Source organism: Salmo salar, chromosome ssa05, assembly GCF_905237065.1.
Source record: "Salmo salar chromosome ssa05, Ssal_v3.1, whole genome shotgun sequence".
Taxonomy (NCBI): domain Eukaryota; kingdom Metazoa; phylum Chordata; class Actinopteri; order Salmoniformes; family Salmonidae; genus Salmo; species Salmo salar.
Window position 1 is genome coordinate 62657881 of NC_059446.1, and position 60948 is coordinate 62718828.

General features: G+C 44.4%; 2 protein-coding genes across 2 annotated transcripts; one reads left to right on the forward strand and one right to left on the reverse strand.

The window, feature by feature from the left end:
- Window positions 1-26299: 26299 nt before the first annotated feature.
- LOC106605424 (Golgi-associated plant pathogenesis-related protein 1) lies at window positions 26300-30805 on the forward strand. Its single transcript, XM_014201066.2, has 5 exons — window positions 26300-26603; window positions 27589-27697; window positions 27892-27995; window positions 28626-28703; window positions 29230-30805. Exons 1-5 carry the CDS (start codon window positions 26591-26593, stop codon window positions 29388-29390), a joined length of 465 nt encoding a protein of 154 aa, XP_014056541.1. The 5' UTR covers window positions 26300-26590; the 3' UTR covers window positions 29391-30805.
- Window positions 30806-35701: 4896 nt separating this feature from the next.
- nacad (NAC alpha domain containing) lies at window positions 35702-60477 on the reverse strand. The gene is made up of 10 exons (XM_014201065.2): window positions 60206-60477; window positions 46326-46615; window positions 39045-46236; window positions 38707-38931; window positions 37863-37951; window positions 37514-37582; window positions 37243-37389; window positions 36958-37086; window positions 36007-36129; window positions 35702-35812 (listed from the first exon to the last, which is right to left on the reverse strand). The coding sequence occupies exons 1-10, from the start codon at window positions 60288-60290 to the stop codon at window positions 35798-35800; spliced, it is 8364 nt and encodes a 2787-aa protein (XP_014056540.2). The 5' UTR covers window positions 60291-60477; the 3' UTR covers window positions 35702-35797.
- Window positions 60478-60948: the final 471 nt, after the last annotated feature.

Genomic DNA, 60948 nt, shown 5'->3' on the forward strand with positions numbered 1-60948 from the left:
ACTGTTACCTGATTAACTTGTAACATGTAACAATTAACTCATTAGGATCTGGGTCACCACAAGAGCGGTTCTTTAAAGAGTTACCATCTCCCGAATTAAACTCTAAACCGTCTTTACCTATCACGTCTATAAACAGTCAACTTATTAACCATAACCTCGTATCATATCATCATTCTGAACAGTCGTAACTTCCTTGCAAACGTCAAAAACCCGAACCTTACTTATGATTCAGTACTACACAAACTGGATATTTATTTATTTACTAGCTAATTAAATGGGAACACAGGATAAACATACACACTTTGCACCGGTTACTGACTGGAGAATTAATACGCTGAAAACAGGTCCATAGCAGAATGACAACAACATGGCTGCTTGTTAAAGAAGAGATGGAGAGGGAGACAGAGAGGGACAGAGACACTTAACATTGGTACATTCAGAAACTACTCTCACTTGCGTTAACCATATACTTTGCACACGAACCGCCGCCCGCTTTGAGTAAGAAATCATGAATTTATTTACATGAAATGCCTGGGCCGCCGGGGATCTCTTGGTGGACAGGGCAGCCTTGGAAAGGGGGTTGGGCCTTTTCGCGGCAAGCTTGTAAGGCTCTGATTGTTCAAAATGGTTCCACCAAGTCCTCTACTGTTGTCCTTCTTTGTAGTTCATTTTATATCCATTCGCTCTTGAAGATGCTTCTTTGAAGTTAGGCTAACCAGCCGTATCGATGGTTCCCCAGAGGGGTGATGCATAATATAATGGTTTGAGCAGAGTAACCGATGGTCCTCCTTAAATTCACTTTCAAAGATACTTAACTTAGGACAGCTAATCAGCCGTACCATTGATTGTCCAGGAGTTGAGTTTATCGTCTCCACCTCGTGTTGAGATTCAAAGTTCAAACTACTTTAAACGTACAGCCGCAGCTTCACATTTTTCTTGTCTGATATGTTAATTTCTTAACCCATCATTTATACAGTTGGCAGGAAAGGGTGGTTCTGGCAGGCTGACACGCTCTCTGACCTCACTCAGGGGCAGTTAATACTCACTGTACAAAGTTATAAAATACAATTATCTCTTATAGCTTCTCAAAACACAACCCTCTCTTAACAAAAACACTTTCATCATTTTTCATATTACATGCATAACGCATAGTATTGAAACTTCGTACATGTAGTGGGTATACTTTCCAAGTTACAGTATTTCCTTTATAACATGTTTAATGACATCACAAAATAACCAACAAATGATATTAGTGTTCTATAGATCGCCTCTGACCATTCACTGCGTTCTATGTTAGAAATATTGTTCCAGTATTCGCTTTTGGACGCATTACATGATGTCCAGACCGCACATGCGCATGCTTCTGTGTGCACCATTGTGCGCATGTTGATTTTGTTCCCCCACACCAGATGCGATCAGGACATGCAGGTTGAAATATCAAACACTAACTCTGAACCAATTATATTAATTTGGGGACAGTTTGAAAAGCATTCAACATTTATGGCAATTTAGCTAGCTAGCTTGCTGTTGCTAGCTAATTTGTCCTGGGATATAAATATGGGTTGTTATTTTACCTGAAATGCCACAACCCACCGGAGTGTGGACCTCAGTTCATCTTTCAATCACCCAAGTGAGTAAATGCTCCTAAAAACCATTGAGGAGATGGGAAAGGCAGGACTTGCAGAGCGTTGAGCGTCACAAATAGAACCAAGTTCTATTTTAGAACCTGGCCATGCAGATGATCGCTGAAGTGCGCGAGCAGTGTGGGTGCAATGATTGAATAACACGTATGTGTAAATGTATTTTGCAACACTCGCAGATAGGTCACGTCCAGTCTGGTCAGCATGTTAGAGTTTCCGCGGGAAAAAGTCTGTTAACACAAACAGCATTCCTTTGGAGAATCTTGGAGAGGGAGATCTTCTCCCTTGATTTACAACAGGACGTGAGTTGTTAATCCCCACTAGTTCTTTACTTCCACCCTCTACAGTTGAGAGGGGGTCTGATTTAAGTTATTTATTGCAAACCTTATCTGATCTATTTGGATTCTCGTGGACAGTCATGACAGTAGGCTACTCAATGCATCATTACTTAATGCATCAACCATTGTTTGAGGAGCATGCAGCCTCTCGCTGGGCAACAGGTGATATTACGCCCAACTCTGTATGCCATGGGCTCTCCAACCCTGTTCCTGCAGCTACCCACTGCTTCATTTGGGAAACCAAGTGAAATCTGTTCGAGAACATTGATAGTATCATGTTTTCACAAATACAAATTCCCTATAATCGTAGGCTAACTGTAAGCCGCCCTGCACAATCAATGAAACAGTGTCGCCCAGGCCTATATGTTCTTGCCAAGAATCATGTATAGAAAGTTTCGAGCATAGCATAAGGTAACCAGTCCACCCACTATGTATAATAATAAAGTCAACACTCAAAGGCAATTACTAGAATTCTTTTAATTTTGGAGTATAGGCTAGACCAATTCTTTACCAAAGACATCTTAAATCCGTTTTTTTTAAATGTTTTTCTGACATGCGTAATATGCAATAGGCTATGTATTGTATAAAGGCACAATCATTATTTTAATTCAAGATAGATTTTTGGGGGACTCATACAATGCATTTGGAAAGTATTCAGACCTGTTGAATTATTAAACATTTTGTTATGCTACAGCCTTATTACAAAATTGATTAAATCATTTTTTCCCCTCATCAATCTACACACAATACCCCATAATGACAAAGCAAAAACAGGAAATATTACATTTACATAAGTATTCAGACCCTTTACTCAGTTGGTAGAGCATGGTGTTTGCAACGCCAGGGTTGTGGGTTCGATTCCCACGGGGGGCCAGCACAGAAAAAAAAAATGTATGAAATTGTATGAAATGTATGCATTCAATACTGTAAGTCGCTCTGGATAAGAGCATCTGCTAAATGACTAAAATGTAAAATGTAAAAATGTACTTTGTTGAAACACCTTTGGCAGTGATTACAGCCGAGTCTTCTTGGGTATGATGCTACAAGCTTGGTACACCCGTACATGGGGAGTTTCTCCCATTCTTCTCTGCTGATCCTCTCAAGCTCTGTCAGGTTGGATGGGGAGCGTCGCTACACAGCTATTTTCAGATCACTCCAGAGATGTTCGATCGGGTTCATGTCCGGGCTCTGGCTGGCCCACTCAAGGATATTCAGAGACTTGTCCCGAAGCCACTCTTGCGTTGTCTTGGCTGTGTGCATAGTGTTGTTGTCCTGTTAGAAGGTGAACCTTCACCCCTGTCTGAGGTCCTGAGCGCTCTGGAACAGGTTTTAATCAAGGTTCTCTTTGTACTTTGCTCCGTTCATCTTTGCCTCAATCCTGACTGGACTCCCAGTCCATGCCACTGAAAAACATCCACACAGCATGACGCTGCCACCACCATGCTTCACCGTAGGGATGGTGCCTGGTTTCCTCCAGATGTGACACTTGGAATTTAGGCCAAAGAGTTCTATCTTGGTTTCGTCAGACCAGAGAATCTTGTTCTCATGGTCTGAGAGTCCTTTAGGTGCCTTTTGGTAAACTTCAAGCGGGCTGTCATGTGCCTTTTACTGAGGAGTGGCTTCCATGTGGCCACTCTACCAGAAAGGCCTGATTGGTGGAGTGCTCTAGATATGTTTGCACTTCTAGAAAGTTCTCCCATTTCCACAGAGGAACTCTGGAGCTCTGTCAGAGTGACCATCGGGTTCTTGGTCACCTCCCTGATCAAGGCCCTTCTCCCCCAATTGCTCAGTTTGGCTGGGCAGCCAACTCTAGGAAGAGTCTTGGTGCTTCCAAACTTCTTCCATTTAAGAATGATGGAGGCCACTTTGTTCTTGGGGACCTTCAATGCTGCAGGCATTTTTTTGGTACCCTTCCCCAGATCTGTGCATTGACACAATCCTGTCTCGGAGCTCTACGGACAATTCCTTTGACCTCGTGGCTTGGTTTTTGCTCTGACATGCACTGCAAACCGTGGGACCATATATATAGACAGGTGTGTGCCTTTCCAAATCATGTCCAATCAACTGAATGAACCACAGGTGGACTCCAATCAAGTTGTAGAAACATCTCAAGGATGATCAATGGAAACAGGATGCACCTGATCTCAATTGCGAGTCTCAAAGCAAAGGGTCTGAATACTTATGTAAATTAAAAACCTGTTTTTAGTTTGGATTCTGGGGTATTGCTTGTAAATTGATGAGAAAAAAATACAATTTAATCAGTTTTAGAGTAAGGCTGTAATGTAACAAAATGTGGAAAAACTCAAGGGGTCTGAATACTTTTTGAATGCACTGTATATAGGCCTATGCATATGTATAAGCTCTTAGATGCGTATGGGAGTTTTGAATTAATCATCACCTCTGAAAGTGCTGTCCATTTCGTTGTTAGGCTTTGAAACAACATCCACAACAACCATAGTTTTACCCTATTGTTGAACTTCTTTCTTCAATTTGACCATTCAAAGTGAGGTGAGTTTTAAAAGCATGACGCTGTTTTTATGATGTGATTGATGTTATTTTTTTAATAGCATTTTCATTGATGTCAAAGTGGTTAGAGGGACAATAGAGCCCTGAGTACCAGGCCATTAGCTACCTAATGATTGTTAGTGAGTTGGGTAGAACCAACGCATGTCCAGAGCGCATGAAAGGAAATTACCGTGACTCACCGGTCATGTGGAATTTTAATGCGGTCATGACTTTCAGTCATGACTTTCAGTAACATGGTCACCACAACAGCCCTGCATTGCACTTACTTCCTTTTTCAAAGGAGCACTCTACTGAAGCTCAACATTTAAAGTGGAACTGACAGCGTTTTAGCAACATGAAATCTTATTCAAATCTGTTCATATACACACCCAGGAAGGGTGACAGTCGAGCGACTTTAGATCATTAGAACGCATTCGCCAAAAGCCTCAAAATACACCTGAAAAGATTTCTGCAAATATGTGAATACCACGGGAGTCCTCTTACATTTGGGAACTTTACAGTCCTGCAAAATAGTTAAGACGCTGTCCGTTCCACTTTAATTGTGTACATTACATGTAACAATGAGTAAAGTTTCTCCATGTAAAGTCGCACAGTAAAGTTTCAGTGATGTTTCTAACAGTCTCATGGGGAGCCCTTGGCTTTCTATACAATCTGTTTGTCTGCTTTTTTCCCTGATTCGTTTTCTGTTTGTGGGCCCTTGTCATTTCTTCAGGGTTACCGGCATCCCTCCCTCCTTCAGATGGATTTTCTTCACACCCCATCACTTTTTCCCCAAATATAAGAGCCACTTTCATTTTGGGAAAGAAAGCGCACTATCCATTTTACCAATCTCATTTTGTCTCAGTCCCTCTCTCCCCATCACACACACATACACACACACACCTGCTGTTTCTCACTCCCTAAAGGCTGTGGTCCTGCATTCTCCTTCTATATTAGACTATGTTTTGTCTCCCTGGCCTCCCATGATCCATGACTGCAGGAGAAGAGAGGGAGAATGCAGAAAAAAAGTAATTCTTCATTAAGTCATTCTCTGTGTGTGTGTGTGTGTGTGTGTGTGTGTGTGTGTGTGTGTGTGTGTGTGTGTGTGTGTGTGTGTGTGTGTGTGTGTGTGTGTGTGTGTGTGTGTGTGTGTCTCTCTGGTATGTGTATAAGCCTATGTGAGTGAGTGCGTGTATGTGTGTCTATTTGAATGTGTTTGTGTATGTGCATGAGTGAGTGTGTGCATGTGTGTGTTTTCTTTGTGTACGTTTCTATTTGCGTGTGTGTGAGTATGCGCATAAGTGAGCATGTGCAAGTGTGTGTGTGTATTTGTTTGTGTGTGATGATTAAGTTTCAGCATTGAGCTGCCCAATGGACCCTAGGAAACAATGAGTGCCATTTTCTCAAGGAGAAAACACAGACTCCCATTTCTCCTCTTTTTCCATCTGCTCTCCAGACCTTTCTATTATTACTGTAAACTATAAACTTTGTCTCTGTTCTGAGTTTAAGCCATAATGTGTTAGAGAACGTGGTACAGTGCCGTGAAAAAGTATTTGCCCCCTTTCTGATTTTCTCTATTTTTGCATATTTTTGATACTGAATGTTATCAGATCTTCAACCAAAACCTAATAGTAGATAAAGGGAACCTGAGTTTACACATAACAAAAAATGATACTTATTTGATTTATTTAACAAATCTATGCAACACCCAATTCCCCTGTGTGAAAAAGTAATTGCCCCCTTACACTCAATAACGGTTTGTGCCACCGTTAGCTGCAATGACTGCAACCAAATGCTTCCAGTAGTTGTTGATCAGTCTTTCACATCACTGTGGATGAATTTTGGCCCACTCTTGCATGCAGAACTGCTTTAGCTCAGCGACATTAGTGGGTTTTCAAGCATGAACTGCTCATTTCAAGTACTGCCACGTCTCAATTGGGATTAGGTCTGGACTTTGACTAGGCCTTTCCAAAACTTCAAATTTGTTGCTTTTTAACAACTTTCATGGAGACTTGATTGTGTGTTTTGGATCATTGTCTTGCTGTATTACCCAGCTGCTCTTCAGTTTCAGCTCACAGATGGATGGCCTAACATTCTCCTGTAGAATTCTCTGATACAGAGCAGAATTCATGGTTCCTTCTATTAAGGTAAGTCGTCCAGGTCCTGAGGCAGCAAAGCATCCCCAAACCATAACACTACCACCACCATGCTTGACCGTTGGTATGAGGTTCTTACTGAGGAATGTAGTGTTTGGTTTTCGTCAGACATAATGGGACCCATCTCGTCCAATATTAGGTTTTGGTTGAAGATCTGATAACATTCAGTATAAAAATATGCAAAAGTAGAGAAAATTAGAAAGGGGGAAAATAACATCACTGTATATCATGGATAATACAGTGAGTGTAATACACTCATATAATACAGTGATAATACAGTGATAATACATCATGCACCCACAAAATCTGAGGGGGTACAAAGTATGTGAAGATGGCTGGAGGGTGGTCTGGAGGGGTGCTATGCTCCCCCGTCTGGTAGTTGGAGAATTTAGTATTTTTCAAACACTTAAGACAGCTTTTTCCTGCATCTAGTCATAATCATTATGCTTCATTCCATGTAAAAAAAATAAAAAATTCAAGTATATTTTTCTGCTTATCTATGCAAACCTCTTGAGCTGTCTGTATCCTCCTGACTGGTGTTTTTAAGAAACATAATATGCTTCTTTGCATCTCTGCTAAAATCTGGGTAAAAGATTGAAAGGAATGTGAGTCTTATCCAGTACGTTTAGTAATTGTTTGCTTTTCTAAAGTCTACCAACCTAGCCAGCAGCCATGCCAGCTAAGATAGTTAGACAAGCTAGCTACTCTAACTTAATTGATAGCCTGAAATGGCTTCTTGGTAGCTAGTTACGAGGTTGGGAACCTATCTAGATTAGCTAAACCCAACTTCATAAAATTGTTAGGTGGCTAGTAGTATTACAAAGGGACAACATTTACAATAACAATTTATCAACCCACCAAAAAATGTACAGGAAAAATTGGAGGGGGCATGTGCCCCCTACGGGCATGACGCCTCTGATTATAAGGCAAGGTGTTAGGCAGGAGCTGACCCTTTAGCTGTGACTACATTCATGATACACCATGGTCTTATCACACTCTCACTTTTATAAAACAGATCAGTCAATGTTTCTCACAAAGAAAGACAATAAGATGTATAGCTGTCTGTCTGTGGTAGAGCTTCCTACACAGAGGAGTGGGTGGTATGAACAAAAACCAACAAACACAAGCACGCACGCACATACCCACACACTAACTCCTTATCTCTGTGAGGTGGATCTGACACTGCCACTGACAGCTTAATACAGGAGGACAAAGAAAGAGGGCTAGCTCGAATAGGACATGGGATGGACTCATAAGTAATATGTGTGTGTGTGTTGAATGGGAGTTATCTGGCCCTGTCTCTCCATTTGTCAGCGCTTGACAGCTGCATTGTGTGTTTGTTTGTGTGTTTGGTTGTGTGTTTGTGTGTGTGCGTGTGTGCATGTGTGTGTGACAGCTGCTGATGTGCTGCTAACGTCTCTCCCCAGTCCAGCATTCTCCCAGACAGTCTCCTGTCTCGGCATAAGAGTGCTCCTCAGCATGGCAAACAAACACACACCCTCTGTTGAATACGGTAGCCTGAATTGACCTCAGGAGATTCAAAGAAAGAGAGTCTAGACAGATGTCCCAATTTATTCAGGTAATGGAAACTGCACTGTGGGTTCAAATGTGTCCACTATATTTTAGGGACAGGAGTGGTTTCGTGTCAATATCCAATTACAATGTCTGCAAGAGAAACAGCTTCACACCTCTGATACAGTGTTGGACACAAACAACACCTGTCCATAAAATATAGCGTAAACATTCTGAGCGGTTTCCTTCTTCTGCAATTGATTGAATTCATCCTATTCAATTGTTACCATGCACCTGCAACAAAGATAGCTCAGATGTGTGAGTGCCTTTTGAATATTGAGGTTAAAAAAGAAAGAAACAAAGAAGACAAGAAAGCCCCACAGATGGGTGACATATTCCATTAAAAAGCCAATCTCTACAAAGAAAATATAAACTCGGGATTCATATTGAGGCGTACAGTGACCAATGAGAGATTGTGCTCTGAAACAGGCTATCAAAACATAATACATAAATCCATAAGAAACAGTCAAGGTCAATAAATATAGAAATCTATAAACCACTAGCACAGACGCCTGCTGTCATCATCTGACTTATCTCTCTTATCTTACTAATTTCATCCCCCTTTTGAAGAGTTTGTCCCAGTCTGTGTGTGTGTGTGTGTGTGTGTGTGTGTGTGTGTGTGTGTGTGTGTGTGTGTGTGTGTGTGTGTGTGTGTGTGTGTGTGTGTGTGTGTGTGTGTGTGTGTGTGTGTGTGTGTGTGTGTGTGTGTGTGTGTGTGTGTGTGTGTGTGTGTGTGCGCGAGGGTAATTTAATTAGAGCGTTGATAGAGCAGGTTACTGCCTGGGGTTAATATCCTACATGCACTCTGCTCCTCTCTAAAGGCTTAATTTCTTAAAGCACATTAGGAACTTTATTGACTGCTACGGCCTTTTAAAACTGTGCCCGGGTGTGTGTGTGTGTGTGTGTGTGTAACTGCAATGGCCTATTAAGACATTACATTTCTGCTGATTAGAGTCAGCCAGCTCCCACCAGACAAACCATCATCATTGTCTTGCTTTCTCCCTCTCCCTGTTTCTTCCTCTCTCACACTCTCTGCCTCACAATCTCACTCTCGCTTTCTCTGACCATCACTTCCCTCCCTACCTATCTCACCTTTAGATACAGATGTAGGATCTTAATTTGTGCCAGTTTGCTACAGCAGGAAAATAATCCTACAGCAACAGGAAATGTGAATTGTTATGTGGATTATAATTCATGGACATTATTGTGTGTGGTTTATACATTTTTCATAAGGGAAAATCAGGTCTGAAATTTCTAAGTGGAAATGACAAAGTTCAGAAACCTTTTACATTTCCTGCAATGCATGAAAGTTCTTCTGCAACAGGGTGATCAGATTTATGGCATTTGGGTAAACGACGTCTCTTATTATGAGAATTCTATTTAATTTGATTGACAGGTGCTAGACTCCTATTAAACATGCTATATGTACTGACTGAATACTTCCATCCTCTGTGGAATATTCTATGTGGTTCTATTTGATGACATCACAAAGGCCAGCTAATTCATACTGAGCAGTAGAGTTCTGATACAGAACACTGGGAATTTATTGGGCGAAAATAAACTCCCTCCACCTCCTCCTGCTGATAATATAATTCCTGGTAATAAGGTCCCTTTAATACCGTCTCAGTCTCCCCACACACACAAGACTTTCTAATGAGGATGAGATTGAAAAGATTAAAAAGTCCTCAACCTCCTCTTCCGACTGCTGGAAAATAATTCTAGCAACTTATAGGTACTTATATGCACTTAAGCACACTTGCAGGCACTTTCCAAGCTATTTCATATTTTGAACACTTTTGATATCTCCGCAGTTAACTCCATAATGTGCCATCAATGATAACGGCCTGAGAAACACATGACAGGAAAACAGAGTGGAGAGGACAACGTAGTGAAGGATTGATGGGAGGGGGTCGTTATCGAATCGTTAAAGCAAGGAAACGCTTCTCATCACAGATAGCAAATTATCTCCTGAGGGAGAGATAGAGAGAAACTGCTGAGAGATAGAGTGAGGAGGGAATGATAGAGGGAGCTAGAGAGTGAACGATAGAGAAGGGGAAGACAGAGACTGTGAGAGAGAAAAAGAGAGGAAAGATAGATCGATAGAGAGGGGGGAGAAAGATATATATAGAGATGAGGGATATAAATGGTTGGAACAGACACAGAGAGACCGAGAGAGAGAGACTGCCGCAATTCACAGGTAGCAGTGCCTTTTTGACAGCAGAGATATTATATCTGCATGGATCAATGTCTCCACTGCCCTCCGAAAGAGATTCTCTCTATAAATCAGATCACTTACACACCCATCCTCTTCCTACACACACACACACACACACGCACACACACACACACACACACACACACACACACACACACACACACACACACACACACACACACACACACACACACACACACACACACACACACAAACAGAAATCAGCAGGGAGCACAAAGTATGCGAGGATGGTCCTGGGGGTGGTCCGGAGGATGGTTTTTCATTCTTCAAACACCTGAAACATCTTTTCCCTGCAATCTAGAGACATAATTATTATTCTAATTCTATGTATTTTTCTGCATATCTAAGCATACCATTTGAGCTGCCTGTATTCTCCTGACTTGTGGTTCTTTCTTTAAAAGAAACTAAATATGCTAGCTACTCTAACTTGATTGATAGCCTGAAATGGGCTAGCTAAAGCCAACTTCATAAAATTGTCTAGCATTATTGCAGAATAATAATATACTGTGTGTATATATATATGTGTATATTACACAAACACACTACCGTTGAAAAGTTTGGGGTCACTTAGAAATGTCCTTGTTTTTGAAAGAAAAGCACATGTTTTGTCCATTAAAATAACATCAAATTGATCAGAAATAAAGTGTAGACATTGTTAATGTTGTAAATGACAATTGTAGCTGGAAACGGCAGATTTTTAATGGAATATCTACATAGGCATACAGAGGCCCATTATCAGCAATCATCACTCCTGTGTTCCAATGGCACGTTGTGTTAGCTAATCCAAGTTTGTCATTTTAAAAGGCTAATTGATCATTAGAAAACCCTTTTGCAATTACGTTAGCACAGCTGAAACTGTTGTTCTGATTAAAGAAGCAATAAAACTGGCCTTCTTTAGACTAGTTGAGTATCTGGAGCATCAGCATTTGTGGGTTCGATTACAGGCTCAAAATGGCCAGAAACAAAGCACTTTCTTCTGAAACTCGTCAGTCTATTCTTGTTCTGAGAAATGAAGGATAGTCCATGCGAGAAATTGCCAAGAAACTGAAGATCTCGTACAATGCTGTGTAATACCCCCTTCACAGAACAGCGCAACCTGGCTCTAACCAGAATAGAAAGAGGAGTGGGAAGTCCTCAACTGAGCACAACTGAGCAAGATGACAAATACATTAGAGTGTCTAGTTTGAGAAACAGACGCCTCACAAGTCCTCAACTGGCAGCTTCATTAAATAGTACCCGCAAAACACCAGTCTCAACGTCAACAGTGAAGAGGCGACTCCGGGATGTTGGCCTTCTAGGCAGAGTTGCAAAGAAAAAGCCATATCTCAAACTGGCCAATAAAAAGAAAAGATTAACATGGGCAAAAGAACACAGACACTGGACAGAGGAACGGTTATAGACCTACAGTCAGTGCCAAATTTCACTTTTCATTTAAGCCATCTGAAGAGTAGGCTACCGTTTCCTTGACGTGACATAGGCCTATCTTGTTGCTGTCAAATTAGTGTAGCGCCTCACAGTCATCACACATAGGCACTGCTATCATCCTCTTTTACCACCTACCCAAATCTTTCCCAATCATTACTTTTCTGGCCCTCCCTTCTCTTTATTTTAAACTCTCCATTTTGCAGATTTACTCTTATGCAATAAAATTTTGAAATGTTTATTTTTGCCTCATTGGAATTGTTCTGGCAGTTCACAAAAGCGTTTGGCGTGAAGGCTATTTGGCACGTGTAAAGTTAGGCCTTAAAGCTAAGGCTTGTGCACTAATGCCAGATAGCCTAAAAAATAATGAAAGACAAATCTCAATGCAGCCTATATAATATAAATTGCACAAGAAAGATTTTTTATGTATTGTTTTAACCCGACTCATTTCCTTCATGAGTACACACAGAATAGGTCACCAGTGCAGTTTCACATTAGTGCATAAGAATGCTGGAGAAGAGGAGATGCAGCCCATCTAAGTGTTGGTTTGAGATGTGGTCTAACTCTTATGACTTAAACCCAGCATCAGTCCACAATCCTCATGTACCTCCTTCTTCAGATTAGGTTCCATGTTCCACTCTTCATGTCTGTGTCAACACTGCCATCTAGTGGGGAAGCCATAAAAAACAAGTGTCAACCTTTTTTTACACAAATTACTGTGCTACTATTATTACTATAGTAACACATTTTGTTGAATGCGGTATGAGCCATGTCAGTTATTTTTTATACAGTCTATGAGTGTAGCTGCAGCCTGCTTTTATTTGTGGCCTATGGCTTTAATATCAGAGTCCAGAATGTTCCCAGAGATCCAAGTTTCAGTCAATACCAGAATATCCGGATTCATCTGCATAGCCCAGAACTTGATGTAATCCAGTTAAGGAAGTAAGCTCCTTATGTTCAGATGCATCAACCCAAGTCCTTTACGATTTTTGGAGTCACATGGAAATTCCAATTCAAACAAGCTACGTTCAATAGGCGGTTGCAGGGCCTATCTGATGGTTGATGTTGATATAGTTGGTATGGCTATAAGATTTCATAAAACTGCACCATTTGGTCTCACCCTATTAGTAATAGAGGAAAAATAAGAAATTGGAATGACTTTGCCAAGGTTAGCACCATAGGGCCTGAGGCTGCAGCCAATGTCAATATGAGGAACTCTCAGAGTAACCAATGATGGTGCCTAACCCAAGCCCTCTACGTGATTTGAAAACCAGGGGGTATTCAGGTTTATGGAATTTACACTTGAACTAAAAGCACTGGGTGAGCAGGCCACAGTGGGTTCCTCTTTTGAGCTAACAATAGCAGATCTAAGAGTGGAGTGAATGAGTACAATACTACAACTGACAACACAACCTGGCAGTATAGACAACAGTACGACCATAACGCCTAGAGAGGACGGGAGGTATTACGTGAGCAGGGCTTGGTCTGTCTCTGAGTCAATATCTTAACGCAGCCTTGAAATATGAAAAGGGACCAGGCGCCTAGATGGTTTGGGTTGAGTCCATCGTCCCTGTAGAGCATCTTTTGTGTTGAAATTGTCAGTAAAAGTGTTGCCAACAGAATGGTATTTAAGCCAGATATGAAGTGCTAAGAGCCTGCTGAAGCTTTCGCAGCCGTGACCCAGTGACGGCACGGGACCAGAGATCATTGGATGCTTTTCAGATCCTTTTACGGTGTTGATCAGCTCAATAAACTCCTGTTCCATTAGGTCCGGCCGGCCGGCCAGGTAGGTTCAATCGGCTGGACGGACCTACCTGGCCAGTCGGCTGAACCTACCTGGCCTGCCAGACCTACCTACCTAATTTGGTAGGTAGGTAGGTCTGGCCAGGTAGGTAGGTCCAGCCGACCTACCTACCTGGCTTGCCAGCCAGCCGGACATACTTACCTGGACGGCCAGACCTACCTAATTGGCCGGACCTACCTACATGACCGGACCTACCTACCTACCTGGCCGGTCGACTGAACCTAGGTCTGGCCAGGTAGGTAGGTCCAGCCGACCTTCCTACTTGGCTGGCTGGCCTGCCAGATCTACCTACCTAGCCGGCAGGACCTACCTAACTGGCCGGTGGGTCCCATCTGGCTGGCTAGCCGGACCTACCTACCTGGCCGGCTGGACCTACCTACCTACCTACCTACCAGTCTATATCATATAATTTGACCACATCAGTGCATTTGTTACAATACTAATCCATATAGCCTTAAGTGCAGTAATTTTTCAAGAGGGGTTCTTTGCCATGATGTCATCAATGGGTTCCCAAATACGAACGAGCGAGAGACCGCACCCACATCGCCATAAAAGCACCATCCTAAAAATGATGTGAAAAGAAAAGGCTTCCACTCTTAATGTGCAGGTGATAGGTTATATGATGTGCAAAAGACGCTCTGAATGTGGTGGCAAGGTGGTCTGGTGTAATGCACGATTCGTTAATTCTGCAGAACAGCAATGTTGGCCTATATGCCTACTGGCGGAAGCTGTTGTGGATGGACGGCTTTTTGGTGGGAGTTGCCTACGCATTTCAAGTATATTTGCCACTGCTAAAGCAACATGATTTGTCCTAATAGACCTCTCTTTGTAGCAAAGTTTTTATTTTTGGTTTTTATTTTTTACTGGTGAAGCCACATCTGAGCGAGCCAAATAAAGCGTTTTGGTTGTACTCAATCTCTGACACTAGCATCTCTATTTCAGTCTCAGACAAGTACTTTTTTAATAGCTTTTTTTGGTTACGCCTTTTGTATTTCAAGTTATGGCATTGCGTATTCCTCGTGCGCTTTAAATTGATGATTTTGACTATATGGTTAATTAGGGAAATTTCGAAATGCAAATACCCAAGGTAGTGCACGAGCACTGAGAACAATTTGTATTTATCAGTGATTATCTCCTACCGGTGTGCGTATGACGCTCACAGCATTGTTTGATAAATCACACTTTTTCTAGGTGTACGAACATTCTAAATTCCGTTTGTAAGTAGTATTTTAGTGTAGTTTCAACGCAATATTGATAAATGAGGCCCCAGGAGTCTGCGCTGCTCTGATAACACTTTTGTTGTCTATCATAATACTAGCAGCACCGCCATTTCTGCGACTCCCACAGAGTAGGAGTGTGTCTGGACTGGCCGGCACTTTGTCATTCTACAGCGTCTCCTCTGGCACCTTTACCCACCTTCCAAAACATTCACTGAGCCCCTCCTTATGCTTTGGAATCTTCTTCTTCGGTGGGGTTTATCGGCGGTTGCAGGGAGAAACTACATTCGGGAAGAATTCAGACTCCTTGACTTTTTCCAAATGTTGTTACATTACAGCCTTATTTAAAAATGTATGAACTTTTTTTCTTCTTTTTAACTCATCAATCTACACAAAATACCCCATAACGACAAACCGAAAACGTTTTTAGAAATGTTTGCAAATGTGTAAAACAAAACAACAGAAAAACATTATTTACATAAGTATTCATACACTTTTCTATGAGACTCGATATTGAGCTCAGGTGCATCCTGTTTCCATTGATCATCCTTGTGATGTTTCTACAACTTGGAGTCCACCTGTGGTAAATTCAATATATTGGACATGATTTGAAAAAACACACCTGTATAATATAGTTGACAGTGCATATCAGAGCAAAAACCAAGCCATGAGGTTGAAGGAATTTTCCATGGAGCTTCGAGACAAGATTGTGTCGAGGCACAAATCTGGGGAAGGGTACCAAAAATGTCTGCAGCATTAAAGGTGCCCAAGAGCACAGTGGCCTCCATCATTCTTAAATGAAAGAAGTTTGGAACCACCAAGCCTCTTCCTAGAGCTGGCCGCCTGGCCAAACTGAGCAATCGGGGGAGATGGCCTTGGTCAGGGAGGTGACCAAGAACCCGATGATCACTCTGACAGAGCTCCAGAATTCCTCTGTGGAGATGGGAGAACCTTCCAGAAGGACAATCATCTCTGCAGCACTGCACCAATCAGGCTTTTATGGGAGACTGGCCAGATGCAAGCCATTAATTCAGTGAACGGCACATGACAGCCAGCTGGTAAAATTAAACCAAGATTGAACTCTTTGGCCTGAATGCCAAGTGTCACGTCTGGGGGACACCTGGCACCATCGCTACGGTGGGAAAAATTAGGGAAAGGTGAATGGAGCAAAGCACAAAGAGATCCTTGATGAAAACCTGTTCCAGAGTGGTCAGGACCTTAGACTAGGGCAAAACTTTACCTTTCAACAGGACAACGGCCCTAAGCACACAGCCAAGACAACGCAGGAGTGGCTTTGGGACAAGTCTCAATGTCCTTGAGCGGCCCAGCCTGAGCCCGGTCTTGAACCGATCAAACATCTCTGGAGAGACCTGAAAATAGCTGTGCAGCGACGCTCCCCATCCAACCTGACAAAGCTTAAGAGGATCTGCAGAGAAAAATGGGAAAAACTCCCCAAATACATGTGTGCCAAGCTTGTAGCGTCATACCGAAGAAGACTTGAGGCTGTAATCACTGCCAAAGGTGCTTCAACAAAGTACTGAGCAAAGAGTCTGAATACTTATGTAAATGTGATTTCAGTTTTTTATTTTTAATAGTTTTTGCTTTGTCATTATGGGGTATTGTGTGTAGATTGATGAGGGGGGGAAAGAATTTCATCCATTTTAGAATAAGGCTGTAATGTAACAAATGTGGAAAAAGTCAAAGGGTCTGAATACTTTCCGAATGCACTGTATATATAGCACTGCGGTGGTCCACAATGCTTGCCAAAGTGGATTAACATGGACAACAGACTTGCAGCACGCTTATAGGGAAGGACACTCAACAAGCACAGCACGTACACAAATTACTGATGATTGGCTGAGAGAAATTGATGCTAAAATTATTGTGGGGGCTGTCTTGTTAGACTACAGTGCAGCTTATGGCTTTACACCCCCTGCTATAATGTGGATAAAGAGTTACTTGTTCAACAGAACAGAGAGGGTGTTTTTTAATGGAAGCCTCTCAAACATAATCCTGGTAGAATCCGGAATTCCCCAGGGTAGCTGTTTAAGCCCCTTGCTTTTTTCAATCTTTACTAACGACATGCCACTGACTTTGAGTAAAGACAGAGTGTCTATGTATGCGGAACACTATACACGTCAGCTACTACAGCGACTGAAATTACTGCAACACTTAAAGAGTTGCAGTTAGTTTCAGAGTGGGTGGCAAGGAATAAGTTAGTCCTAAATATTTCTAAAACTAAAAGCATTGTATTTGGGACAAATCATTCACTAAATCCTAAACGTCAACTAAATCTTGTAATAAATAGTGTGGAAATTGAGCAAGTTGAGATGACTAAACTGCTTGGAGTAACCCTGGGTTATAAACTGTCATGGTCAAAACATATTGATACAACAGTAGCTAAGATGGGGAGAAATATGTCCATAATAAAGCGCTGCTCTGCCTTCTTAACAACACTATCAACAAGGCAGGTCCTACAGGCCCTAGTTTTGTCTCACCTGGACTACTGTTCAGTCGTGTGGTGAGGTGCCACAAAAAAAGGACTTAGGAAAATTGCAATTGGTTCAGAACAGGGCAGTACGGCTGGCCCTTGGATGTACACAGAGAGCTAATATTAATAATATGCATGTCAATCTCTCCTGGCTCAAAGTGGAGGAGAGATTGACTTCATCACTACTTGTATTTATGAGAGGTATTGACCTGTTCAATGCACCAAGCTGTCTGTTTGAACTACTGGCACACAGCTCGGACACCCATGCATACCCCACAAGACATGCCCCAAGAGGTCTCTTCACCAAGTCCAGAACAGTTTATGGGAGGCGCACAGTACTACATAGAGCCATGACTACATGGAACTCTATTCCATATCAAGTTACTGATGCAAGCAGTAAAATAAGATTTAAAAAACAGATTAAAAAACACCTAATGGAACAGCCGGGGACTGTGAAGCAACACAAACATAGGCACAGACACATGCATACACACGATAACATACAAACTATACACACAGATACACATAGATTTAGTACTGTAGATATGTGGTAGTGGTGGAGTAGGGGCCTCAGGGCACAGTGTGTTGTGAAATCTGTGAATGTATTGTAATGTTTTTAAAATTGTATAAAATGGCAGCAGCTAATGGGGATCCATAATAAATACAAATATCCTACCTGCCAGCCCCACAAATATAAAATATTTCAGACTGAATCTAATGGCGTTCTACTAAGTGTGCTCTTTAAACTCATTTCCTGTAGCTCCTTCTCCATCATACTGGATCTCAGCCTCTCTCGTTCCCTCTCATACCGTATCAGTACTGTACATGCTCCACTGTCTCTGTTTCCTGGCAATAATCACACTTTCCTGTTGGATGCTTCCTATCACATTCAAAGTCCTATTCAACTGGTTGTGTCCCACCCTTAGTCTTGTAAAAATAGCTTCCTCTCTTCTGTCTCTTCCTGCCATCCTCCCGTCCCTGACTTTCCTCTGTACTTGGAATAGATGCCTGCCCTCAGTGTCTCTATTCCACTGCTCCTGTCATCTCTGCACGACCACTGTCCATTTCAGACTTTTTGCCTCTGCCTTGCTCATTGAAATTACAACAAAATTCACACTACTAAGTGCTTGTTTAGCCAGTACATCTGCTGCCTTGTTCCCTTCCACCCCCACATGGGCTGGGATCCAAGTAAATCTTGTCTGTATACCCATATGTCTAACCCTGCCATGGGTTTGTAGTACCTCATACAGCAGGTCTTGTCTGCTAAGTGAGCTAAAGGACTGCAGACTCATCAACACTGCACATGAGTCAGAGCAAATAACTACTCTGTCTTGACTTCCTCCACCCATTGCAAGACCAACAGTATGGCCATCAGCTCTGCTGTATATACAGCCAGGTGATCTGGCTGTATATACGAGTAGCCATGGTGGGGTCACAGGAATAGCTATCGTGGGGCTAAACTCCCTTCCATACAGTCACATCTCCCTTGCCTGGGTATCACCCACCCACCAAAAACTTGTGTTCTGTCCTCGCTCATGTTCCCAGCATGCCTGTAGAATCCATTTTGCAGGATGAGACACCCGTGTCCCTGTAGATTGACCAAATAATTATTTGCTAGCTGCTGTCCCCTAATCTGCAATGGCATATCCCCCATCTCCACCTGTAGTGCGGACACTGGGGAGGTCCGAAACGCCCCACTACATATTCTGACTCCTTGTCCCTGTATGACAACTAGCCTTTCCAGTGAGGTCCGGGCTGCCGAATCATACACTGTAATGCCATAGTCTATTACAGATCAGATGAATGCAACATACATGGTCCTCAATGAGGAACTCCCAGCCCCCCACTCCTTCCCCGTCAGACAGCGCATCACATTTAGTACCTTCTTACACTTTCCCACCACTCTCTCAATGTGTTCTGCCCAGGTCAGCCTAGTGTCAAACAACACCCCAAGGAACCTGATGGTCCCCACCCTCTCCAAGTTTCTCCCATATAACCTCAAGCGTACCTCATCTCCCACCTTCCTCCTGGTAAAGAACAGAGTTTTCTCTACAGAGAACCTGAGTCCCCACATTAACGCCCAATATTATACCTCATCAATTGCTTCCTGCACCTTCCTGACTATGTATGGCACATTTCTTCCCCTCTATCATAAGGCTCCATCATCTGCAAATAACTAACTCCCAATATCCGGCCATACCTGAGAGTAAACATCATTGATCATGATTGAGAACAACAGAGGACTAATCACACTCCTCTGCGGTGTACTGTTATCCACCATTTAGCTGATTGATCGAGACTTCCCCACCTTCACCTGGATAGACCTTCCAAACAGGAAGTCCTTTATCCAGTTGTACGTTCTTCCTTCTACCCCCATAATATCAAGCTTGATTAGCAACCCCTCCTTCCACATTATATTATCTGCACATCAAAAAAAGACAGCCACAACAGTCTCCTTGTTCACCTGAGCCTTCCTGACCTCTGCTTCTAAGCAGAGCACTGGGCCGTGGTTCCCCTCCCCTTTCTGAACCCACTCTGATGTGGCGATACTAGCCCCCTGCTCTCCAGGAAGTTAGTTAGCCTCTCCATAATCATAGTTTCCATAATCTTCCAATCATGTGATGTTAAAACTATTGGCCCATAGCTTGTGGCCTTGTGGGCGCTTCCCTGGCTTCCGGATTGGTACCACTACTGCTTCCTTCCAGCTGCCTGACAGTTTCCCCTCCTCCCACACTCTGTTGTACAACCCCAATACCTTATCCAGTGCCTCATCTCTAAGACGGGTCAACATGACGTAACACAACTCATCTTTCCCAGCCTTGCCTATTGCCCTTTTCATTTCTTCCATGGTAAATGGTGCATTCAACAGATCATTTACATCCTCCCTATCCAGCACTCCAGGGTGCTCCTCTCGCGTTCTCTCTATACCCCCGTCTGTCTCTCCTCTGACAGATTAGCCGAGCTATGCACTTGGACAAACACTTCGGCCATCATCTCTGCGTTCTCATCTGTTACTGCCAAATCCTCCCCACTCATCAACACTGGATAATCCCACTCCCTTCTGACCCCACTCATCCTCTTGATCATCCCCCACACTTCTCCCACAGGTGTCGCCCTTCCAAAGGTGTCACAGAACTGATGCCAAAATGATCGCTTTGCCTGACGGATAGTTCTCCTCACCAGGGCCTGGGCCTGCTTATACTGAATCAGATGTTGGAAGTTATTTGTCCTTTTCAGCACTCTAAATGCCCTGTTCCTTTTCAGCACTCTAAATGCCCTGTTCCTTTTCAGCACTCTAAATGCCCTGTTCCTTTTCAGCACTCTAAATGCCCTGTTCCTTTTCAGCACTCTAAATGCCCTGTTCCTATTCCTCACCGTTGCCCCACACTCCTCCTCCTCCTCCCTGAACTCCTAGGTATAGCAACAGTAGCTGCCCCCACTAATGCTGTTCTCACCCAGTTATTCATACTACCCACACCCCCTCTCATATCCACCTGAGCCATCACCTGTTCACTCAGCTCCTGAAACTGGTCCCACTTTGCCCTTCCAAACACCCACCTGCCTACTCCATCCACTGACACCTCCTCCTCCCTCTGGGCCTACTGGGCATACTATGGGGTAATGATCACTCCCTACTGCCGACACTTCCCATATCTCCAACTCACAGATTCCTGCCATCGCACTAGACACCAGAGTGAGGTCCAAGGCAGACTCTTTCCCTGTGGCAACATCAATCCTGGTCCCTCGGCCATCATTCAGGCACACCAGGTCTTTCATTTCCACCAGATTTTCCATCACTTGGCCATTAGTTCACTACCACTAGCACCCCGCCTCTCAGCCACATCTCCATCATTCTCTTTACAGGCTGTTTCACATATTCCTGTTCAATTCCTTTGCCTAACATCCTGTAAGGAAGTCCTTGCTTTATGAAGGTGGCACATTCCTCCCCCTGCCCTTACATCTATGTCCCTATGAATCACCATGGGCTCCCGAGTGGGCAGCGGCCTAAGGCAGTGCATCTCAGTGCTAGAGGCGTCACTACAGAACCTGGTTCGATTCCAGGCTGTATCACAACTGGGTCTCCCAATCACAACCATGATTGGGAGACCCAGCTTCGTTCGGGTTTGGCCAGGGTAGGCTGTCATTGTAAATAAGAATTTGTTCTTAACGGACTTGCCTAGCTAAATAAAGGTTCAATAAAATAAATATCCCTGTATTATAAATGCTAAAGTCAGTTTGAGACATGTTTCCTGCACACAAATCACATCAGGCTTAGCTGGCATATCCTGCCCATTAGCCAACAGGCTTCGAGCGTTTAATTGTAGCATTAACACCATAACTAAGATACAATAATACATGACTCTACCCTCGGCTGATTGAGGTTATCTCAAACCTCGATCCTCTTCTCATGTCAACCCTGCCATACTGAGATGTCTCCCAGCCGCTTTCACTGTTAGCTGAATCCTCTCTGCTTTAGACTCTACTTTAGCAGTGCTATTGATAACTCCTGTTATGAATGTCCACCAGCTTTCTCTTGTTTATGTATACCATATCTCCACCCACCTGCCCTATTGTCCCCAATCTAGATCCTCCTACCCATCTTTCCCTAGAACCTGTATTTCCCTGGACATGGACCACCCTCACTGCCTCAGCATATGACACCCTTCTCTCCACTCTCACGTGTTGCACCTCCACTGCCTGTTTCATTGCCTCACACCCACCATGCGCCACACTATGAGCACCCCCACAGCTGCAGCACTTTGGTTATACACTTCCCATACTCATGCTCCCCTCCACGCCTGGCACACCTCTTTTTCTCTTTACAGGCTGTTGCCACATGCTCAAACCTCTGTCAGTTATAACATCTTAAATGCTTTGGTACATAAGCCCTCACATAATAAGTCATATATCCTATGGTTACTTTATTTGGCAGTATCCTGGCCTGGAAGTGTAACAGAATAGACAGGCTATCTACCTTCACTCAATCCCATGTTGCTTGCAATCTTTGAACATTCACTAGAGCTCCTCCTCTCAAGTTGTCGCTTACCTCTTTAATGCTAACACTCACAGGCACTCCTGTTATCAACCCTTTAATCATTCCAGCTGCTCCACACCACCTAACACTTCTCTATTTGCTTCACTCTGAGAGCTTTTTCCCTCTGCGCCATGTCCTTACAGAACACCAACCAGCTCCCATCTCTTAACACTTTAGCATTGACAACTTCCCCAATCAACTCTTTTATCACAGCTGTCAACCTTATCGGACTCATCGCCCCAACTCAGTGCTACTACACTGATCAAGCCACCAAACAAATGACCAGCCCTCTGTGTCAAACTGATTCTCCTGAGAGAGTTCAGGCTTTGGAATCATGACACCTCAGATGCCCTTGGCAGATAGAATAGCTTACTGTGTCCTGGAGCAATTCTTTAGGAGAGTCATTTTTTGAAGAAATGTACACTTAAAAATAGCATTGTTTTTTTTAGCTTGCTCAATAAGAAATGCAGCAGCCATGACTGAAGTCAAATAATACTTTAATGTGGGTGTCTCTTGTATGTGTGTTCGCACGTGACAAGGGTTTGCATATTAACTTTGCCAAAACAGTTAGTCACTCACCCTTTTAATTTGCTGTTTTTGTTATACTCTTGTGAATTGTTTTTTACTAGATTATTTGTAGTTTTTCATGTTGTTTGTATGTAATTTTTGTAATGACTTGCTGCTGCCCATCTTGGCCAGGACGCTCTTGAAAAATAGATTTTAAATCTCAATGAGCCCTTCCTGGTTAAATAAAGGTTTAATAATAAAATAACATGAAACAGTTTAGTTTATACTGAAATACAGTTCTCGATTGTTTACACATTCTGAAAGCATGCCTCATATTCTCAGAACTCTACACACAAAATCAAAAACACACACAATGGGCAAACCCCCTCAATTCTCCAGCAAAATTAAACTTTACATTCCAAACAAAGTTATTTCTTATCAAAATGGTATTTTGTTTTCAAATGACACACACAAACCATCATATGAATAGACATTTATAAGAACCAGTTGAACACTGATGTGCTCAATGTAAAACACTATGATGAATGGAAAACACTTCTTCTCCATTCATCATAATGACTTAGGCCTTTTTTTGGTTCAGTGTTGCCATTACTACAGACAGTACATACATAAGTGTGTTGTAAAATATTTGAGAATATTGTTTTTATACTCAGAACACACAAATAAACAGTAACAAATATATTTAATTTTCCCCACAAAAACAATGTACACAGTGTACATCCCATTCCCAACCAACACAAAGTTGCACATACAGTGGTCTACATACAAAACAGAAGAATTTAATGTACAGTTACAGTAAAAAAATGTAATTAAAAAAACTTTGCTACATCCTCTCTTCTGTTGCGGTCTGGCCACAGCACCTCATCCACATCACAAGCAATGTTTTCCCTGGCCAAGCAGCGAGGGAAATATCGCCTAGCATGGCGATTCCATAGCTTGGAGAAGAGGTATACGCGTTTGTAGATTTCGGTCATACACTTTCCATCTCCAGGCAGAAAAAAAATTACTCAATAGGATTGAGGAATGGAGAATATGGAGGGAGATAAACAACTAAAAAGCGTGGGTGGGCAGTGAACCAGTTACGAACCAGAGCAGCCCTGTGGAAACTAAACTTGTCCCAAATGACAACGTACCTGTAACGGCTGTCGTAGGAGAGAGAGGACCAAGGCGCAGCGGGGTGCGTGCTCATCATTATATTTATTAAATAAATGTGCTCATCATTATATTTATTAAATAAATGTGAACACGGAAAAACAATAAACAAAGAAACGACGACAGGAAACAGTTTAGCAGGCTATACACATAACAGCAGTGCTAAAACAACTACCCAGAATCTACGAACAAAACACAAACCTATATATATATAGGACTCTCAATCAGAGGCAACAGAAAACACCTGCCTCCAATTGAGAGTCCAACACCCAATACTAAGACATAGAAATACAAAGAACTAGAATGAACATAGAAATACAAAAACATAGAACATATCCCAAAACCCCGAAATAATAAATCAAACACCCTTCCAAACAAACCACCACCCCGAACCACATAAAACAAATACCCTCTGCCACGTCCTGACCAAACTACAATAACAAATAACCCCTATACTGGTCAGGACGTGACAGTACCTGAGCTGCTCTGGGCCATCTACCTGATCTGGTGGAATGAGTGTGTTGTGTAGGGTGTCCAGGAATGTGATCAGATGGGCGGTGTTGTAGGGGCCAAGGGTAGCATGGTCATGGATGATGCCGCGGTGGGTAATTCGCTGCACACATTGTGATGTTCCCTCCGCGCTGTCCAGGGACTTGCACAACGGCACGCTGGCCAATGATATTCCTTCCCCTCTTTCGTCTTTTTGTGAGGTTGAATCCAACCTCATCAATGAAGATGAACTGGTGCTCCACTGCAGCCACCTCTAGCTCAAGGACTCTCTGAAACACACATGACAATATCAGAAATAGACATGGAGTGGTCACTATTGTGAAGCACAATCATTATGATTACAATACTGAAATATGTATAATTTATGCAGTGTTGAGAGTATGCATAAATTGTGGGATTATATAGGACTCACTTGCACATAGTTATATCGCAATTCTTTGACTCTTTCTGAATTGCGTTCAAATGGCACCCTGTAGACCTGCTTCATCCTGAGATTATTTCTGCGCAAGACACGGTCCAGTGTTGATAAGCTTACCCTATCAATATTTTGAAATCTCATTGTTGTCTATTATTTTTCTTTGCATTTGCCGTAATGTTATGGCGTTATTTTCTAGGACCATGTTCATGATTTCAGTTTCCTGTTCAGGAGACAGAACCCGTTCCCGACCACCTTGTGTTGGTAATCTTTCAGTTCTGCCAAACAAATAGTAAAATACTGTAAATACAAAGTAGGAATACATTTCCCAAATACTTGAAACATACTTTATTTTTACAGTCCTACAGAACAGTCCACAGGCAATACTGTACTACTGTACTCATTGAGTACTGTATTGATATGCAGTACTGCAACTTTCTAGTGAGAGTAGATTTCTTACCTATTCTCATTTCGGAATGTCCGGATGATGGATGCTACAGTGTACCTGCTCAAATGTGTCTGTACTCTTTGCCCAGCCTCCCTCATTGTTAGACCATGGTTGACCACATGATCAACCAAAGTGGCTCGGATCTCATCAGAGATTACGGTCCTAGGCCTTCCTCATCCTTGTCCTCGTCCTTGTCCTCCCCGTCCTCCTCCTCTTACTCTCACTCCTCTGGCTCTGCCTCTGTTTCCAATGTTGGCATCCATTGCTCCAAAACAGAAGAGCTCACCTGTTGCCCTTTTATGCTAAAGCTCTGATTGCTAATTGTAAAACTGTGTGACGGGTGTTTGCCCAAGTGATGAGTCAGTGTGCATATTTGAATGGCAGTGTGTTCATTGTGAAAACAAGAGATTTTCTGCATGAAAATTGTGCCAAATGCAAAGAATTGTGTGTAGTGTTTTGAAAAAAGTGTGTTTTAGAACTGCAATTTGAGTGTAAAGCAGGAATTGTGCTTGTAGTTTAGCAGAATTGGTTCAGGGGGTTGGTGCATGAGTTACATGTTGTGGTCATTGTGTCTCAAGTACCAGTATATGTGTGTGAACAATTGAGAAAAACTGTAAGAGCAGTTAGTATCATGTCCAGCAGAAAGCAGGAATCTCAGGCCATAAAAGGGCATGCGTCTCATAGAGATGATGTCATCAGAACAGCCATGCGTGCTGGGTCTCCCCTTTCAGTTACAGAGAGAGAGAGAGAGAGAGAGAGAGAGAGAGAGAGAGAGAGAGAGAGAGAGAGAGAGAGAGAGAGAGAGAGAGAGAGAGAGAGAGAGAGAGAGAGAGAGAGAGAGAGAGAGAGCGAAAGAGAGAGAGAGCCTGTGTGTTACAGAGAAGGAAGATATTGTGTGTGTGTGGCCAAGGAAAAGGCAGGGTGTGTACGAGTGAGAGAGGATAGAAGCAAAAGGTTTGAGAAAGACTAGTTTACTAGAGGGAGAAGTGTGAGCAAGAGGAATAAAGGTTACAAAAAAATAGGAATACAGAAAGTGAGAGGGAGTGAGGGACAGAAACAAAAGTCATAGCAGCTGCTTCTCACCAGAACTGAGCCAAAGGGAACAGGAGAGTTTCTGCGCCATGGGCAAATCAGGTAAGACTACATGAGATTTAATTGTGTGTGTGTGTGTGTGTGTGTGTGTGTGTGTGTGTGTGTGTGTGTGTGTGTGTGTGTGTGTGTGTGTGTGTGTGTGTGTGTGTGTGTGTGTGTGTGTGTGTGTGTGTGTGTGTGTGTGTGTGTGTGTGTGTGATTACAAAAGAGGCTTAGCTCTCAGTTTGTGCCAATTGGCTGTTATCATGCAACAGGAAAAAGGGGTGGATTTTAAAAAGCTGTACATATTAATTTGACATGGTCTTGTAACGCCTATGCGCTAGGTCAGTTTCTTCTCTTCTGTGGTAAAGATGAAACCACTATTGAGAGTATCAGGAATAGCTGTGGTAGTAGGGGAATTCCCTATTTGCAAGCTGTGTCTGGTTATTTGAGTGTGTGTGTTTTGATATTGATTGACAGAACATTTTAGGGGCCAGTTTCCAGAACAATATTATCCTCCATTGAAAGTGGTATTTAGTTTAGGAATAAGCTAAGTCTGGGTCAAGGATCCAGCCCCAAGGACTGCAACCACTGATCCATCACAAGACCGTAACAGACTGTGTATTTCACTACACCCGCAATAACATCTGCTAAATATGTGTATTTAGCAAATAAAATTGTGTGTGTGTGTGTGAATCGCCTCATTGTGTGAATGCCAGAGAGAATGGAGATGCACGAGTAGGGCTGTGATTGGCACCAGGCTGGGGAGAGGGGGAGAGGGAGGATGTGTCCCCCATTCATTCATACCCTGGTTTTGTCTGTCTAGTAGTGTATAGACTCAGTCAAGCCTGGGAACAGCCATATGTATGGAGCTTACTGGAGATGTACTACTGCCTAAGTTACTGTCTGATTATCTGCAGCCTACCATTTTATTGAGTTGTATTAATGATTTGAAAATTTGATTGTATATTATAGTGAAAACAAGGGAAACAATAGACACTTATCCTTCAGTTTTTTCATGTCATCTTGTTTTATGTGATTCTCTCAGCTTCTAAGCAGTTTTCGGAGGAGGTGTTGCGGAGTCATAACGAGTATCGTAGGAAGCACCAGGCGCCCCCTCTGAAGCTGAGCAGCAAGCTGAGTAGAGATGCCACTAGGTGGGTCACACACACATTGGGCCCACCCCACACACACTTATCTATCTCCTCCACCCACCACCACCTTTATCAGAAACATGGCCAACTACACCCAAACCCTTACTTCCTTCCTTCCTTCCTTCCACTTCACCTAACCCCACCCATATATCAGCTGTCTTTATTTAACTATTACCACAACTATGTCCACCCTGTAGGTATGCTGAGTCTCTGGCCAGCACACGGATCCTGAAGCACAGTGTTGAGTCCAGTAGGGGGAGCTGTGGCGAGAACCTGGCCTGGGCCTCCTATGACCAACCAGGTACACACTCTAACCCAATGATTCTTAATGCTATGACCAACCACAAACATTGACATAGCCTGCATATGTGTAGATATGGAAATGAGGACAGACACATTATTCACTGTGTACGGTACAGATAGTAACATTAAAGAGGGCGATCCAGAGTCTCTGTAGGGTTAGGGTTTAGTTAGGTCTAAACTATAGAGTATCCTGTCCAGTGGCGGCCCAGGCAGGAACAGCTGGGGTCCGTTTCCCTGCTCTGTGTTTGGAGTGTGTTTCAGCAACAAGACCATGACTCAGAGCACAACTATGTCTGTGCACTGACCTGACAGTCTGCTGTGATTCATAAACAGTCTCCTATTGATACATACTATCACTGGGTCATGCTCAGTTCAACTCTCTCTGGACTTCTCCTCTGAAACTGGGGTTCTCAAACCTCTCCGTGTTCTTCTGACCCACCTAAATCTTTGGCAGCTTTTAGAGGGTTAGCACTGTTGCCTTGGACAGCTGCCATCTTGGATAATATTTCCTTGCCACTGTCATCTCTGTGGTTTTTGGCCCGAGTTGCTGTTAAACAATAGTCACAAAGGCAACAAACAAGTATAATGTTATGTGATAACCTGTAACCTTTGTCCTCTCTGTGTATAGGGAAGGATGTGGCCGACCGCTGGTATGACGAGGTACAACAATACAACTTCAACCGCCCCGGCTTCTCCTCTGGCACAGGTGAGACGTGTGCACACACACACATACACACACTCTGACTCGGTGTAGTGCTGCATGCCACAGTGTTGTGTTCACCCAGGCTGGGTTCAGGGTTGGACTGTGTGTTCTCTGTTCTATAAACGTGACGTAACCGTTCTGTGACTGTGTAGATCTGGGACTCAGCTCACAAACATGCATGTAACACTGCTGCCTGTGGGAAAATCACAGTTCTTTATAGCATTCCCAGTCTTTTCTGTCATTCCTGTTCCCTTCCTAAAGCTTCCTGCTCAGTGTGACCGACCCTGCAGCGTCAGGATCACTCCTATCAACTCATGTGCTGCTGATAGATAAAGGAGGAGAGGAAAGACAGAGGGGGAGAGATGGGAGTGTGCAATAGAGGGGAAAGAGTGTATATGGGGAGGACGATAGAGGGGGGGAGGAGATTAATATAGGGTTCTGTAGCTGTATATATTTAGAGGAGCAGTGCTGCAGACAGCTTCCTTCAGTGAATGTGTTTAGCTTGTCTCTCTTTTCTCTCTCTCATCAGGTCATTTCACAGCAATGGTGTGGAAGGGCAGTAAGAAGCTGGGTGTGGGGAAGGCCAGTGCGCCAGATGGCTCGTCATTCGTGGTAGCCAGGTACTTTCCAGCAGGGAACATCACCAACCAGGGACACTTTGACAACAACGTCCTGCCGCCCAAGGACTAAGGAACATATTGACCCATCACCCCCATCCCCCAGGAGCTGACCATCCAAAAGACATTTGCACTTTGACTTGTGTCCTTGACTTTATATACAGTGGCAAGAAAAAGTATGTGAACCCGTCAGAATTACCTGGATTTCTGCATAAATTGGTAGCACTGTTGTTACTCTCCCTAGGAGTGGTCATCCTGCAAAGATGACTGCAAGAGCACAGCGCAGAACACTCAACGAGGTTAAGAACAATCCTAGAATGTCAGCTAAAGACATACATAAATCTCTGTAACATGATAACATCTCTGTTAACGAGTCTACGATAGTAAAACACTAAACAAGAATGGTGTTCATGGGAGAACACCACGGAAGAAGCCACTGCTGTCCAAAAAAACATTGCTGCACATCTGAAGTTCGCAGAAGTGCACCTGGATGTTCCACAGCGCTACTGGCAGAACATTCTGTGGACAGATGAAACTACAGTTGAGTTGTTTGGAAGGAACACACAACACTATGTGTGGAGAAAAAAAGGCACAGCACACCAACATCAAAACCTCATCCCAACTGTAAAGTATGGTGGAGGGAGCATCATGGTTCGGGGCTGCTTTGCTGCCTCAGGGCCTGGACAGCTTGCTATCAGCGACGGAAAAATGAAGTCCCTAGTTTATCAAGACATATTGCAGGAGAATGTTAGGCTATCTGTCCGCCAATTGAAGCTCAACAGAAGTTGGGTGATGCAACAGGACAACGACCCAAAACACAGATGTATATCAACAACAGAATGGCTTCAACAGAAGAAAATACGCCTTCTGGAGTGGCCCAGTCAGAGTCCTGACCAGTGGCGGTTCTAGACCATTTCAACTGGGGGGGCCAAGCTGGGGCCAGTTGTACTGTTAGAGGGGCCAGTTACATTAGACGTTATTGCTGTCATATTGTTTTCTTCACTGCATTACAGGCATTAGCAGGCAAAATACCATGTTCATAATCATTAGTGTTCCGCGTTGCCACTGTCTAATAACAGATGTTAAAAAAGAACGATAGCAAAAATGTGTTATGTAAAAATTATTTCATACTCCACATTTAGGGGGGCCACAAGGGGGTCCAAAATTGTTGTCACAAGGGCACTACCCCCCCCCCCCCCCCTAGTGGTCTTGACCTCAACCCGATTGAGATGCTGTGGCATGACCTCGAGAGCAGTTCACACCAGACATCCCAAGAATATTGTTGAACTGAAACAGTTTTGTAAAAAGGAATGGTCCAAAATTCCTCCTGACCGTTGTGCAGGTCTGATCCGCAACTACAGAAAACGTTTGGTTGAGGTTATTGCTGCCAAAGGAGGGTCAACCAGTTATTAAATCCAAGGGTTCACATACTTTTCCCACCCTGCACTGTGAATGTTTACACGGTGTGTTCAATAAAGACATGAAAATGTATAATTGTCTGTGTGTTATTAGTTTAAGCAGACTGTTTGTCTATTGGTGTGACCTAGATGAAGATCAGATCAAATGTTATGACCAATTTATGCAGAAATCCAGGTATTTCCAAAGGGTTCACATACTTTTTCTTGCCACTGTATATGTGTGTGTGTGTGTGTGTGTGTGTGTGTGTGTGTGTGTGTGTGTGTGTGTGTGTGTGTGTGTGTGTGTGTGTGTGTGTGTGTGTGTGTGTGTGTGTATATGACAAAACCACTGTGACAAACAAATGCATAAAATATATATATATGCACACCATTGACCAAACCCAGACCATGCCAGCTGTGCCATCTGGAGGTGTATCAGCCACCCAACTGTGTTTCGACCTACTCATTCCATCGTTAGTGGGGATAGAGATTCACCTGTGATGTTCCTACAGTAATCTACTCAGACATTTCACGAATGCTAAACCCTTTGGTGACTGGATTGTATTTGTAAGGAAACAGTTGAGTTGAGAGAGCATATACAAACAATTAATTTCTAATGCTGGAGGATACATAGTAAAATCATTTCTGGTGAAATAAAATATATATATATATATACACACATACACACAGTACCAGTCAAAAGTTGACACACCAACTCATTCAAGGGTTTTTATTTATTTTTACTATTTTCTACATTGTAGAATAATAGTGAAGACATCATAACTATGAAATAACACATACAGAATCATGTAGTAACCAAAAAAGTGATAATTAAACAAATCGAAATATATTTTACATTCTTCAAAGTAGCCAGCCTTTGCCTTGATGACACCTTTGCACTCTTGGCATTCTCTCAACCAGCTTCACTTGGAATGCTTTTCCAACAGTCTTGAAGGAGTTTCCACATATGCTGAGCACTTGTTGGCTACTTTTCCCTCACTCTGTGGTTCAACTCATCCCAAACCATCTCAATTGGGTTGAGGTTGGGTGATTGTGGAAGCCAGGTCATCTGGCGCGGCACTCATTACTCTCCTTCTTGGTCAAATAGCCCTTACACAGCCTGGAGGTGTGTTGAGTTAATGTCCTGTGGGGAAAAAATTAGTCCCACGAAGCGCAAACCAGATGGGATGGTGTATCGCTGCAGAATGCTGTGGTAGCTATGCTGATTAAGTGTGCCTTCAATTCTAAATAAATCACCGACAGTGTCACCAGCAAAGCACCATCTCACCTCCTCCTCCATGCTTCACGGTGGGAACTACACATGCAGAGATCATCCGTTCACCTATTCTGCGTCTCAGAAAGACGGCAGTTGGAACCAAACATCTCAAATTTGGACTCATCAGACCAAAGGACAGATTTCCACCAGTCTCATGTCCATTGCTCGTGTTTCTTGGCCCAACCAAGTCTCTTCTTCTTATTGGTGCCCTTTAGTAGTGGTTTCTTTGCAGCAATTCGACCATGAAGGCCTGATTCACGTAGTCTCCTCTGAACAGTTGATGTTGAGATATGTCTGTTACTTGAACTCTGTGAAGCATGTATTTGGGCTGTGATTGCTGAGGCTGATAACTCTAATGAACTTATCCTCTGCAGCAGAGGAAACTCTGGGTCTTCCTTTCCTGTGGCGGTCCTCATGAGAGACAGTTTCATCATAGCACTTGATGGTTTTTGTGACTGCACTTGAAGAAACTTTCAAAGTTCTTGAAATTTTCCTGATTGACTGACCTTCATTTCTTAAAGTAATGATGGACTGTTGTTTCTCTTTGCTTATTTGAGCTGTTCTTGCCATAATATGGACTTGGTCTTTTACCAAATAGAGCTATCTTCTGTATACCACCCCTACCTTGTCATAATACAACTGAATGACTCAAACGCATTAAGAAGGAAAGAAATTCCACAAATGAACTTTTAACAGGGCACTTTTAACAGGTGACTACCTCATGAAGCTGTTTGAGAGAAAGCTGTAATCAAGGCAAATATTATCTCAAATGTAAAATATATTTAGATTTGTATAACACGTTTTTGGTTACTACATGATTCCATGTGTTATTTCATAGTTTTTACGTCTTCACTATAATTCTACAATGTAGAAATAGTAAAAATCAAGAAAAACCCTTCAATGAGTAGGTGTCCAAACTTTTGAATGGTACTGTGTTTATACAGTACCGTTCAAAAGTTTGGGGTCACTTAGAAATGTCCTTGTTTTTGAAAGAAAAGCAAAAGTTCTGTCCATTTAAAATAACATAAAATGTATCAGAAATACAGTGTAGACATTGTTAATGTTGTAAATGACTATTGTAGCTAGAAACGACTGATTTTTAATGGAATATTTGCATAGACGAACAGAGGCCCATTATCAGCAACCATGACTCCTGTGTTCCAATGGCACGTTGTGTTAGCTAATCCAAGTTTATCGTTTCAAAAGGCTAATTGATCATTAGAAAACCCTTTTGCAATTACGTTGCACCGAGGCATCCCACTCCTCTTTCTAATCTGGTTAGAGCCAGTTTGCACTGTTCTGTGAAGGGAGTAGTACACAGCGCTGTACGAGATCTTCTTGGCAATTTCTCGCATGGAATATCCTTCATTTCTCAGAACAAGAATAGACTGACGAGTTTCAGAAGAAAGTGCTTTGTTTCTGGCCATTTTGAGCCAGTAATCGAACCCACAAATGCTGATGCTTCAGATACTCAATTAGTCTAAAGAAGGCCAATTTTATTGCTTATTTAATCAGGACGACAGTTTTCAGCTGTGCTAACATAATTTCAAAATGTTTTTCTAATGATCAATTAGCCTTCTAAAATGTTAAACTTGGATTAGCTATCACAACGTGCCATTGGAACACAGGAGTGATGGTTGCTGATAATGGACCTCTGTATGCCTATGTAGATATTCCATAAAAAATCTACTGTTTACACCTGCAATAGTCATTTACAACATTAACAATGTCGACACTGTATTTCTGATCAGTTTTATGTTATTTTAATGGACAAAAAATGTGCTTTTCTTTAAAAAACAAGAACATTTCTAAGTGACCCCAAACTTTTGAATGGTACTGTATATACGTACGGTATATATAATGTTTTACTCATTATGGGCATGTTTTTGTGAGTTTGATTCAAACTGACCTGTTTTATGAACTGAACACTTATTTGACTGTATGTTTTGTATTCTGTTTGTATTTTAAGTTTGATATTTAACCAGTTTTATGTAATAAACGCGAATGCTTGTAAAATGCCCCATTTTCACTCTACAGTTGAAGTCAGAAGTTCACATACACCTTAGCCAAATACATTTATATTTTGTTTTTCACAATTCCTGACATTTAATCCTAGTAAAAATTCCCTGTCTTAGGTCAGTTAGGATCACCACTTTATTTTAAGAATGTGAAATGCCAGAATAATAGTTGAGAGAATGATTTATTTCAGCATTTATTTATTTCATCACATTCCCAGTGGGTCAGAAGTTTACATACACTCAATTAGTATTTGGTACCATTGCCTTTAAATTGTTTAACTTGGGTCAAACGTTTCGGGTAGCCTTCCACAAGCAGCCCACAATACAATGGGGGAATTTTGGCCCATTCCTCCTGACAGAGCTGGTGTAACTGAGTCAGGTTTGTGGACCTCGTTGCTCGCACATGCTTTTTCATTTCTGCCCACAAATGTTCTATATGATTGAGGTCAGGGCTTTGTGGTGGCCACTCCAATACCTTGACTTTGTTGTCCTTAAGCAATTTTGCCACAACTTTGGAAGTATGCTTGGGGTCATTGTCCATTTGGAAGACCCATTTGCGACCAAGCTTTAACTTCCTGACTGATGTCTTGAGATGTTGCTTCAATATATCCACATAATTTTCCTCCCTCATGATGCCATCTATTTTGTGAAGTGCGCCAGTCCCTCCTGCAGCAAAGCCCCCCCAAAACATGATGCTGCCACCCCCATGCTTCATGGTTGGGATGGTGTTCTTCGGCTTGCAAGCGTCCCCCTTTTTCCTCCCAACATAACGATGGTCATTATGGCCAAACAGTTCTATTTTTGTTTCATTGGACCAGAGGATATTTCTCCAAAAAGTACGACCTTTGTCCACATGTGCAGTTGCAAACCGTAGTCTGGCTTTTTTATGGTGGCTTTGGAGCAGTGGCTTCTTCCTTGCTTGAGCGGCCTTTCAGGTTATGTCGATATAGGACTCGTTTTACTGTGGATATAGATACATTTGTACCTGTTTCCTCCAGCATCTTCACAAGGTCCTTTGCTGTTGTTCTGGGATTGATTTGCACTTTTTACACCAAAGTACGTTCATCCCTAGGAGACAGAATGCGTCTCCTTCTTGAGCGGTATGATGGCTGTGTGGTCCCATGGCGTTGATACTTGCGTACTATTGTTTGTACAGATGAACATGGCACCTTCAGGCGTTTGGAAATTGCTCCCAAGAATGAACCAGACTTGTGGAGGTCTACAATTTCTTTTCTGAGGTCTTGGCTGATTTCATTTGATTTTCCCATGATGTCAAGCAAAGAGGCACTGAGTTTGAAGGTAGGCCTTGAAATACATCCACAGGTACACGTCCAATTGACTCAAATGATGTAAATTAGCCAATCAGAATCTTCTAAAGCCATGACATGATTTTCTGGAATTTTCCAAGCTGTTTAAAGGCACAGTCAACAATTCCCACTGGAATTGTGACACAGTGAATTATAAGTGAAATAATCTGTCTGTAAACAATTGTTAGAAAAATTACTTGTGTCATGCACAAAGTAGATGTCCTAACCAACTTGCCAAAACTGTAGTTTGTTAACAAGAAATTAATGGAGTGGCTCTAAAACGAGTTTTGTCGACTCCAACCTAAGTGTATATAAACTTCAGACTTCAACTGTACATACTGGACATGACGTGCAGTATTAGGGTGGTTAACAGTATCGCCCACTAGTGTGGTTATAACAGACAGTTTATTAGCAGGTAAAGAGAATGCAACATAGCAGCGATACAGATGTGACTGTGGCATTTATGCTTGGTGGGGGTCCTCTCACATTGTCAGCTCCTGTGGGAGAGAAGAAAGAGGGAGACAATTACTTTGGGTTGGATGCGTGACGAACGTATATTTCAAAACCTTTTTTTTCAAAACCTGTTGAAAAAGCACTGTTGCAATCATCAGCAGGTCATAACAACAACTGTAGGCCCAACGTGGACATAGTGTGTTACAACAGATTCCTGCCTTCATCACTCCCTCCTCACCATGATAGCGTTAACGATGTCGTTGGTGTTGTGTCTGAGGGCGCGGACAGCTTTAGAACGGGACACGTTTGCCTGGGCCATCACCAGCTCTATATCCCTCTGCTCCAAACCTCCCTCGTCCACCTGACAGACAGAGAGAGGTCAATGTCAAAGTCAGTTGCACTACTTCTGAACATGAAAAACAGTGCAACAGTTCTTATTAGCCACCAGGCTAACAACAGTAGAGAAGTGGTGTAAAGTACTTAAGTAACAATACTTGAAAGTACTACTTAAGTAGTTTTTGTGAGTATCTGTACTTGACTTTAACTATTTATATTTTTGACAACTTTTACTTCACTACATTCCTAAAGAAAAGTATGTAATTTTTACTCCATACATTTTCCTTGAGACCCAAAGTACTTGTTACATTTTGAATGCTTAGCAGGACAGGAAAATGGTCTAATTCACATACTTATCAAAAAAACATCCCTGGTCATCACTACTGCCTCTGATCTGGGGGACACACTAAACACATGCTGTGTTTGTAAATTATATCTGAGTGTTGGACAATGCCCCTGGCTTTCCGTAAGTTAAACAAAACAAGAAAATGGTGCCGTCTGGTTTGCTTAATATAAGTAATTTGAAATTATGTTTACTTAAGTATATTTTACCAATTACATGTACTTTAGTATATTTAAAACCAAATACTTTTAGACTTTTACTGAATCAGGATTTTCCTGTGTGAGTTTCACTTTTACTTGAGTCTTTTCCTATTAAGGTATCTTACTTGTACTCAAGTATGACAGTTGGGTACTTTTTCCACCACTGCAGTAGAGATGACTGAAATATAACAACACTAGACAGAATTGTTTCATATTAAGATCTAAAAGAACTACTGTACATGAAAGAGTAAGAATAGTGTAAAGATTGGTGTTTTTCCTTGACATAATGAGTGAGCATGCATGTCCATACCTCCTCCTCCTCGCTCTCCTCCTTGATGGTGAGGCTGGGTGGTGCAGGGGGCTCCAGGGGGGAGGGCTCCACCGGGACCTTAAACTTCTCTGCCGCTGCCTTGTGCACCTGTTGAGACAGGTCCTCTATCTAGGGAGGAAATAGGAAGAGAGAGAGAGGTCACCTTGGCCTCTGAACACAATGTAAATGAGAGAAAAGAGAGAGAGAGGGATAAAGAGTGAGGGGGTAGAGAGAGCAAGAGAGAGAGTGCGAGAGAGAGAGAGAGAGAGAAGGTTAGGATGTCACCTTGGCCTCTCCAAACACGATGTAGATGTCTGACGCGGGGCTCTTGAAGACGTCAGGTCTGCTGATGACAAACAAGATGCTCTTCGACTTCCTTATAGTGATCCTGGTCACACCGTGGACCGGCCGCAAGCCCAGCTTACCCATGGCCTAAACACACACACACACACTGGTTACACCATGATGCGGCCAAACACACAGAATACACACACATTTGCTCTGTGTTTGATTAGCTGAGTCTGCCACATGGAGCAGCTCTGTGTTCACATCTCGCCTTGCGGGCCTTCTTCTCACTGCGGCTCTGCTTAGGTCTGTTAATCCCCTCATCAGCAGGAGAGATGGGCTGAGAGAGAGAAGGGAGGACAACAAAATTAATTCAACACATCAAACCTGAGAACATTCTACAGTAGTTTACCCATATCCAGACTGATAATATGAACATATCTCTGAAGCTGCGACGCATTCAGAAAATACATAGCCCACAACACGCATCCTTCTTACCCCCCTACCTAAAGGTAATGACATCAATATGTTATTACATAACACACAGTGAACGCAAGGTTACCACCCTTGGAGGTGAGGCGACTTCTAGAGTGTTCTCTGCCCACACACGGTTGACTCACCTGGGGTTCTGAGGATATCAGTGGCACCCCCACTGGTTCTTCCAACTCTGGCACTGATCCCTCACTCTCCGACTCATTGCAGGAGCCCACTGTGGAACACACACACACTGTTACTCTCAGAGGACTGCATCACATCCTCATTGCTATGGTAACTAATGACTGAGATGTAGATGATGAGGACATGGTGTAGCCTGTTAGCACTCTGGTAATGGGACAGTCCATCATAAAGCTCTATGGCTAACCTAATCACCGATCTTAGAGAAGAAATAGATCACCTCATTAATTAAATAGCAACGACATTTCATCTCTATGCAATGGAACATGCATGTTATGACGTACAATTACATTCTGTACTACTGTGTTTCAACGCATGTAGCATTGTTCATTATGCTGCAGTGCTACCACACATACAGTACGCATAAATCCCCATCCATGATTCTATATACGTATCATCTACCAGGAGGTCAATTTTAGCTAGATTGACTCAGAGGTTTCAGGTTGACTGACGGTTGCCCTGAAATAACCTCTATTGAAAGATGTGCAATAACAGTATTCCTCCTGGATAAAATTATCCTCTCTCTGAGTATTTCTCCTCCATTATTCAGTAGCTGCAGCAGTGTTCTGTGGTCGATGGGGTATTACTAAGAAGCCTTCCTAGAATCTGAAGTATGTCCTTCATCAGGACCATAGCAGGACTACTAGACATATTCAGAGCCATCTGTGTGTGTGGAGTCCCTTCTCACTTCTCACTTCTAGGTGGAGTCACTTCTCAGAATCCCTTTCTCAAGGAGACAGGGAGAAACAGACAGACATAGAGAGAGATCTGGATTTGGAGATCACATACAGTTGTATTTGAAGGACAGGTCCAGCTCCTGTGAATCCTTGTGGCTGATTGGACAGTCTGTCTGTCTCTCAGTTGGTTGGCAGGAGGAGTGAAGCAGTATGTCTCGCTGATTGGAGGAGCCAGACTCATTATGAGAAGGGTTTCCCACAATCCCCCTGGGCTGAGTCATGTGACATCGTAGAGGAACAGCAGTGTCATCGTCATCACTGTCTGTGTCCATCCCATCTGCAACAAAAAGTTCACACAGGTTGGACTGATTCATGATTCACTGATTCTTGATTACCAAAAAGAGAAAATCAAATCACCCCCAACCCCTATCTCTTCTGCGTGTAACTCACCTCTGTCCTGTGGGCTTTGTGACTGACCTGTCTTGACCTGTCTGTTGGGCTCGGTGAGGAGGTTTGGTTGGGGTTGGGACTGGGACTGGGGCTGGAGCTGCCTGCGGATGTCTAGGACAGGCATTGTGGTTGGAGCCTCCAGCCGTGGCAGAGACTCCTGGGTGGGCTGGGTAAAGCTGGGGGTCGAGGGCAGGGCTGACGTGGGTGGAGATGGAAATGAGGAGGGGGTAGGGGACATAGGGACACTTTCGGTGGGTATAGGGGGGTGCTTAGGAAGGGCGATAGGGGTAGTAGAAAGGGTTGCAGAGGCTGCCTGAACATTGGTTGATTGAGGCTGAGTGTCTAGGAGTGGGGTGACAGGCTGGACTGTGGTGACGAGAGGCTGGGACTCCTGTATGGGGGTGGGGAGGTCCTCATCTGGTGGCATCGCGAAGGTACTGGGGGGAGGAGAGGAGGAGAGAGGAGAGGGGGAGAGAGGAGGAGGAGAGGAGGAGGGAAGAGGTGGGGGAGATGAGGAAAGAGGAGAGAAGGACAGGTGGGGAGGAGAGGAGGAGGGAAGAGGTGGAGGAGAAGAGGACCTATTCTGTTCTGTAGGGGAGGCATGGCCACTCCCCACATTGTTATCGTTGATATCCTTCCTGCTTTCTGTCTGGCAGCCAGGCAGCGGCCTGTTATCAAGAATTTTCTGGTGCACTTCCGTTTTCACTTCCTGGTTGACTAGGAGAGTGGGAGCTATAGGGCAGAGGTTGGTAGGACTAGGGGGAGTCGGGGCAACGGAGACGTTTCTGTTTTCCCCTCTCCTCTCGGACTCTGCTTCAGGTTTGCCCTTCACAGGTGTCCTCTGTCTGGTATCTGCAACAGATTTTTGTCCCCTCATGTTCTTATTCTTTTGTTTCCCTGGTGGGGAGGCGTCTGCTAGGGTCTTGGCAGGGAGAGTTGGTTCCTGTGGTTGATCAGTAGACCCAGGGCCTGACGTAGATTGTCTGCGCAGCTGACTGGGTCTGTCTCTGCTCTGCTTCCTCTGCTTCCCTCTCCTCTCTGGCTGAGGAGGAGTGATGGCTTTCTCTGTGCTCAGCTCTCCCTCAGGTGCCTGACCCTGTGCAGGTTCTGGAATATTCTCTGTTGGAGAGAATCTCTCCTCTGCTCTCTCCTCCACCTCACTTTCCCCTGAGATACAAACACTGCTCTCCTGCCCTTCTAAGGCCATGCTCATCTTTGGTTGGTCAATGTGCCTGTCAGTCGTCTGACCGCCATCACCCTCTCTTTGGCTCACCGTCTGTGGCTCTGTCTCCTCTGGCTGAGGCAGTGAACAGAGTTTTTTCACACTTTCTACCGTGTCTTTGCCCACTGATAGGGATAGGGAAGTTTCATGGACAACTTGGACCTTCTCTACTGTGTCTTTGCCCACTGATAGGGAAGATTCTTTGGAGACTTGGACCTTCTCTACTGTGTCTTTGCTCACTGATGGGGAAGTTTCTTGGGACACTTGGACCTTCTCTACTGTGTCTTTGCCCTCTAATAGGGCCAATTCTTGGAATACTTGTACCTTCTCTACTGTGTCTTTGCGCACTGATGGGGAGGTTTCTTGGGAAACTTTGACCTTCTCTACCTTCTCTTTGCCCACTGATGGGGAAGTTTCTTGGGACACTTGGACATTTTCTACTATGTTTTTGCTCACTGATGGGGAACATTCTTGGGAAAATTTTACTTTCTCTACTGTCTCTTTGCTCATTGATGGGGAAATGTCTTGGGAAACGTGGAACTTCTCTACTGTGTCTTTGCTCATAGATGGGGAAGTTCCTTGGGAAACTTGAACTTTCTCTACTGTGTCTTTGCTCACTGATGAGGAAGTTTCTTGGGAAACTTCGACCTTCTCTACTGTGTCTTTGCCCAACGATAGGGATGATTCTTGGAATACTTGGACCTTCTCTACTGTGTCTTTGCTCACTGATGGGGAAGTTTCTTGGGAAACTTGGACCTTCTCTACTGTGTCTTTGCTCACTGATGGGGAAGTTTCTTGGGAAACTTGGACCTTCTCTACTATGTTTTTGCCCACGGATGGGGACATTTCTTGGGAAACTTGGACCTTCTCTACTGTGTCTTTGCTCACTGATAGGGAAGTTTCTTGGGAGACTTGGACATTCTCTACTATGTTTTTGCTCACTGATGGAGAACATTCTTGGGAAAATTGTACTTTCTCTACTGTGTCTTTGCTCATTGATGGGGAAATTTCTTGGGAAACTTGGAATTTCTCTTCTGTGTCTTTACTCATTGATGGGGAAATTTCTTGGGAAACTTGGAATTTCTCTTCTGTGTCTTTACTCATTGATGGGGAAATTTCGTGAAAAACTTGGACCTTCTCTACCGTGTCTTTGCCCACTGATAGGAAGAATTCTTGGGAAACGTGGACATTCTTTACTGTGTCTTTGCTCACTGATAGGGAAGATTCTTGGGATACTTGGACCTTCTCTACTGTGTCTTTGCCCACTGATGGGGAAGTTTCTTGGGAAACTTGGACCTTCTCTACTGTGTCTTTGCCCACTGAGAGAGAAGTTTCTTGGGAGACTTGGACATTCTCTACTGTGTCTTTCCTCATTGATGTGGAAGTTTCTTGGGACAGTCTGCCTGACTTGGAGTTGCTTGGTCTGATTTTATGGCTGAAGGATCCAAATGCCCCATCCAGCAGAGATAGAGCAAGGTCTGCCTGTTTGACTGCTGGTTTAATATCGGTGTTACTGTTGGGTCTGGAAATGGCTGCCTCTACTGAACCAGGGCTCTGGTCTGAGACAGTCTGTGGTTTACCCCCTGGTGGTGAGACACGCCCAGGGTTTTCCATGGACGAGGAAGCCTGTCTTATGTCCGATTGGTGTGTTGAGCTGTTCGTTGATGTTGTTGGCCTATCGGAGGCTGCAGCAGCCTGTGGTCTCACCTCTGTGAGTGGTATGTTTGAGAGGGACGCCCTCAGACTCACACTCTGGCTCTGGTGTCTCACCTCCTCTGACAGGGCATTCAGAGTCACACAGGTTGGCATTCCAGAGGATGGGAACACTGAGTCATTGTTGCTGTTTTCCTGCTCCTCCTTGTTTTCCGGGTGACTCTGCAGGTTGCTGACATCATCCTCTGGGAATTGGGAGCTTCCGTCCTCTCCTCCCCCTGCCTCTGATATCTCCTCGATGGACCTCCAGCTGGACAGGTTGGACTCTGGCACTCCCTCTCCCACAAGTTCAACATCTGCCATCTTGTCTGGCCGACCACACAGGCTGTTGTTGTCTTCTTCGTCCCCTATAATATCATCCACCTCATCCTCGTCTGTGCCAACATTGGGCAGCCCGGAGAGTGTCTGTCCAATCGTCTGTCCAATTGTCTGTCCAACAGCATGCCCCTCCACCTCACACAGTAACAGGCTCTGTGCCTCCAACCCACAGCCCTGCCCCAGAGAGAGAGATTGGGCCTCCCCTGCCCCCCAGGCCCCAGCACCTGCTCCTAACCCCCTCCTATCAGCCCTCCAGCCCCCATCCCCCCTCCTCCCCCCTGCGTCTGTCTCTGAGTTCTCCCTCTTGGGAGAGACAGCCAGGGGTGTGTGAGGGGAGCCCAGGGCCCCAGGGCCCCCGTCCTCAGTGCTCAGGGTGTTCTCCCTCAGGTTCTCCTGGGCGGGGTCACATGGGCAGATGTCAGGGGTCAGGGACAGGTTGTCAGCCAGGTCAGGTGAGCTCTCAGGGCAGGAGGAGACAGGGATGTTGCTGGGGTTAGGCTCTTTCGGGTACGAGAGCAGAGGGACCCCCTTGTTCAGGTCATTGGTGGCAGTGGTCCCTTCAAGGACCTGATGGGAGTCCACACCTTCAGCACTGCTGTTCTCATTCTTCTGGTCCAGTTCCAGCACTGACACCAGAAGCGGTTTGGACCGGATTGATGCTGCTGCCACCCCAAACACACGTGGGAGGGGCTTATGGGGCTCAGAGGTCTTCTGTTTAGGCCGGGGTGTGTCTGACTTAGAGGGGCGTGGCTTAATGAGTAGTTTGAACGAGTCTCTGTCTGTCTGCTCTGTGTGGTCCTCGTCTGAAGTCTCTGTGCTCTGTTCATCCTTCTCTCTCTCCGCACCCAGCTGTTTGTCCTTTCCTCTCTCCCCACTGCTCTGTTTGTCCTTTCCTCTATCCCCACTGCTCTGTTTGTCCTTCCCTCTCTCCCCACCACTCTGTTTGTCTTTCTCTCTCTTTGCACCGCTCCTTTTGTCCTCCTCTCTCACCATTCCAGCCTGTACTTCCTCTGCAGCTGCTTTGGCTTGACCTGCTTCTGTTGCCAGGGTCACAGGGCTGTTATGGGACGGCAGGGTTGCCAGGGTGACAGGATTGCTGTGGGACGCTGTCTCCTCGATTGTAGCAGCAGGGTTAGTGTTAGGAGTAGCAGCAGGGTTTGGGGTAGAGCATGTACCTGGTGTAGTTTTGGGGGTTGAGGCTGTAGCAAGGTTGGTGTTAGTGGTACAGGCCGTAGGAGATTTAGCGTTAGGGGCAAGAGCACTGTTAGTGTTAGGGGTAGAGACCGTAGCAGGGTTCATTTCAAGTGTACAGACAGTAGCAGGGTTAGTTTTGGGGGTGGAGGAAGTAGCATAGTTATTTTGTGGCGTTGAGGCTGTAGCAGGGTTAGTGTTAGTGGTACAGACAGTAGCAGATTTAGCATTAGGGGCAGGAGCAAAGTTAGTGTCGAGGTTAGAGAGAGATGCAGGCTTGGTTTTAGGGGTTGACACGGTAGCAGGGGTAGTCTTTGGGGTAATCGAGGCAGGGTAAGGGGTTGTAGAAGGTTTAGGGGTAAGGGTAGAGACAGAAGGGCTCTCCTGAGAAGGAGCGGGGACAGGAGGGTCAGAGGACTCTGAGGAGGTCTCCATTTCACTCCCACTGCCGCTGTTGGAGGACTTGGGGTGGGCTGATTCTGCAAGTTGGGCAGGTGCAAGTGCAGGTTGTGGTTGTGGTGGTTTGGGTCCTGGAGGATCCTCAGGCAGGGGCTCTTTGTCTCCTGGGGGATTGATTAGGCTAGGTCTGCTCTGGGACTGGGACAGTTCAGTGCTGTGGGCCTCTGGTCTGGTTTCAGGCTGAGGTTTGGCTTGGTGTGGTTCTGTGGGTGGTCCTGTGGGTGGTCCTGTGAGTGGTCCTGTGGGTGGTCCTGTGGGTGGTTCAGCATGTCTCTCTGTGCTGTACAGCCGCTCATCCTCTTCGCCATTATAAGAGGCGGAGTCTAGTGAGTCATCAGTGTCATCATGGAAACAGAAGGACTCATCCAGACCTTCGTTGATGGAAGTCTCCGACAGTGAATGAAGGAAGGAGGCCGAGTTGTCCTCTTCAGCTGGGTCATTTACAGCCTTACCCTCACCCTCCTCCTCCTCTTCCTCAACATCCTCACCCTCCTCTTCATCCACCTCTTCCTCTATCGCTATTTCTACCTTAGCCTCCTCTATCTCTACCTTAGCCTCCACTTCTTCCTCATCATCATCATCTTCATCATCATCCTCCACGTCCCCCTCCTCCTCTCCGGCCGCGTATGCATCCACATCGTTCCCTTCATTCCTGTCGTTTCCCTCTCCTCCCTCATTCCCCTCTTCTGTGGGGAAGAGAGTGATCTCCATGGAGTCTGCCTGAAAGAGGAGGCTGGTGTGGAGGGGAAAGTTAAGCAGAGAGGCTGGGATCATCCTCTCCTCCTCCTCCTCCTCCATCTCTCCATCATCACTGTAGGAGCCTGGGAACAGCAGGAAGGTACCCATCTCTCCGTATGGACTGGAGTTGTCCCCATCTGACACATCTGGAGAGCAGGTGTCCAGGGTAAGGTTGGGGGAGGCAGGGTTGACACTGGAGGTGTGATGGCTTAGGTTCCCCATGTCTGGGGCGAAGGGGAAGGAGATGGAGGTCAGCCGTGGGGAGTCTGCTCGATCCTCTGGGATGGTAATGGGAGGGTAAAGCTCCTCAGCCACACAGGCCTGCAGCTCCAGCTCCAGGCCTCTTTGCAGCAGGGGACTAGAGTACTGCTGTCCCCCAGCTAGAGCATCCTCTGCTGGAAAGAGCGAGCCCTCCGACTCCCCTCCCTCTTCCTGAGAGTCAGTGCTTCTGCCGCTGCTGCTCCTCAATGGGGAAGTGTCCTCTGTCACCCAGCGAGGGCGACAGCTACCTCTTGAGACTGTCGCTTCCTCACTCCTCCTCCCCCTCACCTCCCCTCTCAGCACCTCCTCCTCCTCCAGGATCACAGTCTCTGCTAGACCCTTATAGAGGCAGAACCGCCACTCTGCTGCTCCTCCTCCCTTCTCCTCTGCCCTCTCCCCTACTGCTCCCCTATCCTCTCCCACCTCGTCTCCGATTTCGGACAGTGAGCTGACAAAGCATGCAGGTGCCTCCTGCACCTCCTCTGCCAGGAGCAGATTGGGGGAGATGCAGGGGGAGGTGGAAGAGGTCCAGCTGCCCCCCTCCGCCGTGACGTAGGAGCCAGAGGGGGAGGTGAGGGGGGAGCACAGGTCCTCGCTGTCCGAGGGGGAGTTTTGTGAGAGGGGAGAGGCTGGAGAGCCGGGGTAAGAGCGATGTTTGAGGTGTGAGGGGTGAGCAGCCATCTTGATGGGGGTGGAGGGGGCGGTGTAGTACAGGTCAGGATCCAGGGATGAGGGAACGCCCACTCTCAGAGGGTCCACGGCATAGGCCGGCTCAGTGAAGGATAGGATAGCAGGGGGATAGGCTGGCTCGGACAGGGAGGGCATGGCATACATGGCACATACAAAAGGCATTTCAACATAAGGAGACAGCCCTGCCTCCAAAGGGCTTAAGCTGTCCGTCAAACTAACATCCACTGTGACCGGCTCTGAGGAGGGAAGGGAGGCAGGGATGAGGGGGGTTAGGAGAGGGGTGAGGAGAGGGCTAATGGGCAGGACAGGGATTCTCTCCTGCTCTTGCTCCATCTTTGGGGTCAGAGGTGAATTGTCTCTCTCCTGCCCTGTGTCCAGTTGGAGCTTTTCCCCAGCCTCGGCCTGTGGTTCTGAGGGAGGGTTAGGGACCTCCAAGACTGGGCCTCCGGGCAGGGGTATCACCTGGCTGCTCTGCCCGCAGGGGCACTTCCCTGTCAGGGTCTTCTTGGTCTTGAGCAGGGCCTCCTGGCCCATCACCACCCGTGTGTCCATGTTCTCTGGCTCCTTGTAGTCGCTCTCCACCTCTGAGCCCATCAGGACCTGGAGAACATAATGAGAACATTGGATGAACATTGGAAAAACATAAAGAGAAGAGGAGAACATTGGTAAACATATACACACACACACACCTTGATTCTCTCCATCTTCACGGGTCCGCTGCGGCGTCCACAGGGTCCGTGACCTCCAAACGTCCCGCTAAGCCGGATCGTGTTACTGTGGCGACGGTCGGAACCTTCAGGCTGGGGTCGCGGGGTCGCGGAGGAGCTGGGCGTGGCCCGGACCACCCGCGGCCCAAAAGGAGAGGTGCATGATGGGAGCAGCTTCTGAGGGGTGCTGGGGGAGGGACTAGAGCCGCTGTCACTAGGGGTGGAGCCACTGTCACTAGGGGTGGAGTCAGTGGAGGCATGTCTGGTCATGTCTGAAAGAGGAGCGAAAGAGAAGAAACTGTTTCTGTAAGGTAATGTTATGTCCATGAGGTCAGAATCACTAGCTGCTTTATGACGTGGCAACAGTAACTGTAAAGGAGAAAAGGCAACTGGAATTTCAGTTTACCTCCTGAATGTATTAAAAAGAATCAAATAAAAAAAGATCTGTAATGGATGCTGTAGCCTCTTTGCCTTTGTTGAATAGAAACAGTCCTTTCAGCTCTCTCCTTGAAGCTTGTTCTCCCTTCATTACCATTACACACACAGCCATACCTAGAGGGTCTAGAATGTGACCTAAATGTCAGAGAAAACATTTGACTGAAAAGACCACACTCACAGCAGGGTACACATCAAGTGGCATCAACATATCAATATATAAGGCCCCTACTGTCATTACTTGCAGTCCATCAACTACGGCTGGGTGAATGGAGCCCATTTACTGGCAGTGAGTTCTGAATGAATGAAATGTGTGCTCCCTCCATTTACAGGGCTCACTGCCCAGGGTAGTTCTTCTCAGGCTCTTTCCCTTCCACAGTAGTGACCCCTGACCCCCAAGGGAATGGAATACACCCCGAGTTTGCTGAAGTCTGGATATCTGGCTGTGGTACCTGCTGCAAGGGCAGTAGAGCCCGCACTGTGCATATTGGTGTTTTTCCCCTCTCCTCTGCCCCTCCTCTCATCTTTCCTCTCCCCTCTCTTATCCTATCAGCAAAGTCAGACTGACAGCTCTGGAGCCACAGGGCAAAGTCAGCAGAACAGACACACACACACATACACAAACACATACAGCAGAGCAGAGCACATAGATTAAAATAAGCAGAGCTCATAGATTCAAATATACAGTATATACAGTGCCTTCAGAAAGTATTCATACCTCTTGACTTATTCAACATTTTGTTGTGTTACAGCTAGAATTCAAAACGGATTAAATATATATTTGTATCTCACCAATCTACACACAATACCCCATAATGACAGAATGAAAACATGTTTTTAGAAATATTTTTAATTGTGCATGTTATTTTGGCATTAATATGTGTCACATATCAGTTTGCAAACAATGTAAAAAATAATATAAATCATGGATTTAATAAAGCCACATACAAACATGGTCTCTTTTTTGTTTTCTTGAGTAAGGCAGCTCCAAATTGCAGGTGTTTCAGCCTACAGTAGCTCAGTGCTTTCTGTGGTGGTGGGCAAGCCAGCAGAAAATATGCAGCGTTGCGGCGTGATTGGCTCAGTGTTCGGTCACTCATGGGGACTTTATGTCACTGCCAAGTGTAAGAGGAGACCTTGAAAATACTAGCCCTTTGGGTGTTACATTAGAAGTGCCCATCCAAGAAGGCTCAAGGTCATTGGCCACAGATAAAATGACGTCAAATCACATTATATCTACAGTAGCTTTGATTGGACTGATCATGTCAACATCATACTTTCACAATCTTAGCTAGCAGTCATCATCATGAATCAAGTCAACAATCCGCTGGTAAATCCTTTTTAATCCTTGTCATATGAAGAGAAATAATGAAGAGAAATTATAGATAAAATGTATTGGTGCTCATCGGCCATTGCACAAAAACATTATACAAAACAAGTTGGAAATCGCAAATTCAACGAGTGGTTTGGAAGGAATCAGTGACGGTGGCTGTGTGGTCCCAAATCTGGGATTAAGGGGCTCTTTTCCAAATTTAAAATGATAAACATTCAACGTTGGCCATGCTGTCAATGAAGCATTATTTGTGCTGCGCTCAAAACAACTGTTAACATGGAACTACGAAAACTTGACTTCACTTCAGTGAGTTCAAGAAAACTGTGAAGTCGGCAATAAATGAGTTCCGACTGGGAAAATACATTTTGAACGGTCATCCAACTCGGAATTGTAAATCCGGCCTCCGATGAAAGCACCATAAATCCAGAGAATGCCAGACTTTGTTGACAAAACTTGCCCACGAAGGACCACCGTGCCACCTTCCTGTTCAAGTGAGCATAGTGAGTCCAAAAATGTATTGTATGCTGCTGCATGCATGATGTAATATGCTAGGGAGATATGTATACTGTAGCTAAGTGTATTTTGTGTAGTAAAATGTTCGTAGCCCATGTGCTTCAACTTAATCATTTGGTCTATTTACCCCTCTTATTAATTTCATCTACTGTTCTGACTGTTCTACTGTAGCCTATAACCTGTTTCAGAGAAATGTAATCATCGAATATTGTAAGAGCTTTCATTGTCTGCTTATATGCCCCCTTTGTTAATCCTACGGTTCTGACTTAGAGTACAGGGAGAACACTGTAAGAACGGCCCATGTTCTGAATTCTGTTGCTGTACATTTCAAAAGTGCTAAACAAATAGTTATATTGACTAACGTTACATCCGTCCTAGTTCGCTCATTAATGTCTTAATCAAAATTACAGATTACCTCTTATCCGCTTGTCGTCCCCTTATGCCATAGTTTATATGCCTTGTAAATGAAGTTGAATGAACTGTTTCGCTGCCAGACAAGGCTCCACTGATAGCCAGTTGTATCAGTGGTAAGATGTTGGGACTGCTGTTGGGACAGCTTTATGTAGGCACTAACAGTTTGTGGGCACCATTTGTCACCGTTATAGTGCAATTAATGTATTGTTTAGTGTTGTGTTGTGTAGTGGCTTTGCTGGCATGCATCCCACTTTTTATTTTTTTTGCCCCACCAAGATTTACATGCTAATTTCATCTCTGAATGTACATAGGTTTTCCACACCCCTGAGTCAATACATATTAGAATCACCATTGGCAGCTATTACAGCTTTGAGTCTTTCTGGGTAGGTCTCTAAGAGCTTTGCATACCTGGATTGTACAACATCTGAATATTATTCAACAAAGTATGAAGAAAGGTACTCTTGGAATATTTTTATTCTGTACATGCTTCCTGCTTTTCACTCTGTCATTTTGATTAGTATTGTGGAGTAACTACAATGTCGTTTTCTCCTATCACAGCCATTAAACTCTGTAACTGTTTTAAAGTCACCATTGGCCTCATGGTGAAATCCCTGAGGGATTTCCTTCCTCTCCAGCAACTAAGTTAGGGAGGACACCTGTATCTTTGCAGTGACTGGGTGTATTGATACACAATCGTTGGTGTAATTAATAACTTCACCATGCTCAAAGGGATATATTATGTGTCTGCTTTTTTTACCCATCTAACAATTATTTGTGAGGCATTGGAAAACCTCCCTGGTCTTTGTGGTTGAATCTGTGTTTGAAATGAACTGCTCGACTGAGGGACCTTACAGATAACTGTATGTGTACAGATATTAGGTAGTCATTCAAAAATCACAAAGTGAGTCCATGCAACTTATTATGTGACTTGTTAAGGTATGCTATAACAAATGGGTTGAATACTTTTCATTTTTTATTCATTTGTAAACATTTCTTTTAAAAAAATCCACATTGACATTATGAGGTATTGTGTGTAGGCCAGTAACACAAAATCTCAATTTAATCCATTTTAAATTCAAGCTGTAACACAACAAAATGTGGAAAAAGTCAAGGGGTGTGACAGAGAAAGGCCAAGCAAGAAAGTGAGAAACGTAGAAAGAGAGAGAAAAGACAAGAGAGAATGAAAGGAATTGAATAAAGAAGAATTCATATTGATTGATGGGTAACATTGAGAACATGCTGGTCCTGTGGGATATTCATCCCTGATCCTGAAGGGGCACTACATGCAGGGTGTCTGTTTGCCCTCTTCCGTTGCTTGATCGTACTACAGCTAGCACAGTTAAATAACTTCACAAGCTACTTCATGTACAATTTGAAAATATCATGCTACCACTGCTCTCAGTGCTTGGTGGTAAAATGATGGCCAACATGGTAGCTAGTTTATGCTACTCCTTCTCTTATTTTAAATTAGCCTAATGCTGCCTGCTCTCTTGTTTTCTCTTTACACTTTCGCTCTCTCTCCTCCTGTCCCACCACATCTTTCTCTCTCTTGATCTCTCGCTCTCTTTTGCTCTCTCTTGTGCACTCTCTCTCTCTCTCTCTCTCTCTCTCTAATCACACACTTCAGTGACTATGCCATCGTCTCCATAACCTTCAACAGGAACGAAGGATCATTTTGAGAGAAAATGACAGAATGGAGGAGAGGAACTAGGGCAAGAGTGCGAGTGGAGGAGGGAGTCTGGATCAGTCAGAGAGAGAGAGAGAAAGAGAAAATGAGAGAGGGGTCGACAAAGGGGGTATTTTCCATTCTATTATGATCAGCTCTGCTGTTCCTTACTGATGTTACGGTTCTGCATGGAATTAAGACAACACACTAAACTCCTTATGAGATTTCCCTGAAATACCCTGAGTCCTGTCATGTACTGTGAGTGCACAGACCAAGGTTATTATAGTAAATGAAAACTGAAACGAAAAACAAAATGAAAACTAATCATGAAAAAACTATTTAGTAACTGAAAAAAAATAACTAACAAATCTGTTTGAAAAACTAAAACTATTCTGAAACTATCTTTGACTCCAAAACAAACTCAAATAAAATTAAAACCATCATGAATTATCTTCAGTTTTAGTTTTTCTTCTAAACTTAGGGAATGTACTGTACTACTAAAGTAAAAAATGTATTGGACTGGTGTAAAAATGGCCAAGAGAGAGTTTGCTTCTCCCATATTTTTTGCACCAGTCTTGGCACTATTCATTTCAAATCCAAGTCACATTGAAATTGACTTTATCATTTAAACCTAACCTAACCTATGACCTGACCCATCACCTAATGTATTTACCAAAGAGTATCAATATACTGACAAGAGATAGACCTCAATGTTCTAACAATAGGAATAAATGTCCGGAAAGGCAGAAGGCAGGCGGGAGGAGGCGGGAAGAGACGGGAGGCTGGAACATTCTAGCCAATAAGAGAGCAGATTCGCAGTTGAACAATGGGCACATCTCCGATATAACATAAAATAAAATATATAATAATTCAAATGGCTTCAGCCTCCCTGAAACCTCCCTAGAAAATGAAACTAAATAATATACAACTAATACTAAATAAAAACTAGCAAATCAGGTCTGAAAATGAGCTGAAACTAAAGTGAATTGCAAATACAAATCGAAAAACGAATAGAAATAAAATCTCATAGAAAAGCACTAAACTATAATAACCTTGGTACAGACATAGGGATATGCACACATGCACACACACACACACACACACACACACACACACACACACACACACACACACACACACACACACACACACACACACACACACACACACACACACACACACACACACACACACACACACACACTCTCTCTCTCTCTCTCTCTCTCTCTCTCTCTCTCACACAAACACTGACCAGAGAACAGGACTTTATTCTCTTCTCTCAACTGGGCCATCGCCATGCACAGTGACCTCAGACACACGTACGCATGCACACAAGCACTCACACAAGCACTCACACAAGCACACACACAAGCACACACAAAGACACACAGACAGACACAGACACACAAACACAGACACACACACACACACACACACACACAGACACATACAGCGGGTGGAAAAAGTATTTGATCCCCTGCTGATTTTGTACGTTTTCCCACTGACAAAGAAATGATCAGTCTAATTTTAATGGTAGGTTTATTTGAACAGTGAGAGACAGAATAACAACAAAAATATCCAGAAAAACGCATGTCAAAAATGTTATAAATTGATTTGCATTTTTATGAGGGAAATAAGTATTTGACCCCCTCTCAATCAGAAAGATTTCTGGCTCCCAGGTGTCTTTTATACAGGTAACGAGCTGAGATTAGGAGCACACTCTTAAAGGGAGTGCTCCTAACCGCAGCTTGTTACCTGTAAAAAAGACACCTGTCCACAGAAGCAATCAATCAATCAGATTTCAAACATTCCACCATGGCCAAGACCAAAGAGCTCTCCAAGGATGTCAGGGACAAGATCGTAGACCTACACAAGGCTGGAATGGGCTACAAGACCATCGCCAAGCAGCTTGGTGAGAAGGTGACAACATTTGGTGCGATTATTCGCAAATGGAAGAAACACAAAAGAACTGTCAATATCCCTCGGCTTGGGGTTCCATGCAAGATCTCACCTCGTGGAGTTGCAATGATCATGAGAACGGTGAGGAATCAGCCCAGACCTACATGGGAGGATCTTGTCAATGATCTCAAGGCAGCTGGGACCATAGTCACCAAGAAAACAATTGGTAACACACTACGCCATGAAGGACTGAAATCCTGCAGCACCCACAAGGTCCCCCTGCTCAAGAAACCATATACATGCACATCTGAAGTTTGCCAATGAACATCTGAATGACTCAGAGGACAACTGGTGAAAGTGTTGTGGTCAGATGAGACCAAAATGGAGCTCTTTGACATCAACTCAACTCGCCATGTTTGGAGGAGGAGGAATGCTGCCTATGACCCCAAGAACACCATCTTCACCGTCAAACATGGAGGTGGAAACATTATGCTTTGGGGGTGTTTTTCTGCTAAGGGGACAGGACAACTTCACCGCATCAAAGGGACGATTGACAGGGCCATGTTCCGTCAAATCTTGGGTGAGAACCTCCTTCCCTCAGCCAGGGCATTGAAAATTGGTCGTGGATGGGTATTCCAGCATGACAATGACCCAAAACACAAAGCCAAGGCAACAAAGGAGTGGCTCAAGAAGAAGCACATTAAGGTCCTGGAGTGGCCTAGCCAGTCTCCAGACCTTAATCCCATAGAAAATCTGTGGAGGGAGCTGAAGGTTTGAGTTGCCAAACGTCAGCCTAGAAACCTTAATGACTTTGAGAAGATCTGCAAAGAAGAGTGGGACAAAATCCCTCCTGAGATGTGTGCAAACCTGGTGGCCAACTACAAGAAACGTCTGACCTCTGTGATTGCCAACAAGGGTTTTGCCACCAAGTACTAAGTCATGTTTTGCAGAGGGGTCAAATACTCATTTCCCTCATTAAAATGGAAATAATTTTATAACATTTTTGACATGCGTTTTTCTGGATTTTTTGTTGTTGTTATTCTGTCTCTCACTGTTCAAATAAACCTACTATTAAAATTATAGACTGATCATTTCTTTGTAAGTGGGCAAACGTACAAGATCAGCAGGAACACTTGCTCCACCAGGAACCCAGATATCACTTACTGATGGAGTATGTGGACTCGCTGTCTCCCTCCCTCTTTGTTTATCTCTGATAGCCCATCCTCCTCTTCTTGCTGCATTTCTCTTTGTCCTCTTTCCCTCCCTCCTTTCTTTTCCCTCTCTCTATTTCTTCCTTTTTCTCCTGTCTCCCCCTACCACCTCCCTTCCTTCCTCTCTCTGTCCCTGTGGTCTAGCTGATAGCTAATAGCCTCAGCACTTAGCTGCACTGTGTCTATCCCTTCCCAGGTCCAGGGTGGGAATGTTATCACTGGATTGTTATGCTGAGTCATGTCACAGAAGCTAAGCCCCTCTGTCACGTGCACGTGCGCACACACCCATCCACACACACACACACACACACACACACACACACACACACACACACACACACACACACACACACACACACACACACACACACACACACACACACACACACACACACATTTGTCACAGAGATGATTACAAGGACACAATAAGACAAGTGCCACTCTAAGATTTATTTGTTTGTTTGTTTGTATGTATGTGTGTGTGTGTGTGTGTGTGTGTGTGTGTGTGTGTGTGTGTGTGTGTGTGTGTGTGTGTGTGTGTGTGTGTGTGTGTGTGTGTGTGTGTGTGTCGCTCTGCCTACACACACCTACTTGGAGTGTGCAGGCCGCAGCAGGCTAGAACAGGCTGGAACTGCGTCACAGAGTGCTTCCACGGCCTGTCAGGCCCCAGAGGGAGCTTCTATTTCAGCCTTTGCTCCAAGACAGTCCCAGGCCTTGAGACAAGCCCCAGGAGCCAAGTGCCTCATAATACCTCTCTTCAGCTCTCTGCCTTTCCCCCTAACTCCCTCCCTCCTGCTCTCTCTCTCTCCCGCCATCATCCTATTCTGCTGCCTTCTCTACTCATCTAACCATAGCGTTCTCAGTGCAGGATGCACTCGTTGCAAAACAGTGATGTTTTGGATTAAAAGGCCTTCATCAGAACACTCCAAGTACAGTACAGACAAGACAGTGTAAGGATATGATTTATATTAAACCTAAACTAGTAGGATGGGTATTTTACGAAAAACTAGTGGCAGTGCAATATACTAGTCTTACTCCAAAAAGCCATCTGGATTACATCACAGCATTAGTGCCATACCAGCAGAGCTGATACGTGCTGTCTGAGACGTACATCTAATCCCTTTACTGTACGGTACCTTATACCATAAATCCTTTTACTATACCTGTACAGCACTTTATACCGTAAATCCCTTTACTATACCTGTACAGCACATTATACCGTAAATCCCTTTACTATACCTGTACAGCACTTTATACCGTAAATTCCTTTACTATCCCTGTACGGCACCTTATACAATAAATCCCTTTACTATACCTGTACGGCACCTTATACCATAAATCCCTTTACTATACATATACACTATAGAACCTATACAGGTGTTTGGGGGAACTTTTTGAGGCATTGTGCATTTACAGCATTGTCCACTAGTGTTGCTGCAGGTAGGAAATCCTAGAAAATGTTCTGTAATTGACTCGAGTTGTCTCCAATCAATCAATCACTGTCTGGTTGTGCGTGTGTCCAGCGACTGTCAAGCCAACAACTTAATTGTTACGCCAAGAGGTTTGAACCTCTTGATGGGCTCACTAGGTGTTTGGTTAAGGTCGCTTCACTAGCCTCTTCCTTCAGGAGAGTGTGTCCCTAGACTCCCCACACGTGTACACACCTCTTGGATGGCCTCACGGGCGCCATCCCACTTCTGACACCAATATAACAAATTTGGGGGGTAGCCCTGACCGGTACTTAAACCCAGATATAGTGACTGTCAAGGCAGTACCTTAATTGTTATGCCAACACCAAGAGTTCCAATTGGCATAACAATTAACTTCATCGGGGAAGGGGGCAGTATTTTGACGTCCGGATGAAAGCGTGCCCGTAGTAAACTGCCTGCTACTCAGGCCCAGAAGGTAGGAAATGCATATTATTTGTAGATTTGGATATAAAACACTCTGAAGTTTCTAAAACTGTTTGAATGATGTCTGTGAGTATAACAGACCTCATATGGCAGGAAAAAATCAGAGAAAAAATCCAACCAGGAAGTGTGGAAATCTGAGGTTTGTAGTTTTTCAAGTGATTGCCTATCTAATACACAGTGTCAATGTGGTGATTTTGTACTTCCTATGGCTTCCACTAGATGTCAACAGTCTTTAGAATGTTGTTTCATGCTTCTACTGTGAATGGGGAGAGAATAAGAGCATATGGAGTCAGATGACTGAGAAAATGACATAAGCTCAATCTCACGAGCTCCCGCGAGAGTTAGGTGTGTTCCTTTTCATTTCTGAAGACAAAGGAATCGTCCGGTTGGAATATTATGGAAGATTTATGATAAAAACATCCTAAAGATTGATTCTATACATCGTTTGACATGTTTCTAGGAACTGTAATATAACTTTTTTTACTTTTCGTCTGAACTAACTGCGCGAGCACAGTGCATTTGGATTACTCCATTGAACGCGCAAACAAAATGGAGGTATTTGGACATAAAGATGAACTTTATCGAACAAAACAAACATTTATTGTAGAACTGGGATTACTGGGAGTGCATTCCGATGAAGATCATCAAAGGTAAGTGAATATTTATATTGTTATTTGTGACTTCTGTTGACTCCAAAATGGCGGGTATCTGTATAGCTTCTTTTGGTGTCTGAGCGCTGTACTCAGATTATTGCTAAGTTTGCTTTCGCCGTAAAGCTTTATTGAAATCTGACACAGCGGTTGCATTAAGGAGAAGTGTATCTATAATTCTGTGCATAACACTTGTATATTTTATCAACGTTTATGATGAGTATTTCTGTAAATTGATGTGCTCATTCACCGGAAGTTTTGGGAGGCAAAACATTTCTGAACATTACACACCAATGTAAAATGGGGTTTTTGGATATAAATATGAACTTTATCGAGCAAAACATACATGTATTGTGTAACATGAAGTCCTATGAGTGCATAATCTAATGTTATGCTTTCGCCGTAAAGACTTTTTGAAATCAGTGTGGTTGGATTAACGAGAAGTGTATCTTTAAAATGGGATATAATACACTGCTCAAAAAAATAAAGGGAACACTTAAACAACAAAATGTAACTCCAAGTCAATCACACTTCTGTGAAATCAAACTGTCCACTTAGGAAGCAACACTGATTGACAATAAATTTCACATGCTGTTGTGCAAATGGAATAGACAACAGGTGGAAATTATAGGCAATTAGCAAGACACCCCCAATAAAGGAGTGGTTCTGCAGGTGGGGACCACAGACCACTTCTCAGTTCCTATGCTTCCTGGCTGATGTTTTGGTCACTTTTGAATGCTGGCGGTGCTTTCACTCTAGTGGTAGCATGAGACAGAGTCTACAACCCACACAAGTGGCTCAGGTAGTGCAGCTCATCCAGGATGGCACATCAATGCGAGCTGTGGCAAGAAGGTTTGCTGTGTCTGTCAGCGTAGTGTCCAGAGCATGGAGGCGCTACCAGGAGACAGGCCAGTACATCAGGAGACGTGGAGGAGGCCGTAGGAGGGCAACAACCCAGCAGCAGGGCCGCTACCTCCGCCTTTGTGCATAGAGGAGCAGGAGGAGCACTGCCAGAGCCCTGCAAAATGACCTCCAGCAGGCCACAAATGTGCATGTGTCTGCTCAAACGGTCAGAAACAGACTCCATGAGGGTGGTATGAGGGCCCGACGTCCACAGGTGGGGGTTGTGCTTACAGCCCAACACCGTGCAGGACGTTTGGCATTTGCCAGAGAACACCAAGATTGGCAAATTCGCCACTGGCGCCCTGTGCTCTTCACAGATGAAAGCAGGTTCACACTGAGCACGTGACAGACGTGACAAAGTCTGGAGACGCCGTGGAGAACGTTCTGCTGCCTGCAACATCCTCCAGCATGACCGGTTTGGTGGTGGGTCAGTCATGGTGTGGGGTGGCATTTCTTTGGGGGGCCGCACAGCCCTCCATGTGCTCGCCAGAGGTAGCCTGACTGCCATTAGGTACCGAGATGAGATCCTCAGACCCCTTGTGAGACCATATGCTGGTGCGGTTGGCCCTGGGTTCCTCCTAATGCAAGACAATGCTAGACCTCATGTGGCTGGAGTGTGTCAGCATTTCCTGCAAGAGTAAGGCATTGATGCTATGGACTGGCCCAGACCTGAATCCAATTGAGCACATCTGGGACATCATGTCTCGCTCCATCCACCAACGCCACGTTGCACCACAGACTGTCCAGGAGTTGGCGGATGCTTTAGTCCAGGTCTGGGAGGACATCCCTCAGGAGACCATCTGCCACCTCATCAGGAGCATGCCCAGGCGTTGTAGGGAGGTCATACAGGCACGTGGAGGCCACCCACACTACTGAGCCTCATTTTGACTTGTTTTAAGGACATTACATCAAAGTTGGATCAGCCTGTAGTGTGGTTTTCCACTTTAATTTTGAGTGTGACTCCAAATCCAGACCTCCATGGGTTGATAAATTGGATTTCCATTGATTATTTTTGTGTGATTTTGTTGTCAGCACATTCAACTATGTAAAGAAAAAAGTATTTAATAAGATTATTTCTTTCATTCAGATCTAGGATGTGTTGTTTAAGTGTTCCCTTTATTTTTTTGAGCAGTATAGTTGTATGTTTGAGAAATTTGAATTATGAGATTTTTGTTGTTTTGAATTTGGCGCCCTACTATTTCACTGGCTGTTGGCGAGTGTGTCCCGCAGGTGGGACGCTAGCGTCCCACCTACCCCCGAGAGGTTAAGGTGTTGGCTTGACAATCACTGGACCTGGGTTCAAGTCCTGGTCGCGGCAACCCTCCTGAATTCGCTGCAATATACTTCCAAGGTTGGTTTCATTGACTCTGCCCCTAATTGACCTATATTTAGCTACAACTTCCAATTCCGTTTGAGAGGATCAGCTTCAGCAAATTGAGGTGTAGAATCACTCATCTACAAATAGTATTCCCTGCCAAATATTAGGTTTGGTGCGATAAAGATTTTCAGAGCTACGCACAACTAGACATTGATTGATTGGAGGAGACAGCTTGTGTCAATTACCGAACATTTCCTAGGATTTCCTACCTGCAGCAACACTAGTGGACAATGCAGTTTAAATCACAGTGCCTCAAAACTCCTGTCCCTACCTATACCACATGTTCCTCTACTGTACAGTCTGAACCTACACAGAACCCTGGATGGAGAGAAATTGTGGGGGGCCTTGCTCAAGGGCAGGATCAGAGACCAGCAGCCTTCCAGTTCCATTGCCATTTTTGAACCAAAAACCTTTCGGCTGCTGGCCCGCCTCTTCTAACCTCTAGACTACTGTACCTTATACCCCAACTGCCTCTACTGTTGGAGAGATAATACCCTAACCCAGGGATCAACAACTACATTCAGCTGCAGGCCAAATTCGGACGCTATTTGGGGAACCCTGCCCTAACTCTTACACTGTATTTCTACTGTCTGACACATACATTTTATCCCCCGAGTAAACTTATCCCTCTTCACTTCAACACAAATAACTCACAAACATAATACACAGGTAAATACACAGTCTGGGAGATGCAACTCCTATACTCCAGCTTTACTGTCAAGTACAGCACCTAACAAAGAATACCTCTATTGTCTGCTAGATACAAACCTACCAGATGCAACATAACAACAATACCATAATAACCATATGGAAATCAATAGCTATGTTAGCAGTAAGTAGCATATAGTGAGATGTACACACACAGTTCCAGTAGTCGGTGTCTTATCTAACAAGAATAAGTTTTCAAATGCTCTGATTTACCCCTACATCTGTCCCTGTCTGAATCTGTTCCTTCCATATCTGGCCCTGCTGTTACTGTGTGGATGCTGCTGCTGAGTGCAGTGCTGTGTCATGTCCCTGCATGGTGAGACTGGGGGAAGGGAAGTAAAGTACAAGAGAGGGAGGGAGGAGCTGCTCCACTCTGCCCTGAGAAAACACACCGCCACTGGGCAGTGAGATGAGGCTGGGGAGAGAGTGGGGGAAGGGGATGTGGGTATGGGGTTAGTGAGGGGAAGGGGGAATATGGAGCTGGGGGTCAGGTAGGGGGAAGGGGATGTTTGTGGGGTTAAGTAGGGTAAGTGTTGTGGATGGGGGGTCTGGGGGTGAAGGCTAGGGTGCTGGAGCTGGAACTAGGACTGGGGATCACAGATAGACAGACACAGACAGACATGACCCAGCTCTACCGCTCTAATCCGTCTGTCTGTCTGCTTCCCACATGGCATTATAGAAGGTATCTATTATCCCTTCTTTACCAGCCTCTCTGTAACTCTTACATCTCCTCCCCTCCCTAGTGTCTCGCATAATCCTCACCCTCCCCGTCTCTCCTCTGCCACCTCCACTCTACCTTGTCCTCCTTCCCCTCTCTCATTTTCCCCTCACCCCCTTACCTGTTTCAGGCAGGCCTGTCTGCTCTGCTCCAAGCTCCGGATGTCTTTCTTTGGGGACAGATCTGTGAGAGCTCTCCCCCGGCATGGCTGTCTCTGGATCTCTTTGGCTCTGATGCAACAATAACTCCACACCACCCAGCAGCCAAGGTGAACAGAGAGAGAGTGCGCAGTAGAGGAAGGGGCAGAGAGAGAGAGAGAGAAAGAGGGTGAATGCTCAGCGTGCCTCTCTCTGTGGTGCAGCAGAGCAGTGATGATGCTATGAGTGAGAGTGTGTGTGGGTCTCGCGATGCTGCTAGTGTGTGTGTGTGTGTGTGTGTGTGTGTGTGTGTGTGTGTGTGTGTGTGTGTGTGTGTGTGTGTGGGCGCATATGTTTGTGTGGAATCTGAGAGTGAGCTGCAGTATTCTCTCTCATTCCCTGGCTGAGCAGCACCCCCTCCCCTCCCTCTTTCCTTTCCATCCCTCTCTCCTTCCCATCCCTCTCTCCCTCCCTCCCTCCCTCCCTCTCTCCCTGGTGATGACTTGATACTCAGCGATGATGTCAGCAGATTTCTGCTGCTGTCTGAGTGCTGCCCCCATCCTTACAGGAAGGTACTGCAGAGACAGAGGGCTGGAGAGAGGGTGTGCGGAGAAGACGGGCTATTGCAGAAAAAGTGATGGAGGAAATAACGGTAGTGAAAGGGAGCTTGAAGGAGAGAGTTACAAAGAAAGAAAAGAGAGGGAGACTTTCAGTCTCCTCCTCCCCC

What these genes read in the sequence shown, in the direction of transcription:
- nacad (XM_014201065.2), bottom strand. Translation starts at nt 60,290, where the DNA reads ATGCCGGGGGAGAGCTCTCACAGATCTGTCCCCAAAGAAAGACATCCG. An exon ending in TGAAGATGGAGAGAATCAAG is followed by an intron (nt 46,237 to 46,325) that starts GTGTGTGTGTGT and finishes TATGTTCTCCAG; the next exon opens with GTCCTGATGGGCTCAGAGGT. An exon ending in TGATATCCTCAGAACCCCAG is followed by an intron (nt 37,583 to 37,862) that starts GTGAGTCAACCG and finishes TCTCTCTCTCAG; the next exon opens with CCCATCTCTCCTGCTGATGA.
- LOC106605424 (XM_014201066.2), top strand. An exon ending in CTGAGTAGAGATGCCACTAG is followed by an intron (nt 27,698 to 27,891) that starts GTGGGTCACACA and finishes TCCACCCTGTAG; the next exon opens with GTATGCTGAGTCTCTGGCCA. An exon ending in CGGCTTCTCCTCTGGCACAG is followed by an intron (nt 28,704 to 29,229) that starts GTGAGACGTGTG and finishes CTCTCTCATCAG; the next exon opens with GTCATTTCACAGCAATGGTG.